Here is a 55,000-nt window from a genome sequence, read left to right on the forward strand (position 1 = left end):
TTTCAGAAGGTTCGTCAGCAATTTCAGTTTCAATTCTGCCACCATTTTCTGCACGTTGTTCCTGTTTTGCTTGAACACTGCGGCTCATCAGGACCCAGATTCTAACCTGGATAAGGTTTCCGTTGAGTCTTGAGAGGCCCCTCTGGGTTCCTTCCTCACATTGTTTGGTCTGTGAGTAACGTTGCCACATTTTGCATGTATGTGAAAAGATTATTTGTGTCTTTCAGTCTTTCAGTTCTGGCTGATTATCGTGAACGGTTGTTTGGTGTTTGATTGGACCGGTTCTCTTCAGCTTCCTCCGACCGTCCAGAGACACGTGTGAATGGTTGTGTCTCTGCGTTCGGGCCGGGACAGACCCCGTCCAGGGCCCCGCCTCCCTGAGACCCTGCACAGGACAAGCAGTTACAGAAAAGGCTTGTTTTTCTGGCAGCATGATAATGAAGTCACCATTAGCTTTATCCTTGTTCTGTTCACAGAAACGCCTTGAAGCGGGACCACGCTGTGCATGTCTGCATGTGTCCCGTAAAAAGACAGGATCCTGGACAACACGAGTGTCTACACATACATGGAGCTTTCTAATGAGTGTAAGCAGACGGCTGGTGCACAGTTGTATTTATTTAAACCTTAGCATGACCCACCTCTTAAGTGCAGGGAGGAAAACAGACGATATTCTCACGATGATTAATATATTTTGTTTTTCTGGGACGGCAGAAGACATTTTTTATACGAGTTTAATACGAGTGCTTTTTTCCATATTTTAATTCACATGGGAACCATGGAAACTCTGTGCGTCCATCGGAGCTGCTTGTGCTAATCTTAGCGGACGCTGATCAACACTCATTCCTTCATTTTGTGTAAGTGCTTGTCCTCTTGAGGCTCTGGTTGGGGTCATAGGACAGGTCTCCAGTCTGTCTCAGGGTTAAGACAGACACACAGAGACACAGACACTGGAATACCTGGAGAAAACCCACACAGACTTAGACAAACTCAGACAAGCTGTCCAGAAACACTCATCTATATAACTGTAACTACATTTACCAGAGCAGTGCTAGTTATGTGGACCTCAGCTCTAAAAGTCACTTTCTTTGCAGTTTTTGTGCTTTAAAAATGTGCATTAGGAGTTAAACTTAACCATTATATTGGCACATTGTGCGAGGAAATGATGAAAATATTACTAACCTATATTTGGTTATGGTAACGATTCATTATTTTAATTTCACATTGGTTGAGAAGATTGACGTTGTGTTTTAATGGTCACAGTCTGTGTGTGGTTTCCCTGCGTCTCCTCAGGTGTTCAGGCTCAGCCACTTTAACAACAGGTCCTGAGATCACTGGTGTAACGGAGGAGCAAAAGACTGGATGTTAAGTGTGTGGGTTATAAAGTATTGGTATTGTGAGTATTGTGAGTCCACCTGTTCAGTGGTCGGGCTAATTATTAACTGGGTTGATTGGTCGGCCACCGAGCGCCTCAGGGGTCGTTTCTCTGGGAATGTCTTGTAAGTGCTTTCTGTTTATTTTTTTGTAATGATTTACGTTGGTGAATACGCTTGGTTTACACTGCAACTACCAGACCATTCTCACACAAGCACTACGTCACATCACAGCTCAAAGAATTCAGCAACAATCCCAGACTGTACATAAATATGGACAATGTGACACCACTTCCTCTCTAGGCCAAACTAGGCCGGCGCCATCTTGTGTCTCTGGAGCCAAGGTCTGATCAGGTCTGAGAGCGGAGCCTCGATATCGTGCCCCGACCACACTTCCTCCACATTTAAGCCTTTAAGACCTAAACATCCGCCCACGGATAAAAAAAAAAATATTGTGCAGTATTTGAATTACTGTAACTCACCAACGGACAAAACTCTGAGTGTGGCTGAACGCTGGGAAAGAAATCTGCCATTATGGTAACGATGACGCTGCTGTCGGCTGCAGGTTGGCGGGTGACGAAGACCAGGGAGACCCGGGAAGAGAGAGACGTTTGGTAAAAGTGAGGTCAGTTCTACCCTTCACATGTCACAAAGGTCCAGATGAAGCACAGCTTCCCAGCGTTCAGCCACACTTTGGGTTTTGTCAGCAGCACAAACCACAGTGAGTTACAGTAATTCAGACTGCGAGTTTTAACATGTCACCATCTGCCTCCACCAGTTACAAGGAAATGTTAGAGCATACACTGTGACTGTAATAACTGTAAATTTGTTTCAACATTCTCACGGTTCCACAGGACGACCTCACAGAGTGATACCTGAACATGCACCAGCTGAAAACTAAGGAGCAAGTTACAACAGAGCACGTTTTTTATGTTTTATGTTTTATGTGTTCTGTGCTTCTCAGTGGCTGCAGTAACTTATTCCTTCTCAAACTCATAACTCAGTTTTGTCTTGTGTTATTTTGTTCTGTCCTTAGCACGCGGCTTCGTTACCTTTCAGTGGGTTCTCCAAAGCACAGCCTTAAATGGTTGAATATCTGTGAACGTGAATCATGTGCTAAAAGCAGCATCTTCTCAAATGTCTGTTAAACATTAAACGTATATATAAGAGTCAAGCATTTCAGCTGCCAAGTAAAGTTAAAGGAAACAATGTGTGTCTGCAGTCGGCAGCTTATCAACGAGCTCTTATAAATGATAGGAGCCAAATACTGGACTTACATTCCACTGATAGAAAACAGCTTGGACACAAACCAAGCAGCTTCATTCAGTCGGAGCAATCATGCAGAACGTGCTCGAACTTTAAATGGTTACAGCAAAGACGTGCATCCACAGAACAAACAAGCAGTGACCTAGAATCCTGGAGAAAGCACATGGGAACCATATGAACTGACCGTCATCATTCACTGCTGCTCGTCCTCTGGAGGGACGCAGGTCTCAGTCTGTTGGAACTGAATTCAAATTTAACATAATTCAGCAAATTATTGTGATAATTGCTGGCACTAAAGTGCAGAGGTGATGTTTCTGGCCAATAGCCGCTGGACTTACATGAAATAGTGACGTAGAAGTTGCAACGTGTCCCCCCTTCCTCAACAAAAAACACTGATCTCAGAAGCTTGTGAATACAGTCACCAAAGATAATACGACTGGATCACAGATTGCATTTACTCGTGCAGCTTTAACACACAGATATGGTAGAAATAATTCACTTTAGAAACACTGAATCTACTTAAACCTCTAGTGGAGACTTGTACATTTATGTAAATTCCTGTTTTCAGTCCCAGTTTCTTTATTTTAAGTTGCACATGTGATTTGTTTATCTGCTGAAAGGAGCAGCAGAGGTTGCAGTGAGATGTTATTGCACCACTTTGTAAGTTAAATATCCTTTTCCTGTTACATCCTGCAGCCTTTGACATGGGTCAGTCGAGCTCCGGTATCTTCAGACCTGAGCACAACAACTGGAGTCGAGTTCCTTCATTTTATTTCCTTATTCACAAATTGCTGTTCGAGCAGTTGCAGTTGTGAAACAATCACAGCGTACGGTTGCAGTTTGGTATCACATTTACAACACACACACACACACACACACACACAGTAAACTGAGCTCTCTAAGCAGGAAATTTCCACTATCACTGAGTGGCTGGGAGCACAATGCCCCGGCTCGCCCAGGAATGTGAAGAACGGATGTAGATAAGGTGTGTTAGTGCTGAGGGGAAGGGACCGAGAGCAGGGGCGGGATGTTCACCTGTCGGTACATGACTGACTGCAGCACATTCCCACACGGATGAAAGTACGAAAGTAGGAGAGCATGAACGCGACCTAATAGAAACACGACTGTTTGTCACCGTAACGGATCCATGTACCAACATGATGAGATAAGGAGACATCAAGTCCTGTTAAACCTGGAGGGAGATAAGCGTGGGAGGGCGTGTTAGTCTGAACCAAGAGGAAACCAAGCTACACCGATCAGCCACAACATTAGGACCACTGACAGGAGAAGAAAATAACATTTAAACCATCTTGTGCCTATTCATGTTCTGCTTGGATCTGGTATTCATCCCACCACCCTCCACCCCTCCACCCACCCACTCCTCACCCCTCCACCCACCACCACATAGCAATGACCCCAGCAGGATACACACAAATAAACACTAGGGACACTTAAAGGTGTTGACCTGGCCCTGATCCCAAACTGATCGATGCCCCCCCCACCCCCACTAACAACATTCAGCACCCTCAGAAAAGGCTAAATGACTCACAGAGCCTTAGACGTGTCTAGATCAGATTTTCCTCAGACTTTCTGAGGGCGAGACACAAAACAAAGTCTGGATGTGAACACTCCCACCTGAGCACTGATATAGCCCCTATAAACTTTTACCCTTATCTCTCCTTAGATCACATGTCTCTCTACGAATGTTCTTTCTTGAAAGATTCATACCAGTGTCACCGTGAGACATCATGAAACCCCCCACCCAACGACACACAGTGAATATGAGTAAGAATCTGTCGGTGTGGGTTCGATCGCTGGCGGTGGAGCTGATTATCAGATAAAAACCGTCCCCACACGAACGTTTAGTCTGATTTATTACAAACAGGGACAAACCATTCACCTTCTGAGCTTCTGTACTTACACAACATGTCAGTGACGGATCAGCTCCAACAGTTTTTTCTAGACTGGATCATTATCAGCTCATGAGGATTATGACACTTGAGATGTGCAGTTAGAGGAAGACTCAGAAGAAATGTATTTATAAATACATTTCTTCTGAGTCTTCCTCTTTATTCAGCACTTCAGTGAGTTTTTGCCCTGAGTTTCTTTGTAAACTATGAACTCAAAGTTTTCATTTGAGGGGGTCAGAAGACTGAAATAGAACAAGAATAAGAGAGCAGAGATCTCAGCTGATCCTCAGAGTCTGAAAACACGAATCCACTCGAACGCTCTACTACAGAATGTTATGAAGTCTGTCCAGACAGTCACCACTAAGTCAAACAAATACGGCTCCAAGCTCCAACTTAGTGTCTGTAACTAGGCTGTAAAACATCACGGCCCGTTTTATTCTCTTTAACTCCAACAGTCTGGACAAGATAAACTTGTCTGTGTGGTCAATGTTTGATGCCTCTATTTTCTCATTTCTTATGAGTTCTCGTGTAACTATTCCTATAAAATGTGACACCTTTGAAACCAGGCTCTACAAAAGAGAATTACAGCGTTAGGAAACATATTGGTATCATAAACACAATGGATGGGTGGATTTTAGAAGATGTTTCTCTACCTCAAACCTCAACAATTGTCAGATGTATAAAATAAGTAGAAGTGGATGAGGAAAATGAAAATGTACTGAGGAATGAAAAAGTGAAATAGAGAACATTGCTTCAGTTTTTAAAAGAAAGGGAGTGATGAAGAGAATGTGTTTTTCTTTAGTTTTTAGTTTTTCCTTTCCTCCCCTACTCTGACCCACACTCCAGCACAGTAGGTGGCGCTAATGCACCTTCTTTGATAAACTTTAAAAAAGCCTAAATAAAAAATGTTAAATCTCCAAACGAACAAGATGTGAATTGAATCCATCTGGAGTTTAGATAAACTTTAAAATGCACTATTAGTCGTCAAGATGAGAAATAGAGTAGAAACTAAAACAACTTGCTCTCAACTTAAAACTGATCTGAACTTGGAAAATGTGAGTTGAACTAGTGAAGAACTGTGAGTGCATTGAACAAGATAAACTTAGAAACCATAGAAAGTTTATTTCCCTCCACTCCACAAGGTGGCGTAAGTGCAGACACTCTACCTGCCAATCATTGCCTCCTGGGTGGGACACATGTAGCTGGAAGCTGTTTGCTGAAGTTATTTCAAAGCAAGTCAAGTTTCATTTATTAATGAGGATCATGTTTATGGTTCATTTATCGTGAAGTTAATATTTAATTATCTACATTTAACATGTGCTATGATTGGAGGGCTGCATTTCTCTTCAGATTTTACCTGCTTTTCTGTCTTGTAGAACCATCTGTACTCATCTGTCACCAATCCCCCATTTCTGATGGAAAGAAAATAAAACTAAGAAGTGAGTGCAGCCTTGTTTCTGGTCTGTGTGGCTCCAGCTAGAACCTTAAATCCAGGACAAAGGGACGACACACGTTTTAGTAACTCACAGCATCAACGTAAAACAACAAATGACCGTCACTGCTAGTTCTAGCTTCATGAGTGGAATCAGGTTAGTTTACTCAAAGTTTTACTGACTTGTAAAATGTTTTTAATGTCAACTGGGACAAGCTCCACACAAGAGGAGAGGCAGCTGGATGGATGGATGGATGGATGGATGGATGGATGGATGGATGGTGGATGGATGGATGGATGGATGGATGGATGGATGGATGGATGGATGGATGGATGGATGGACGGACGGACGGATGGATGGATGGATGGATGGATGGATGGATGGATGGATGGATGGATTTTGATTTTCCCATGCATTTTGCATATTGTTGTACAGGCTGACTGGACTGAATTACGTGTGGTTCCTTCTTGACATGAAATATAAAAATATAAATATATATGGTAGAGTATAGTATATAAATATATACATATATATTTATGTTTCCTTATTCCAGCTAATAGCACTGCCATGCATTGTGTAACTACTTTCCAGTGTGGGATATAATGAGCTTCACAGAGCCGCTCTTCTTCCTGAGAAAGCTGCACATAGTATTTCCTGTAATCTGGCATAGTTCTCATAGCAGGGTCTGTTGTTTCAGATGTTTGATTACTAAATAAGTGGGAATACGGAGCATTCCTGCTGTGGCGGCTTGATCAGAGGTCATTTCTTTCTGTTTGTTGTCTGGACGGGAACCAGATGCAAACGGAAAAATAAAAACAGTCGTGACATTTACATTATTTTATTCACACAGAAAATCCTGAGCTCCAGCCTCAAGTCTCATGTAGAGATGTTTTTTCCGTTGTGTTGTAAACGTCTTTGCCGTAGCACTGACTACATTCCTTCAGGATTCAGCACATTTCTTCCATAACAGGAAAAAAGCGCGAGCAACGTCACAGAGACCGTTTTCCATCGTATTGATTTTCCGAGGATTTACTTTATGTGGACGTTATTAAATTACAATATAAAAAACATTTGTTTATTTTTCAGAGGTATTTTTATTTATTTATTTTGATATACTATATTTATCCCCGAGGGGAAATGATGTCCTGCTGTTTGAGAAGGAAAGAAGATGCCCTCCATTTATTAACAGTGCATGTTGTACCCAGAGAGCGATCAACTGCCAACAATGTATCATCATTAAAAAAGATAAAAGAAAATGTTTTACTTAGAGGAAAAGATAATCTTAGATGACTTCTGCTGTGATCTGACCCTGTAACCAAAATGAAATGAAATGAAATCAACTTGACCTTCACATGTTTTCCGCCCAATAGTCTTGTGCCTACATCCACATTTCTGTTGTGGATGTATTTCCCTGTCTGTCCTGAGAGGAGACGCACAGTGACACCGTCTGATTACATGAGACTTAATGACCACAACTTCATTTGTGGAGCAGATCTAATCAAGTGGCTGGAAACATGAAGCAGTTGCACATTCTGTGCAGCCAGTCAGGCCTGCTAACACTGCTGGATTCTTTGGGCGCATGGAGACTGGCACCAGGCAACACCACAACTAAAGGCCTGGATCCGCACGCTGGCTGCAGACGAGCTCTTTTCAGCAGCAGTAACACACACTTCCCAGAAGCCACTGGCAGCGGCTGTTTAAAAGGAGAGTAAGAAACTGATTAAGCCAATGCCCGAGATTCATGCTGCTTGATGACGCTTGGAATATTTTTAAATTTAGCCCATTAAAAAGCCCATTGCACCTTTTTAACATAATGCTGTGCATATGCAGCTGTAAACTCATTAGCAGCTAGTAGCTAGCAGCTAGCAGCTAGCTGGTACATTTCTGTTTGAACTCTAAGTGAGATGAGGTAAAAAGCAGAAAAATGCTGACATATACAAAGGGAATCAGCTACTGTCCATAGAGGAAATAACTGAAAGTACATGACCGAAGACTGAATGAGTATCCACCACTGATTAGTCAGTACCTATATGAATTATTCACCAACATGATTCCTGTTGTACTCACAAACTGTCACAGATCATCAGCTATGTGTTATATTACTAGATCCTACATGTTTCCTTCAGCTTGATGTTTGTATCTATGACAGAAGTTAGTTTATCTTGTTTCTCCTGTTCTTCTTTTCTCTATCTTCTCTGGTTCTACCTGGCTGGTCTTCAGCAGATGGTTCCTCCATATGAGCTGGTTCTGCTCCAGGTTTCTTCCTGTTAAAGGGAGTTTTTCCCTCAGGCTGCTCTGGAGGTTTCAGGCTGGTTTTTGTGAAGCGTCATGAGACGATTTGTATTGTAACTGTAACTGTAACTGAATTGAATATGACAAACCAAAAACCAAACGTTAGTGAAACTGAGCTACTGAGCCACAGCCTACACCGCTAGTAGCCACTGCCTGTTAAATGCTAACATATAGTAGCCACTGCCTGTTAAAGGCTAACATATAGTAGCCACCGCCTGTTAAAGGCTAACATATAGTAGCCACCGCCTGTTAAAGGCTAACATATAGTAGCCACCGCCTGTTAAATGCTAACATATAGTAGCCACCGCCTGTTAAAGGCTAACATATAGTAGCCACTGCCTGTTAAAGGCTAACATATAGTAGCCACCGCCTGTTAAAGGCTAACATATAGTAGCCACTGCCTGTTACAGGCTAACATATAGTAGCCACTGCCTGTTAAATGCTAACTGCTAGTAGCCACTGCCTGTTAAAGGCTAACATATAGTAGCCACTGCCTGTTACAGGCTAACATATAGTAGCCACTGCCTGTTAAATGCTAACTGCTAGTAGCCACTGCCTGTTAAAGGCTAACCGCTAGTAGCCACTGCCTGTTAAATGCTAGGTTAGGCCTCTGTTTTTGGCTTGTTGCTGACTACACGGTGCCTTTGTTCAGATACAGAGTTATGGAGCCTTTAACATCTTTATTTGCTTTAAAATGTTAAAGAGATCGCTGATGGTGTTAGCCACGATTATTCTACTAACCCCCTTGACTTAACTCTACCTCTCTGTCAGATTTGTTTATAGCGTAGATGTTATGCAGCCACTTTGACACCGTTAAGCTGTGCACTACTGGTCTCCGTGTCTCTGACCAAGTCGGCTCTTGGCTAAACGTCAGTGGGTTTGAAGACTTCGTATCGTAGGGAAATGACTACACTGCTCTTCTGCATCATCCATTCAAATCGCTGCAAGTTTGATGGTACATTTACAGACAGACACATCTCACACATGTTCAGTGACTACAGGACAGTCTTGGTGGTCTGTTTGACATGTTCCATAAATACACATGAAGTTGCTTTACTGTTTTTTTAGCAGTTTTATTTCCACACCAGTGTTTCTCCTTTTTAGTTACTCTGGAATTGATAAATATTCTCACTAGAGAGCAGTTATTTCTATTCACATGTTTTTCTCATTTCCTCTTTCCAGAGAATGGCATCAACGGGGCAACACTTGTGGGATAAACAGAGAGCATCTGTGAGTTAAGGACCATGTGAATTTAACCTGAAAGAGTAAGTTAAAACTAAGTGCAGTGTTTCCCCTGGGTTTGAGGCCTCTCTACTACGAACCCTCTCTACTGCATTGCAGTAGCTGAACTGGCATCAGGCAGGTACATCAATTAACTTTATTGACACACTCATCAGTCTCATCGTTCAGAGTAGAGCAGCTTCTGAAGCTCCATCAGTCCATACAGTTAACTGATAAAAGCTGAACCACGAGCATTAGAGCACCAAGTACTACAGTATGTTAAAGACGTAGTAACGCTGTACCAGTTAGCAGACAACAGGCTAATCGGTTAGCCTACTGTTCCACAGGCTGCATGGTCCTCAATGCTGAGAGATACAGGCAGATACTGATCCATCATCCAGACCATCAGGGAGGAGGAGGACGGGCCCCACATTTATTCTGCAGCAGGACAAAGAGCCCAAACATCCAGACAAGGTCATTAAGAACTATCTTCAGAGGAAACAAGAACAGCATGACCCCCCCAGAGCCCTGGTCTCAGCATCATGGACTAAGTCTGGATTACTGAGGAATGAGGATGTGGCTAAACTTTTTGTATAAACTATATATATTTTGGCCCGCTATGAATTTGTGTTTGACACCCCTGCATTTGAGATATAATATGAATATATATACAAATGTCTTGTTACTGTTTTGGACATTAAAAAATAAATATCATACAAAACCATCTGATTGTATTTGTCACAGTAAACCAGATTAATCTCTTACATATCAGTGAAGAGCTGACTGGACGCATGGATCGGAGGTTCTCAGATTTTGTTTGTCAAATAATAATTACCACCACTCACATATTTAATTAAAGTTCAAAGTGGATGTGAGCACAGGCGGATGATCATCAGCAAATTTCATCAAATATTTTATTGTGAAAAGATAAATTCTGTTTTTGTTTGTATTGAGTTTGTGCTCAGGGTTCGTGCTGAGTAAATGATTTTGAGGAAAGCATTGTTTTAAATATGTAGAACATTCATGGAATAATATAGCAGTGACAGGTTCCCAGATAGTTTCCATGACTAGACTTGTTCCTGTTTGGTTCATGATTAATGATAAATGGATGTTTACTGGATGTGTTGCTCAGTGCTGTGATGAGTAAGTTCTCATGAAGTCTCCAACTCGAAACTGGTCACATCTCTTATTAGTTGAACTAATGAACTAAACGTTACTAGTAATTCATATCTTTATTTTTCTGTCTTTCGCTTTTTGTCTTTTTCACTCGTATATGCATTTCATTGGAATACTTGAATAGTGCAAAAGACCTAATTGACAATAACTGATTATTAGCAAGAAATCCAACATAGTCTCTTAAAAGTGTCCAACTGGGACAATATGGAGCAAGATTACAGGGACAGGGATTAGTGAGATGATCTGTGTTGGAAATGCAAATAAGAAATTGGAACTTTCCTTCACTGTGTATGAGACTGTGTTTTAATCAGACCCTTTTTGAGTAATTGGCTCAGATCAGAAATCTCTTTAAATGCAGAGCTTTACCTGCTGGGAGATAAATCTCAGTCACCCAACGTATCCATGAAGGCAGACAATGACCCCTGCTAGGACATTTTTTCTTTTTCCTGTTGGTGTATTTGTGCTTATCTTATCGTGAACATTGTTGAGTCTGTCGCTAGGGTTACTTAATTATTTATTATCTGTTCCTGTATGGAGAATCTTAAGTTTGCCAAGTACCAAGCATTTGAAAAATGCAATAAGAACTTGAATTAAAAATAAAAACCTAGAGGCCTCAGAGCGTTCCTTAAGTGTGAGTTAGTTGAGTTAACCACCTTTGTCTCTAGACACTATTTTAAAGAAGATAAAGCAGTTGCCAGATATGGGGGAACACATACTTCTGGGTTTACAGCTTTAAAAATAGCTAAAGCTGCTCATTGTCCATGGAAAGATATGATGTTTTTTTCTTGTCTTCTCTCCCTTAGATCATTTTTATTTTATTTTAGACTGACTCTGTACAAACATTCCTAGCGTCTGTGCACAAAATGGTGAATAAAGCACTTAAATGTTGAACGTTGTCGTCTCAGTGTGACCAGTAATTCTGCAGAGAATCCACATGAGGTCAGTATAACTCTTTCCTTGGCTCAGAGAGACTAAGCCCCGCCCACAGCATGATGACGTTCTTCTGTTCGCCCCATAATAAATAAATAATAAATAATCTTCTGTATTAGCTTCATAATAAACATGATGTTTGTTGTAATCTCCTTCTTTGCTCTTCAGATTATTAGCACGTGTGCGTGTCTGTAGTTTGTCAAAGGGCTGAAGGACAGGTTTGTCTGTGTGAAGTACGGCTCAGTGTATTTAAAGCACTGGGACTGAAACTTTTTTTCTGGAGTAAATTAGGTCGGTCCTGTCCAGCAGCAGGTCCTGTAGAAGTGAAGAAGCTGCTTGGATGAGTGGTGACATGTCTTCTCTGAACTCCTCGTGTCCAGGTGCCTCTTTTCAAACACTTGTGGGATATTCTGTTGTAAAGCAGACGATGCACAGCTACACCTGGTTGACCCTGGAACGAGGCTGGAGCTCAGAGAGACACCGGCAGCTTCTAAAACTCATTTATTCACTCTTCTAACTGTGACTTTTTATTGTTTTAATGTAGGACTTTGATGTCTTCATTGTTGCCATGACACAGACATCCCTCAAATAAAATAATTATGGGATTTGCTTTATGAGCCTCAGGAGATTGATTTAAGGGTTGAAACTCTTCATCCTTCAGTGTCTTTGTTTTGAGGCCAGTTGCACTAAAGAAATGTATTGTACATTAGAACATGAATGTTGTGTTTACTGAGACTAAAACAAGCCCAGATATTCTTGATTCTTCTTTGTGGGGCCCAAAACACACAACAGTTACAGTTAAGATGTTACGATGTGATTTTTGGATTTGGAGTTAAGTCAGCGGTTTAGCCTTCAGTTTTATTCATACTCCCTGAAAGCTCCATGGGATGAACCCAGCTCATCAGGTCGTCTGGTCTGGGTCGATGAATGAGTGAAACCAGGTCCAAAGGTTCCCCAACACAACTCTGGACTATCACAAGATGGTTTAAATGTTCTGTCTATACATATATATAAGTAGCACTTTGTTTTACTACTGGCTGCAAGTACAAAAATACATTATTGTACTATGTATGACGACATATGACGGATAAATCTTATAATTTTTCATCAGTACTTTGAAATAAAGACTTGACTAGAAGTTTACACAATGTGACTGTTAAGTTAAATTCATGCGTCACTGTGAGATGGATGAAACACTTCAGAGAGAGTTCAGAGAGGGGGGATAAGGAGAGCACGGCCAATGAGCATCATGAGAATGCAATGCACTCATTCAAAGCACCTTCTGACCCCCCCCCCCCCCCCCCCCCCCCCCCCCCCCCCCCGGCCCATCAGGAATAATCGCTGCTTTGTGCAGGTCTGCAGAGTCCGGGTGAACATGCACGACTCAAACATAGAGAGAATCCTGAACACGGCAGCAGCATGGTCGCCACAACAACCCCCCTCCTCCCCCCTCCTCCCCCCCACTCCACATCTAATGTAGCACCGTGGCACAAACAGGTCACAACATGGATTTGTGGCAAAGAAAGAGACCGAGAAACAAGTGTTATAATTTCATCCATTACCGACTTTTGATGATCAACACCCAGATCTGCAACGGTTTCAGGCCGAGGCCTCAAACTGATGGAGAGATTAAGTGGACCCCCCACCTACTATATGTGTTCTGCATAAATATACATTATTATTATCATGTTGCATTCAATATTAATCTATTCAGGTAATACACAGGGTCAAAACTGAAACATGAGCTACAGTAGGGGGCCGTGCCATAAACACACACAGAACAGCTTTACCTACATATAGCATGGACAGCTGCACTGTTAACTGTTTAGCTGGTGTTTCCCCTGGAGACTGAAGAGGCTCTCGGCCAATAGCAGGGAACCTGACAGAGTCAGTGTGTAATATGTGGCCTTGTGATTGGCTCAGCAGCCTCCACAGACGCCCTGCTGAAGAACCTATGGTCTAATGTTTGAAGATTTGTGCAAACCATGACAGAGACACATGAATACACAGACCCAGGACTTGGTAGTTTGGTTATTTTAATGTAAAAATGTTAGGTTCTCTCTACACAAGCTCCTGGACAGGAAGTGGCCCAAGCTTCTTAGATCTATCATGTCTAAGGGGCCGCGTCGCTGCATAGCTGGGATCATTTAAGTACAGTTATTGTTTCTTTCTCAAAACGCGCTGTGAGTAAAAGTCTCACGTATGGGAACAACACTTCGCAGACAGAATGATTTTAAGACTTTATTCATAGCATAGCAATTATTTTCTTTACAGTGGACTGGTTTACAATTAAAAGTCACTGCTATAAATACAGCTGCTGATGATGCAGGGTGCTCATCTGTATCGTACAAGCATTTTATTTCAATACCTGTTAAAGATGGTGAAACATTTAGGGAATAACAACATCACGACTGACAGAGGGAGTGAAGACGGCTGGTGGATTGTTGAGGACGCACACGTCATCCCAGAGGTTTCACTCAGAAAAGTATGAAGCAACATTATCACTACTTTGGTGTTGCATCATTGACACATCTTTAAAAAGAGTATTTAAAAAACAACACATACACACAAAAACATATTCTGTCACCGTATCGCAGTCTACGCTACAACAACTTCTCCCAACCGGTGCAGCTCAGACCAAAGAGTCTACGACAGACGGAAAGCACAACGTTTAACTTCATGCTTCAGGAGAGGAAAGACTAGAAGTGAGGAAAGTGAAGTCTCGCTCTGATGTGTAGCTGATCAAATACACTAGAGATCCGTCCTGGGGGGCGGGGTCTTCCCTAGAAGTCAATGCTCTGGTTGTCGTAATGGGAGGCGTAGTCGTCCTGGTAACCTCGGTGGTACTCGTCCTCCTGGAACTCGGCCTGATAGTCACTGTCGCTAATCTCCGAGCCGTTGGTGCCGGTGCCCTGGCTGCCGTTGGTGTGGATGACCGGCTCGGTGGGGGGGGCGCAGTACTTGGGGTCATAAACCTGCCGGCCGAGGCCGTACACGCTCATCCCCCTCTGGGACGCCACCTTGTTGGTGCCCATCTGGAGGGAGATGGTGGAGTTATCCAGCGGCTGCAGCGCAACCTTCTGGTCAAAGATGTCCCTGCGGGTCCCGGGGGCCGACATCCCCGCCTGCACCAGAGCACGACAACACAACACAACACAACACAACACAGTCACAGCGCAAACAATGTGTTAGCCTTCAAAGCTGAATGTTTTAACACCGACAGATTTAGTTGTTTCACTGGATGAAATGAGACACGTGTTAGCGATGGGCCACAACTTATCACACACAATATCACACCAAAAACCAAACACATCTGCATCCTGTGACTAATAAATGCACGTTGATGACGTAGGCGCGACGTCGCTCACCTCATTTTAAAGGAATAAACTGAGTCTAATAAGATAACAGCCCAAGTCTTTCTGTGACTAGACTCACACGTGTTTTATTCATTCACCATTCAACAAACACACCAGGGCGCAGATGTTAAACCAGACTTCGTACGCCGGCTCAGAGAGGAGGTTTATCTGCAGTAAGTGCACATATGCTCTGAATGTAACGGCTGGATGCCTTAGAAAGAGATTAATGAATGACTCACAGTGTCACAGTGTGATGGAGGCAGCAACAATATTAATGTCTTTTTTCTTCATGTTTTCCAAAAATGTTCAAATATAACTTAGCAGTTATGCTAATATGCTAATGGCTAGGTATAGCCCCGCCCCCCCAGGAAGCGCAGCAGAGCAGTGAGAAGAGGAAGTTGTGTCCATGTGAGCTCATGGTAGCGTGTAAATGTAACCAGAGGGAATAAAGGGCTGATGAAGGCGCTCGTCACCTGACTGGCTCCTTTGTTGGTTCCCATCTGCAGGCTGATGGTGGTGTGGTCGTAGGGTTTGTCACTCTGAGTTTTGGGATCATACAGGTGTCGTCTGGTTCCATAAGCCGTCATTCCAGCCTGACTCGCACACTTGTTCGTTCCCATCTGAGGACGAAAGGAAAATCAAACTCTTTTAATTGTAACAACATGTTTCTGTCACTCAATAAAGAGGCTGTTCACACTGACGAGGTTTCATTTAAAGCTCCAAACCAGGATGTTTGGAGACTTTTCCCCTGCAGGTCAGTTACCTGCAGTCCAATCACACACTGCCCAGCCTTGATCTTCTCGTCATCAAAATGTCGAGCTTTTCTGTCTGCGTATTTCACCCCGATGTCGATCTTTGTGTCCATGCCTTTGGTCTTCGCCTGCCAAGAGAGGACATGCTGGTAAACAGGGCCCAGAGAGAAACGCCCCGCGGGACAATGACCCCTCTTTCCTGTGCATGTGCTCACCATGCTAGCCAGCGCCAGCAGAGTGGTCTGGACTTGAGTCATGTTCCCATTTTCAAAAAGGTCATTGGCCTCGAAGATGTCGTTGGGCTTCAGGCCGTAGGCTAGGATGGCTTTGATGAAATTCCCAAGGTTTTCCAGCTGTGAAGCGAAGCAGAGAGAAGAAGAATAAAAGCAGTGGCCCCGTTAGCGTCGCCCTCTTAATGAGGCAGGTTTGAATGAAGCTACAGCTGGAGGTTAAGACTCAAACCAAACAGACATGAGCCATAAAATCAGAACACACTGAGAGCAGTGATGTCATTTCAGACTGAGGCCACTGAACTTTTACTGTACTGAGAGTTTGGAGAACTTTCGTGCTTTGTGATATTTTTAGAAATGTCGCAGTAAAAATAGTCGAGGTCATTTGGAAAAAGACTTGGATTCGGGAATCGGACAAAGATTCAACTCAACGGGAAACAAGTCATTGCTCCATGATAAAGCGTCACAGCCGAGTATTTGATCACACAGCGTTCAGACTCTGTTTAATGTAGCGCTTCTGAACTTTAGGGGACCAGACGTTCCCGATTTCTGGGGACAGTCCACGTTTTGGACAATCTGTCCCCCGGCTGAAGCTGTCCCCAAGTTTAACTTTCTATGAATGAGAAAAAAGAAATGTTGCGTGCAGACTAATGGTGATAAAATAAACTGATAAATATAAGTGAACTGCTAACACAGAATTATTCTATTAGAAAATAGTCCGTCCGTACTCCACTGCAGTTCCTCTCTCAACCACTAGGAAATGTGTCACCATGTGGGAAACAGTTGATGGAGAATCAATGAAACATTATCAGCATCATTTCGTTGTCAGTTATTTTTGGATTGGATCAAATATTGAGACATAAAAAATAAAGTGACAGACTGACTGTGACGTTCGTTAGCTGGTTAGCGCCTCTAGTGTCAAATAAAACCCAGGACGGCCGAGTGAATCAGAGTGAATCAGAGTGAATCAGAGTGAATCAGAGTGATGCAGAGTGAATCAGAGTGAATCAGAGTGAATCAGAGTGAAGCAGAGTGAATCAGAGCGAATCAGAGTGAAGCAGAGTGAATCAGAGTGAATCAGAGTGAATCAGAGTGATGCAGAGTGAATCAGAGCGAATCAGAGTGAATCAGAGTGAATCAGAGTGAAGCAGAGTGAAGCAGAGTTGAATCAAGTTGATGCGAGTGAATCAGACGAATCAGGTGAACAGGTTTGAATCAGAGTGAAGCAGAGTGAATCAGAGTGATGCAGAGTGAAGCAGAGTGAAGCAGAGTGATGCAGAGTGATGCAGAGTGAATCAGAGTGAATCAGAGTGAATCAGAGTGATGCAGAGTGAATCAGAGCGAATCAGAGCGAATCAGAGTGAATCAGAGTGAATCAGAGTGATGCAGAGTGAATCAGAGTGATGCAGAGTGAATCAGAGTGAATCAGAGTGAATCAGAGTGAAGCAGAGTGAAGCAGAGTGAAGCAGAGTGAATCAGTGACTCTCACTGAAACACTCTTGGACTGACACATGCATGTATAACACTGTGCTGAGCCAGGACCACGTGGAAGCGCTGAAGTTTTACCTTGTGCCAGTTCAGCTGTGAAAGGTTGATTTTCTTGACGGAGCAAGGCTGCAGCTTATTAATCAACCTGAGGACAGAGAAAAGACACAACGTGTAGCACAATATAACATGATCTACCTGTGTGACTCTTCACTGTAGGTTCCTCACATTTAAACATCCCATTCATTAACTGTAGAATTCATACACAACGTCATTCATTCAGAGGTTCAGGTGTTATTCCGACATTAACCCCTGTTCTCACTCATCTGTGCGTTTGTTGTTGAATATGTAACTCACTCGCACAGGATGACTCCGTCCTTCAGGCCTTTCTGGAAGCTCTCTCCTATCGACATCCCCGTCACCTCCTCGATCCAGAAGCGCAGCTCCTCCTCCTTCTGATGGTCGTATTTCTGAGCAATCTGAAACACAGACGAACCAATGATCTGGGTCTGCTACGCCCCTTTAATGACGGCTCAGTTAAAGTTGTTCACGGTCACTGGTTTACTGGGACACCAGGGTGAGGGTCACCCCATCAGTGGGTTAATGAAACCAAGCCCCCGTCCACAGTGAGCGGATGAACAGAAGCAACACACAAACACAAACCTGACTCAGCTGCTCAGGACGTCTCTGCTTAAATCCTCAGCTTCTCTCTTGTTGACTGTTGATCTCATCAAACTAAAACACTAACATACATGCAAATATTTTTTTTCTGTCATTTAGGTAGTTAATAAAATGTTCCATGTTCAAGCTTCATTTTCTTGGATAAGTTTTGTTTTAGTTCATTATCAGATGAACATAATGGCTCCACTCCAGTAACGTACTGATCAGCCAGAGACGAAAAAAGGTAGAGAAGCAGAAGGAACGAGATGAATCCAGACATGGACCTAGATAAAGCTCACAGCTTTTAATTCAGCTGACTTTTATCACTTTATTTTAATATATGTGAAACCAAAGGATTTCTAACCGGAAGAAAGAATTGACTCGTCATGACGCAGGTTTTCCAGTGTTCAGTGATCTGGTGTAATATGGGACCAGGCTCATTTCTGCAGTGACCTGAGGTCAGATCAGTCAATGCTGAATGAATGAGGAAGGATCTTAGTGACACTGGTTTTTAACAGCAAACGTAGAGAAGCCAGCAGATAACACAACAACACTTCCTGCTGTGTGCTGGTCAATATTCAGCCCAACAAACACACTGTGTGAACCTCCGCACCAACATGGCCGCACACAAGGATCCAATTTAGCTTGTTTCACAAAGAACAAAGAATCCTCCCGTTCTTATTAAAGCCAAAGAGGATGTTATGTTATGTTCCAAACGGCCTCAGTGGAATATCAGAGTTAAAGGTCTATGGTCACGATACCAGGCCTGAACGCATGTGTTTGTCAAAGATCTTCTTTTTGGTTTTACTTCTTCCAACAGTTCATTTAATGACAGACTGCCAAGAAAGCAGGCATCTGAGAAATGAATCTGCTCCTCTTGAGGGAATCATTACCCGGAGCTTCAGAGAGAAACCTTGGAGGCCACAGTCTGAGTCCGTCTTCTCCAGGTTTATCAGACACAGTCAGCACTAAACCGGCTGCGTTTGCTGCTTGAAGTTTGACAGATACTTTCCTTTTTAAATCTACTTCACTTTAAAACAGTTTATTCAAACGGGTGAACTATGTCCTCAGTGTCAACACCACAACAACAGCCTGTAGACACAGATACAACACTGAGGGACGACAAACAACCAGTGTGGATAGTTAAAAAACAAGTTGAACAACAAGATAAAGTAAAAATGGAAATGAATTAGCAATGATGCTAAATCTGTCCAGTGGACATAGGGACGTACCGTGTGGACAGACAGGACAGTTTAAATATGTCAAAGTAAATGAAACCGTAATGGTTCTGATTCTTCATTTATTTCTTTTTCTTTTTCCCTCTGAGCTGTAAATGTTCATTTCCACATCAGCAGTCAGCGCTAACACGGGGCCATGCTAACTATGCTAACCATGCTAACCTGTTTTACTACCAGTCTGGGATTATTACACAATATTCACTCATCATCACAGGGACACAGTCCATCCTTAGTTAATCTACGGCATGGATTCCTCTCTCAACCATGATGTTTGGTGATGGGGTCCAGCCTGGGATCTACCTGAGATACACCTCACACCAGCGTGACTGACTGGACCAGGAGCTGCAGTAAAGTTGTGACTGGAGATGATAACTCATAACTGAATGTAGTCTGTAGGAATCAGTTCATTCATTCACCAACAAACTTACTGGATTAATACTGGAAGGCTGCTCATGTCCACTTTCCTTATTATAAGACGCAAGTTAACATCATCAGCCATTAATGGGACGTCCTGACCCATGATCTGATACCAGCATCGATCCCAGTCCTGATCTGATCTTAAATAAACAGCGTGTCCTTTTCTTATCTTCCTCATATTCTCCTAGAGAACAATAAACAGGGCTAAGCTAACCCAGAGAGGGGAGAGCAGCGGCACCTTGGCTCCAGGAACTCAAATCAAACAGGTAGCACTGAATGATGTCCACCTACTGCTGCACCATTTATACATTTCTGTCTGATTTCCCACAGGATAATTCAGAGGAAACAATCAACAACCTCCTAACGTTTTACTTTGACGGATGCTGTTAACAGATAAAAAAGATAAAAGATAAAAACCTGTTTGTTCATATCTAAGCTACAGTCAGTCGACCTTTTATTTACATGGTTTTCTCACACAAAGCATATTATAAGAAAAAAGAAAAAGAGAGTAAACCATGCGAGTGGCCAAGCTGGAAAAACACTCCACTGAGCCGAGTGGAAAGTGGAAAGTGGAAAGTGAAATGTGGTGCATGAGGGCCTGCTGGATGGGGTTCTCATCAATGGCTTTGAGCTGAAGAATTTCATGAATGTGATGTATGCAGATCTGAAAAGAGCACGGACTGATCACAATGGAAGCCGGGCGCTGCCTGTCCTGTTCTTTACAGGCAGGAGGTTCACGGATACGATGAAGTGACAGCAGAGGCTGGTGTTTACGGCCTCAGTGAAACAGATTCACCTGAGGCTTGTGAATGTGAGTCTGAAGTGGATGTGGTACAATGGATGAATACAGACACGGATCACTGCACTCAGCCTGAAGTCACCGAAAGGAATCGCTCAGAAACGGAGCCAGAGCAGCTTATTCGCACAAATGAAGGAACCATGCGAGAATGAGACGAGTGAGGGAGGACGCTGCCAGCACTTAAACGATTCAGCAGCTGGGAGACATTTCATATACAGAATGCTGCACATGTCAAAGCTTTATGGAAAACTGGCAAACAGAAACGTCTTCACAGAAAAGCATGTGGTGGACGATGCTTCGGTCTGATGAGACCAAGAAGCTCTGAGGCCGTCAGAGTTCGCTCTAAACACAGGACACCAGCCCCAGCTTTTCAATATGTAGTGAGAGACTGACACTGTCTTTACAGTAGAAGATGAACATGGGACCATAAAACACAGGTTTTACGGTTGCTCTTGATGACTAGAGAACTATTCCTGTGGGAAGACAGTGACTGACAGCAAGTACACACCTGGATTACCAGAGGTGATGCGTTTACTTGCTGCTCTGTGCTCAAACACTCCTAATCATTTGCACGTTCCTGGTTCTAACCCAACCTGACGTCTTTACCGCCTTGTTTTCTCCATCCAACAGGAGAGACCCCAAAATATTCAAAACTCTCATATTTCTGAAGCATAGACTGTAAATAAAGATGGAGGTCACCTGACTGCAGCTGATTGGTTGGAGGATTAACTGATTGTGTGAAACCATGGATCATATAAAGATGGATGACAGCTAGTAGAGCTCCCCCTGGTGTCTGGAGGCTGCAATACAGGCCATAAGCTCCACCCCCTCCATGTTAGTGGGCGGGAACTGGGCCAAAATAAAACACTAAAATACACAACAAATACTTTTTTTCAAGGATGGTTTCTGTCACTTTATGTAGTCAATATAATGTTGATGCATGTTCACATTTTTTTGTATAAGTTTTGTTTTAGTTCATTATTTGACGCTATCAGGACGTGACAAAATGGCGACCACCAGTTTCCATGCCAACCGCTCCATAAAGTGGTTCTGTGGGTCCATGAGAGCTGTAAAACCATTTTTAAAAATAAGTTCAGTGTATAATCCAACAATACAAGGAAGTGGAGACACGTCATCCATATTTATATACAGTCTATGTTTGTGACTGTTCATGAAAAGAATAGGAATCACTGTCTAACTGTGGGGTCTTAAAAAATATCAGATATAATCCAATGAAGCCAAACTGTTAATGCTTCACTTGTTCTGCCACACATTTGAGTTTAAGATGTGTGTAAAAACAAATGAATGCCAATAAATATTTGGTTAAAAAAAGAGATGCCAATTGAAATGATCATACGACCTGATTTGGTCAAGTTCCTCTGAGAATCAGAGTCAGGAACCATAGAGAAGTGTAGAGCCGCTTATCAGCTACAGCGTGTTATCAGGGTTAGCTCTGAAAGCTGAGCAAACACTGTGTAAATTATAGCAAACATGTTAACTCGGTACATGTTAGAAGCTGCGTGGGCAAAGGCTGAAGCTTTTATGACTTGACATAAATCAGAATGGATCAAGCATCATTGGAAGCATCAAGTCCTCAGCAGGTTTGTACTTCAGTCCAATAAATCTTATTCAAATAGGTGGACTGTGTCCTCAATGTCAATAAAGATGGACGATGGAACACCTGCTCTAAAGTGAAGCCAGAGCTAGTAGAGCTCCCCCTGGTGGCTGGAGGCTGCAGTATAGGTCATAAGCTCCACCCCCTCCCAGGTAGTGGACTAAAATACACGTAATATATATAGTTAGTTAGAAAGAAACAGCATGTGTGTCCCGTGAGCGTTCGAATAAATAAATACGTTCAGTGAATGATGTAACGTTTCATTGTAACTGGTAGAGGTAGAACAGAGCGCCGTATTAATTAAACGATCACATGATATCATGGCTCCGCCCTCAGATCAGACTCTGGCTCCAAACTTGAAAAGTGAAAATTATCCCCGGGAAAATAGCGACAAGTCATTTCTATTCGTGCTCGTCTCAGTCTGTTCACTCTGTAACAACTCCACCCAAACACCAGTTGGCGCTACGTCTTTTTTGCCGGTTTCTTTCTACTTCCTTCAATTTCAACAATGGCAACTGATGCTTTTGCCGAAATCTTGCAGAACAAATGTCTGTATCTCCAAACCTCCATGATTGTTTACTGAGCCAAGACGATACGATGTGATAACTGTGGAGATGGAGAAGGAGCAAGGAAACACTAAAGAGGAAACACGCCCCAACCCAACGGACCAATCACAGCTCTCGGGTCAGCGTGTTCTGGGACGGTGGACGTTAGCTACAGAGCTATGTCTGCAGGCTTTGTCTGCGTCAATTTAACGCAGAAGAAGAAACCGTGGGTCAGTCTGGCCAAAGCAAATGGAGATGCACTCTCCATATTTATATCCAGTCTATACCAACACACAGAAAGGCTTTTTTTTTTAACCTGCACACAAAAAACTAAACCTGAAACCTGTGGATTGTCAGTGACGGTTTAAAGACGCTCATTTTTCCACAGCGCTGCTGTACATTCACCTTTTAAATCCTCCCACTGCAAACATGTCGCTTTGCTTGGACTTTGTTGCCAACAGTAACCAGGATGGATTTCCTGACCGATGGCCTGAACCAACACAAATCCTGTAAAGTTTCCCCTTTAAAGTAAATATCATTGAGTTTAATGATTGACGATGTGGTGGAAAAAGGACATTTTCACTTCTTTTCACATGAAGTGGTGATTTTTATGGAAGCGTGGAGAGAAGTGATGGAAACTGGATGAGGCCGCGGTGATGATGTCATCATTCAGACATTTCCCACAGTTTGCAGCAGCTCACACACTTTTAAATCCCTTCTGAGCTCAGAGAGATTCTCCTCTTCTTTTTCACTGTCACAAACACAAGCACCTGGATAAAACCTGCAGCTATATACGTGGCAGAGCTTTGACCAGGACACAGCTCATCCACACACACAGCTTCCTGTAACACAAACCAACAAAAGCCATCTAACATTCCTCTTTAGGCTTTTCTCTGCAAACACGCTGCACGTGGTGCATCGTGTAATCAGAACAAAAAGAAATAAAAACTTCATGGAACTAGTTGAGCTCCAGAGTGAGAACCATCCGCTTCACGCACAAAGACAAAACGCTTCTTTCCATCACTCATGGAGGAAAAAAGTGGCGCAGGCCCGACGACATTCTCCGTCAAACTCAACCGCTCGACTCCTTTTTCCTTTTTCTTAACTTCTTTCTTGAGGTTCTGTTAACGCGCAGCTCGGTTCTGGAGACAAACTATTCGAAGCTGGTTCGTTGAAGCTGCGTGGATTCTCCCGTGGGTCGAGTCCCTCAACCCTGACGCAGCCTTAACGCACTCTTCACTTTTCAATCTCCTTCTTTTTCAGACACAAGAGTGGAGCGGACACTTACTTTGCTCCGGACTTCTGCAGACAGCCCGTACGCCGGCCCCTTGTTGAAATGAGTCATTTTCTTTAGATTCTTGCTTCTTCTTCCTTTTTACGCACGAACTGTTTTTGCGCTGAGTTGTTTTATCCGTGTGTTAGAGGGAAAGTATCCGAGGAGATCAGATGCCTTTTGTCTCTGGTCCTTTTATCTCCTGATTTGTTTGGAGGAGAAAAGTGTCCCGTTAGGATCCACGGTGCAGCCGCTCCGCGTCGCGCATATTCTCTGTGGAAGAGCTGTGACGTGCGTGGACGAACCCAACCAATGGAACCGGCTCCTTAAAACCACCCATGGGAACGAGTCGATCCTATTTATCTTTATTGTATTTTTACTTTTTTCCGCGGGTGCTTCCATGAGTAGCCACGCATCTGTCTCAGGAAGGATGAAGGATGAAGGAGGTTTTTACCAAATACCCAGAGGATGAATAAATTACCTACAGAGAATCATTCATTCAGACCCAGACATGTCTAATATTAGTGACATGTCTCAAAATACAAACGGAAAATAGACAAAAATTTAAGTAAAAGCAAAAAAGACACACACAAAAAAAATGTTTTTTACACAGCTGCATTTCCCCGTATATATAAAATATTATTAGGATGTCTAAGTTTGAATGATTCTCATCCACATCTTTCCATATCTGTGATTACTTTTCCCAGATAAAATGAGTTTCCCCGCTGGCAACAGCTCAACATGAAATAAATCTCAAAGTGAGCTGGTGTTTTTTGAACGGTTCCCTGTGGAGACCCATAAATCCCAGCTCTGCTCTGAGGCAGGAAGACTCACTTTGCAAAGATGTCATCAAATGATGGAACTGAGCACAGCGCCAATCAGAGCCGTCTGTTCAGACCCACCACGGGCCTCTTCCAGCTCCTCTCCCCTCTGTTTGGATGGGAGCGGTGGAGGCCCCGGAGACATGAGACTCGTTTTTAGTGATGGAAGCTCTTCTACAGCCTGAGAGCCTGAAGGGGCCTCACTGAGGCTCCACAGCTGAACCAGGAACCAGGAACCAGGAACCAGGTCAACAAACGGAGGTCTGGTGAGCGTGACTGTGGGTAGATCCTTTATTTTCAGATGTTTGTGTCTCCGGTAAAGATCCGGAGTCTCGGATCACCTCTGGCAGCACTAAACGCTAAGGTCTTTTAAAGCTTCGCTCAGATGTTTACATTTGTTGTTTTATTTTATTTCAAACTTATCAAGATTCTGAACATTCAGCCTCAGGTCTTCACGTCGTTGATTTGCTTCATTTCAGTTTCAGATTTTAGGTTTCACTCGACCCTGGACAGACAACAGACATGAAATCCTGAAACACAGAGCATCCGTCAAACACCCGCGTCCACACAACGTCAGGGAGCTGGTCATAATGTTCTGCCTGATCAGTGCATTCACACTGGTTACGGCTGCTTCTTATTCAGTCTGTCATATTAATGTATATTTATTGGGATCCTTGTACAGTAGAATTATTAAATGTAGTCGCTCAGTTTGATTCCAGACGGATTTTAAAGCTCAACACTGAAACCGTTCCTCACACTTTCCTTTTATGAAGATGTTTAAAAGCGTCACTGCTCCATTCAGACGTAACATTACTGTGATTATAGAGGTTAAAGTTCACCTGAATCTACCAGAAACATAGAGAAGCAGCACATCTATGTGTATTTTATATCGACTGCAGTTTATTTATGGCTTCAACTATCATCACCAAAGACGAACACTGTCACACAGCATCAGGTGTGAGCTGAGCTCCTGTGATGCTACTGGTGGATGAATCTCTGTCAGTCTAATAATATCTCAACACCAGGAAGTATTAAACTTTCATCTGTCATCATATGAAACGAGTGCACGTCTCCGTTTCTTCTGCAGAGTCCAGACATCCGACCTCCGCTGGTTCTTTGTTCATTCGCTTCCTTCCTGCTGCTGCTACTTAACCTGTTGTCTGAGAGAAAGAGGCTAATGCTACGCTAGCAGAACGTTACGTTAGCTACGGCTCAAACGTGATTTATTGGTTCCATCTATGTGTGGATCCTTGTTCAACCACGTGTGTTAAAATGACCCAGATTTATCACCGTGTTCACAAAGAGAAACAGTTTTTATTTGCATTAACACAAACGTAGTGGAAACAACTGCTCATTCTGTTCTAATTAAAACACCATCAGAACATGAGCAGATTCTAACAAAGACAAGAAAGATTTATGAGTCTGTTAAAACCTCTTATTTCATCAGTATAAACTGTTAAGTTGTGGTGTGTGATTTTTACCTCGCTGCGTTTAAATCCCCGCGTACTTCAAGTAAAGACGATTCAAACACACATCAGACACGCAGCATGTGGCTGGAGAAGCCACCGTCCACTCAGGACTCAGCTACGCCCGCGTGGACGTGGTTCAGGCTGCAGACCTGAAAGTCCAGGTCCCACCTTATTGGGGAGATACTCATGGGATTAAAAGCGATGCTCTGACACTGTCACAACAGAGACAAAACATTCATTCAGAACAACAGCAGCACATTATATTTGTCCCTGGGACATTTTCACACGATCCTTCCAAGGAAAATGCATCTGTGGTACTTGTCCCTCAGAGAGGCCCACTGCACAAAGAAATAGTCCGACACTGGATACAGGATCTTCCCTGTGAGTGACAGCGTCTGCACCCGACAAATGCTTTCAACATAAACGATCAGGACTTTCTTCATTCCCAGGATTCCAAGCAGGAGTCCTGCGGCGCACAGGGGGACGCACGTCCCTGGACCGTTACACAGCACCTGAAACAACACACAGAGAACACGTTTCTGAGACAGAGCAACAGGTGTGTTTGTTTTCTGGGAGGCAGTCGCTCTCTCACAGGCCTCATGATGGGCCGACCCTCACTGAGGACTTACAGTTTGGACAACTTCATTTTAGTCGCACAGACCTGACGGACACATGCTTCATGTCTCCGTGTCTCCATGTCTCCATGTCTCCGTCCTGCTGCGTAGCTGAAAATATCTCTGGAATCAGGGAGTGTTTCAGTGCTGCCGTCCTCCCTTCACACTCCCTGGATACGAGCACATTCTCCACATACTGAGGCCACTCAGAGTCAGGACGCTGACACATCCAGATGAATGAGGATCCTCCATCACTCAGATCTGTGATGTGATCCACATGTTCCTCCGGCTGCTCTCAGAGGACGGACTGATGGAGATGGTTTTATTCTGTCTGTCTCTGTATTTAATGCATCTTTTTAGTCTCCTCCTCCAGTTTGTCATATTTCAGGGACATGACGTCAGGTGTAAATACGTAGCAGAGCCTCAGGCTGTCAGAGCCTCAGCGTTACTCTAACAAACAAACTCCTGGAACTAAAGTTATGTTCAGCAAATACAGGACAAAACCTCAAATTAGCAGATAAACTTATTATTATTGTTCTTCTTCATCCATCATCTACGAATGAACTGAACAAAACGGTTTTAAGAGAGATTCTTAAGATCAAGCTCCAGAAACAGTGTAACGGGTTCTTCCTACACCGAAGGGTCTGTGTGTCCACTCACCATGTCCGGCCTGAGTCTGAACACCAGAGGAAGGGACGACCGCAGGGCCTGGAAGGTGCTGAGGACGGACGAACTCCAGGACTGACGCACCTCACGGCTCCGCGGGATCCTCCAGATGGAGAACTGCAACACAAGACATCCCCATTAGTGTCAAACAAAACTTCCTCATCCAACAGAGGCTACGTGACCTGCACCTGGACCTGCACCAGCACCTGGACCTGCCCCCACTGTCTGAGGGAACTGTTCAATTAAAATTCTTCATTATTCCATCTATTTCCTAAACGTGCACCAGTTCCTCCTGCAGCAACAACACACACACATGTTGACCCACATGTTGACCCACATGTGTGAGTCTCCTTTAATGACGGCCGCTGTGACCCAACAGTTAAATCCTTGTTTAAGATCTTTGTCCCATGTTTTTTTTTAAGTCTGTTTTGGAGCAGATCCGTCTTTCAGGCTACGTTGATATAAGACTCGGTTTTACTGTTGATACAAATCAAAGGAACAAGAAAGGATTTAAACAGCTCAACACAACTAATATTAATTCACTTTTATTTATGTAGCATCAATAACAACAGACTGACTCAAGACACTTTACAGGATCCAGCCTGAAACTTCCAGAGCAAACCTTAAGGAGACACAAACACTCAGGAACAGGTTAACAACACGTCCACCAGTAGGACAGTTGTGTGTCTGTACCTCTGACTGTGACGATTGTCTAGAGTTCTCAAAGCTGCAGATTTTCTCCTCGCTCATTCTGTCTGTGTCAGCGATGACGTAGTGTCGCGGTGCGTACGCTGCTGACAGGGACTCCATCAACCTCAGGATCTCTGTGGTGTGTCCACCTACACGACAACACACACAGTCAACAACAACGCACACTTTCAACACAACGTTCTGACTGTTCCTCAGGGTGAAAGGAAGTTTCTTTTCCTCAACTACTGTCACATTAGGATCCGATCACAGGTGACTAGTTTAGTTTAGTTTGGTTTATTAGTTTAGTTTAGTTTAGTTTGGTTTATTAGATTATTGTGACGTGGACAGTTCATATTAATCTGTACACGGTGCCAGTAAATAGAGCAGCGTTAGCTAATGTCCAGCTGTGTCCCAGGCCAGGTGGTAAAGAGTCAAAGTCAAACACAGTACAAGATATTATGAACACAGGTTAAAAACAGCTTTAAAGAAAGCGTGCAGCGAGCAGGGAGGTGGTTATTGGAGGTTCAGACCTGGCATTAACAAACAGATTCTATCTCAGTTTCACGCTGTGTGCAAATAAACTCTAGCATCACCTGAGAGCAGCAGAATATCACAGCGCTGGATGTGTGAGCATCATGACTTTGACTTCACACGTTATTATTTACTGACGTTAGTTAGAATTCAGGTGATAACATAATAAATGCTTTCATTTGTAAATTCTTACTTATTTTATTTAGTTAGTTACAGCCACAAGGACAGAGTTTTATTAAAGGATCTCGTTACTGATGAACAGACGTCACTTATGATGCTTTCTCCTTTTCAGGTGATCATTTATAACCAGTCGTGTATTTTTCTGAATGAATGAATGAGGCAAACCTCCACTGACACAGGACAAACCAGGAGGTTTTAATGTGACTCAGGACTCACTGCTGAAGGGATGTGAACACATGACACAGACCATCTCCAGACGTGGACAGAGAATAGAAGGTCTTAATTACTAATCTTACTGTTGAATATTTGAGTAAACACGAACATTCACCACATCAACCTGTAGCATAAGCCACGTAACGAAATAACTTCTAAAATCTATCAACAGCCTCTTACACGTGTTAACAGAGAGAACATTATACATGTAAAACTATTAATAACCGCTTTTTGTTCGGTTTTATTTATTTTGATTTGTATTTATTCTGTATATACTTTGCGTTGTTCTGTTTTTTGTTGTTTGTTACTTAGAGGAATAAAGTTTTCTGAATCTGGATCCGACCTCTGATTGAAACACCAGCCTGTTCCTCAGAGTCAGAGTCAGAACTTAAAAACGTATCTATGTGACCAGGTTCAGCTTTAAGTTTTTAACTTGGACGGAGGGAAGTTCCGGGTGTAGATGTTTCTTTACCTGATCCAGCAACGACGAGAACAGCGACCTGGTGTTTGGCTCCAGGCCGCCGGTCCGGTCCCGTCTTCACCACGACATATAACCGAATAACGAACAGCAGACACGGAAACAAAACCGCGCACACCGCGAACACTACGAACTCCATTCAATATAGATGTGGACAACGTCTCGCCACTTCTGCACAGGCTAATCCGACACTAGACTTCCGGGTACATGTGCGCCGCCATGTTTGGAGTTTGGAGCCCGAGTCTGCGCAGTACGGTCCGGGACCGGGACACGCACCAGTGCAAAATATTTATTATTATTATTATTATTATTATTATTATTATTATTATTATTATTATTATTATTATTATTATCCTACGGGGCCGCTTTACAGAGCGGTTGGCGTGGCAACTGGTGGTCGCCATGACGTCACATCCTGTTTTTATAGCGTCAACTAACGAGCTAAAACGAAACTTATACAAAACAATGGCACCTAAAAATGTATCAGCATTATACGACTACCTGACAGGAAAAATATTTGACGTGCATTTCTTCTTCTTCTTCTCGTTCTTCTTCTTCTACACGATTATTTATAATGACCATATTTCAGATCTGAGTACACTAGTAGTATCACTACATCTAACATAAAACTATTCCCATAATCATCCAAGACCTTTTCTTCCTGCATTATATTCAGTATTTTCCAGGAAATCCTGGAAATGATTGAGTATAAAACCATAACGTAACACTTTATAATAACTGTACACCATAAAGCAGTAAATACGTCATTCATCACTCCTTAGCACATAGTTTTAGTTTAGAATAAATGCTTTATTCATAGCCTTCTTATCTGTGGTTCATAGATCAAAATCATTTAGAAAGTTTACATTAACGAGATAAATGAAAAGATAAGTGACAGAGGACTAACTAAAACCCTTCCAGATTACCACAGAAAATGAATTTGATAATTTGATATATATTGCACTTCAAACACCGACACAAAGTTTCCCCTGTAATTTGTGACATTAGCTAGCATAAAGTCATGATTCCTCCTTTCTTCAGGTGTGCTAGCTGTAGGTGTTTACTCCTGCTGGTTGTCCTCAGAGAGAGCGGCTTGCAGAGCTTTGCCCTTTGAGATGTACTTGATGCTCTCTATCTCGCCGCCATGGTTGCTGGGCTTCTGGAAATGGATCTCCAGGTAATCCTGCAGCTCCTCCTCATCGCCCAAGTCATTGATGTCAACCAGGAGGATGGTTCGTTTCAGAGAGCCGCAAAAGGTCTGAAACCCCAAACATGAATTTAGTCATAACTCTGCACCACAGACTGTATATAAGTGTGGACAACGTGTCTCCACCTCCTCCCATTGATTAAATGGATGTGGGCGGCGCCATCATTGTGACTTTAAAGCCAGAGTCTGATCAGTACGGCCCAAGGGCGGAGCCACGATATCCATGCCCCGCCCAGTGTGAAGTGTTGGATTATACACTGAACACTCACATTCTTGACATGGCAGCTTGTAGTCATCATGATGCCACATCGTGTTTCTATAGCATCAAATGACTAAGTGATTGATACGTGAGTACGCATCGGTATTATGTTATTCTCAGGACTAGTTGTGACTAGTCTCAGTGCTGTATCTTACCTGAAACTTGCGCAGTTGATAATGGTAAGAAGGTTCAACCTTGACGTTGACTTCAGAGTCCAGATCGACCGGGAACTTTCCTCTCAGAGCCAGACGCTCAGCGGCTGCAGACACATATTTACACAGTGACGTTTCCTTTAGATTTGAACTATTCTGCTTGTTCTCAGTAAGAAGGTTCTTCTATGACTCCTCTTCTATGGGGGGTCTGCCAGGAACAGACTGGTGCAGGAGGCCGGCTCTGTTCTGGGCTGCCCTGAAACCAAGCCTGCCCCCACTAGACCACATACAAACAACTAGTCCTGTAATTAAGTTGCTATCTTTTAAGTGCGACCAGTTACTCTGGAGGGGACTGATAAAGCTTCCACTACTCAGGGAGATATTTGTCCTTTAACTTTAATAATCCAAGTCTCTAAAACCACGTTACAATATTATCAAACACATGAATATCTTGTCTCAAAGTGATGCTGGTATCTTGTTGTTATGATGCCCTGATAACTCTTTGAAAAATACACAGCGAGAGCACTGACAGGAAGCAGCAGAACTGATCATAGATCCTCATTCAGAAATCATTGAACAGAATGAGAATAGCCGAGGCCGAGAGCTTTGTACCTCCAGGGTGGACAAATGTGACACGTCCTGTCCCGGTGTCGCTGTCATAGTCCACTCTCCTCACTTCTCCTCCTCCTCTGCTGGGCCTGGAGAAGCTAATCTGCAGTCGGTCCTTCATCCTCTCCTCTGCCATGGAGGGGGGGACGTTCTGAATCTCCACATTTTTTCTGGAAACATTGAGGTGTACCTGTATTTTTACAAAACAGATGTTCTACTCACTGTACAGAGTGACTGGGCCACGTATGAATTACAGGGTGACATGTAAACTCAGGTTAAATCAGCAGTTAAAGGTTATTCTTTCAACTTGTTGACAAAAAAAGGAACAAATCTGGAGAAGATGATATGTGAAGTTCTTTCAGCATCAACCACACAGATGATCCCTCATTCTGTCCATTCTTCTGACTTTTGCTTTTAAACAAACTTCATTATGTTAAGTTTCAAAGAAAGTTTCCTTCCTGCTGTCATTCAGTGGCTTTTACACTTTCCTTATTTATTCTGTTTGAGTTCATTGTTATATATCGAACACATACGTATATAAAGACACGTCTCCACTTCCTCTCATTGACCAAACTGATGCTTTTTCCCGAGGATACGGCGACGCCATCATTCGACTTTGGAGCCAGAGTCTGATCAGTACGGTCTGAGGGCGGAGCCATGATATGGATGCCCCGCCCACACTTCCTCCAGACTCAGTCATGTTTGTATAATATTGGATTATATATATGCACCTATTTAGTTACATCTAATAAGCTCATGGTCATGATGTCACATCCTGTTTCTAAGGCGACAAATGACTAAAACGAAACATATCAGGAACATTCATCAACATTATATTAACTACCTAAAATGACAGAAACCATACACGGAGGGGGTGGAGCTTATGGCCTATACTGTAGCCAGACACCAGGGGGCGCTCCACTAGCTTTGTCTGTTGCCTTACTTAGACTTGTGCTAATTGAAACTAGCTGCCATGCATATTCAATTTAAGAAGAAACACAACACACACTGGATGTGTAGAAGTGGACCAGTGTGGTGATGTTTTACAGGCTAATGCTGCACATATCTAATAATAATCTACAATTAATAACTTTGCATCACTTTATATCAATTGATTAATAAAACTGCTTAATTCTTGCTTTGCATTTAGTGACTAAAATATCTATAATTTAGTTTTTGTTGCTAAAAGTAGAAAACATTTCCTCAATCCCTCAGGTCTCATTTATATTTATTAAAGTGTTACCGGTTTGGTTATGAAGCAGAATTGATTAAGACTTTACCTCAAACTTCACAACAGGATCCAAGTTGATTCGTTTTGGCTTCACGTCCAGAGCGGTGCTGTCACAGGACACGGTGCATTTACCGACCTTCACAATCTGAGAGGCCACTGGAGAACAGAGAACACCACAGAGACGTCAGTATGAAAGGTCAGGGCTGTGCACGGTCGCCATGAAAGTTCTCAAAAATCTCAAAGTACCAGGAGAATGTCTGCGGAGCAGGTCACATGAAAAACAGACAACCTTCAACGTTAGCGTTTTAAAAGCCATCCTAGCCTTTTATTACCTTCATAATTCTATTTATCACCTTGTTGACTGACAGATTTCATTCATTTAAATGCAGGTTATCTCCATTCACACAATGTATGAAAACCAGGAGGCTAGAAGTTCTTAGTTTTAATCAACCACGAGCTATTAGTCTGTTATTCAAGGTTTCTGTAGTTTTCCATTAAAGCAGTGAAACGACACTAATAGAGGAATAAATGACAGAAAAACACTTTGTTCTTCATATCAGACAGACTGACAGGGAAAGGAAGAAGGGGCCTATGTATTATTTTAGCTAACCACATAGTTAACCGATGCTTTTTCTGAGCGTGTTTTGGAGACGGACTCTAGAAGCAGCAGCTCGGCACTAACTCCATTCACTGAACCTGGTAAAACGCTGAGTTATGTATCTGTACGTGAACACGTTTTTATTATTGGTGGTTTTAAGGTGAGAACGTGATGAAAACCAGTAACTAATACTAGAGGATCTCAGATGAGGCCAGAGATGAGGTTTCGTACCTTTCTCCTCCTCAAAGGTGATGAGAGCCTGTCCACCCTCCAGGAGAAGCGCCGTCCTCTGGCTGATGGTGAACACTCCTCTGACCGGGTCACTATCACCATCACCATCAGCATCAGCATCACTGTCGCTGTCGCTCTCCTCCCTCTTCTCTGTCTTCCTGGTGAACGTCAGCTGTGTGTCTGACACCGGAGCGCAGATCTGCACAGGTGGAGAAATATGTCGAGTTACCGTCCTGTCATAAGAGTCAGGATGTATTTACAGAGGCCATGGGAGGTTAGCAGCACTGGTCTGAATCACAGGCTTTAACACGGTATAAACTATAAAATGAATTTAAACATGGAGACTGACTGAAGCAACACACTGAAAAGCAGTCAGAGATATATTATATTTTTACAGATATATGTCCATTTATGTTTCAGCATATAGAAAAAATGAAAACTCATTTCTCTCAGTCTGTCACATAAAATAAGCAGAATAAAAGTTTAAATGAACAAAACGTAAATGAATGAAACAAGATAAAAAATAAACGTTCTGAACTGACTGACATCTCATCTACCACAGCGCTACGTCTGGTTGCAGCCTGAGTTCTACATAGTTTCATAGCTCTGCTAGCTAACGTGCTTTGGAAGGACACAGGACACAGTGACAGTCTGCTGTAGTAATTAGTGATTCTATAAGTGTGATATGTGTCCTTTCCTCATTCCCACCTTGAATTTCTGCTTCAGTCTGGCGGACTGCGCCCTCCTGGCCTCCAGCTCAGCTTGGATCCTCCTCAGTTTCTCCAGCAGATCACGTTTGCGTTTAGCCAGCTTCGCAAATTCATCCTTTATGAAAGAATCAAACGTTAATACGTCTTGGTTCCTCCCGTTAACCTGTACGTGTCTGACATGACGCTGAAGTTCACCTGCACTCTGCTCACGTCCTGCCCGCACTGCTTCTGAAAATCCTCCTGTTTTTTCACTTCAGCCATCATCTCCTGCTGGGCCTTCCACTTGTTCTCGTCTTCCTCCAGCTTCTCCAGAACCAGCCTGGCTTTCACATCATCAGCTTTCTCTAATTTAGTCTTAAAAACAGAGAAGAAATGAGAAAATTAGGCCTGTGGGCATTTTAGTGCAGTGTGTAGCAGTGTGTATATCTCACTTTGGTGGTTTCTCATTTATATACATATTTGTTGTGGTTCCTGTTTTATCGTCTCTTTGGTCGTGAATGTGTCTGTTCTGATTTGCATTAAAATGTTCTCTTGGTCTACAATCCTGAACTCTAAGAAGCCTGAAGCTGTAGTTTTACATATAATGACAAGACAAGATGTGAGTCTATCCCAGGAACCTTTTTCAAACCAAATACTGTAGAATATTATCAGAAGTAGCAGAAACTGGCTGAATTTACAGGGCAGAGAAAACATTAGAAGCTGTTTTTCCAATAAAATTCCTACTTTTTCCACTAGGGGTCGCGCTGGTGTAGAAATTGTTGAGGACATAACACGACAAGAAGAAGAAGAAGAAGAAGTCCCAGGAATTAACAGCAGGTGGCAGCAATGAGCTAAAAATGGGCACATTCTTTCTTCTTCATGCAACTCCAGGTTAATTAACCCTTCGTGGACCAGGAACCATATGTGGTAACGTGGTTCCTGGTTCCTCTCAGTGAGGTTTATTGTGGTTTTCATTGAGCCAATCAGAGAAGATCCAGGAACCATCCTCAGGTCTAATCAGGGTCTAATGTGGTCTACAAGGTCCCCCTCTGATCTGGTTTATTAGGAACCATGAAGAAGAACAAGTGTCCTGATGTTTCTAATGTGACAAACACACGTTAACACTAGTTTATCTCTTAAGGGAACAGAACCATGTTAAATTATTCATCTCCATTTTCTCCATAAAAAAATAAAACTCAGGGTGTCAGTGTTTCAATGAGCCTATAAAGGTTTGACTGAGACATTCACAGATCTGGAGTTGTCTTTATTTATGAGCTATTACACATATTATACTATGATTATAGTGTGACAGGCCTGTGCTACAGGTAGTTTACTCACTGAACCCGGAAGTCACAATCTGCGATAATATTTCTACCTTCACCCAAGTTTCTCACCTTCCATTCCTCCAACTGTTTCTTGGCTTCCACAAGTTGCTCATCCATCTGACAAAGAGAGATTTAATTCAGTAAAGCACCGAGCACATTCATTCCCTCATTAAAAGCTTATTATTGTATCTGACCGAGGAAAACGAAACTTAGCAGGAATGAAAGAAATCAGCGTGTAATTCAGCCTCGTGTGTTAACACTGACTCACCTCTGTTCTTCAGTTCTTCTTTTCTTTCCTTTTATTCCTGAAGTGAGAAAAGAGACGAGGAACTCGGACACTGTCTTCGTCTTGTTGACAGAACTGAACCTCGATGAAAGTGAAAGTTAATCTGCAGCTTCTTCTGTGACGTAGACGCGACAAATTAGAGCACGTTCCCAAAACCGGAAGTTACTAAATATAATTCAGACACTGTTTTCATGCATCATTCATGTTTCACAGTATTTATCTGTATATGAGTAAAGAGACTCTGTGTGGCCTCTAGACTGAAAAACAGCCTCAGTGAACTGAGCTTTTCTAAACTTAAACTTGTTGTGAGTCTTGTCTGTGTCTGGGACACGTTTCTTAAAATCAACACAACAGCAATTCTTCCTCACGTTCAACTCAAAAAACTTTTTTTAAGACGTTTTTTTTTTTTACTAAATGTAAAAGCTAAACCTACATGTTAATGTTAACACTGAGATTTAATATTCATTTTACAATAAATATTATATTTTTACTGCATTTGCCACAGGATAAACAAAGTTTAATCTAAATCTTAATCTTAATCCTAGAATAGATAATTCAAACTCAGATAATTTTTATTTCTTATTTTTATTTATTTAACCAGGTTAGTCTCATTGAGACCTGTTTGGTCAAGATAACATCAACATAGTTACAGGATTGAAAGATAGAAACAAACAACAATGTACATAAGAACATACTTAATTAAAAGACTCCACTGTTTTCATCAGAGCTTTAAATTCAGCCACAGCTACAGTGGTGGAAAAAAAGTTAAATGTTCAAATATCATCATGAAATTCTTGACTGTTTCAATGTGTCAGTTTTCACCATCGACTGTATCAAAGTCAGCAAATAACAGAATGTGTTGAAAACTGGACAAAAAACAAATAAATGATCGTTTCCTGTGTGAGGTTCCTTGTTTTAACCATTTATTGTCTCTGAAGAACTTTCAAATGTTCTGGCTTGATACAGACACAGAACAATGTGTGTATTAATAAAGAGAACAGCTGTGCTTTTTATCGGCTGCTTTAGGTTTAGTTTAGTATTTTGTCTGTGACTCAACTGAAAGAAGTTGCACTTGAAGACCTGAGAGTGATTTTGATGAATGCATGAAGTGTCTGAAAACTTTTTTCCTTCTCTGCATGAGTTTCCATAGATGCAGCTTATTCCAAACATCTGATGCCACAAACCTAGAAGCTTCTTTCCCAGTTCCTTTTTTTTTTTGGAACAGAATGGAATTATTTACCACCAGGGCGGGCATCTAAATATAATCTAAATCTAAATGTAAGATTCAAAGAGCCATAAATCCCGTCTCTATTGGAAACTATCAGCGCTGCCAACACACACACACACACACACACACACACACACACACACACACACACACACACACACACACACACACAGAGCGAGAGGCCAGTTTGTATGAATATGTCAGAGTGATAATGTTCTCCGGCCGCTCACACGTCTCCTTTAATGTGTGTAAAATAAAAACATGGATCACCTTCACTGTGCTCTGGCTATGTCCATCTGAGAAAGATTATAGACAGTGGAAATCCATTTGAGTCTTATTTAATAAAAAAAAAGAAAAAAAAGCAGAAAGCGCACACACCAACGGAGAGACAAGTGGTGTGAATATATCCGTGGAAACTGCCCATAGGTGAGTTGCAGTCGGACGAGGGGCATCATTCTTTCTGACACGTAAACCAGTTTTCGCTCTTAGAAATGAAGGTGGAGTGTGGAGCATGTGGAGACAGGGGTGAGGGAAAATACACCCTTACTGTGTGTGGATTGCAGGGCAGCCTTCATTAAGGGAGCAATATGCTCAGCAGGGCTTTGCCATCCATCACTAAGTCCTGTCCCCATCACACTGGGGCTGGAGCACATTGGACTCGCCTTCTTTTCTTTCCTCAGGCTGAGCCACGGACTGACTGACAGCTATCTGTAACATCGCTCTACAAAACAGTCCCAGTCAGTGTCCTGTACTTCTAATGACACCACTACAATGATGATTCAGATACTGTACATGCTCCTCTGTCCTACTGCATGCAGAACCTGCCTGAACCATTTTAACTCTACAACATGTTTACTGCTCTACACTCCCTGCTACAGAAAGCTGTTGTATTTCAGGTCATATTCTCGTGGCTGAGAGTGAACTCACTGGACTGAAGGGAACGTTCCAGAACAATGTGATTAAATTAAAGTCTGCCACTGTTCAGAAAAACGGGGGATTTGTTTTTCTGGTTGATGGAATGAGTAGCAAGAAATCTCCAAGGGCCGGCGCCACGGAGAGAAAACTGACATAAGAATAATATCTCTGTAGTAAATACGAAACAAAGTCCAGGACCTTTCAACACTTTTCACAACCGGGAGCCCAGAGCTGGTGGCCCCCGGTCCTGGTCCCTGGTCCTGGTCCCTGGTCCTGGTCCCTGGTCCCGGCCCCCGGTCCTGGTCCCTGGTCCTGGTCCCCGGTCCTGGTCCCCGGTCCTGGTCCCTGGTCCTGGTCCTGGTCCCTGGTCCCGGCCCCCGGTCCTGGTCCCCGGTCCTGGTCCCCGGTCCTGGTCCCCGGTCCTGGTCCCTGGTCCTGGTCCCCGGTCCTGGTCCCCGGTCTACCTGCAGACACGAAGCTGTGTTTACATGAACAGCTTCATGGAGCGATGCTCTAAACTCTACTTTCCGAACGAGTCCTTGTCCCAGTTCACATGCAGCAGAGAAAATAGAATAACTGACGGGAACATGTGCTCCTCCTCCTCCACACTAGGGGGCGATATGTGTCTTTTCAGAGGGTTAATACGGCTCCTTTAAGGTTGACCTATTACGTCATATAATAAACAACTGGAGTCGTTCATGTGTCAGACCGACATTTAAACAACAACCAGAGGGAGAATAGTTCAGCTTTTTAATCTCATACGTAATGTGTGCGATACTTCTGGTGCAGATAGATGGCGCTATCCCTCAGGTGGTTCTTCCACCTGCTCTGTTTACCTTCTTCTTCTGTGACCGGTGCCGGTACCAGATCTGGTCTGGGAGTATCCGGCGCTCCCAGATGACGACATCCTGTTTTATAACTGGTTGAACATAGAGGTTTAACAGTTTTAGTTGTTGTTATCGAAGCAACTTGGTGGTTTTGTTTAGTCCTTTTATTCGTTGGATAAACTGATAAAAGCTGTATTATTATCTCATATTTTAAAGATAAAACCTCTGAAATATTTTCTTGCCTCTCATACAAATGAACGGTTTGAACTCGTCGTTTTATTTCTTTATTTTTTATGAATAATTTGCTGTCATCGTATTTTTTGTGTTTTTGTGGAAAATTAAAAATAATAATTAAAAAAAAGTTTATCTTGCCATCTCTTCCAAACATATTGTGAACAATGAATTAAACTGCATTAATAGTAACACATCCTTCTTCTCGTCCTCAGAGATTCTGCTCTTCTGTTGGTTTTGACCCAACAACAAAAAGAAAAGAGTGAGAATAGATGAACAGGCATTAGCTGTAATAACTGAGTGTGATCTTAATTCATTCAGCGTTTTTTCTGCCTCCTCTCGCTCAAGAATCACAAATCAAGGGTTTACTGGTCAAAGGAAACTTGCAGCTCAGACGTGGAGGGTTATTCCTGCAACTCCTGGTCAGACTCATCTGCTCAAATCAGGTTTGGACAGAGTTTGTGTTGTTGCATTTTACAGCTTTGTCCTTCTGCATGATCACGATCAGACGTCCTCTTGATTCTTTTAAACCTGGCTTCAATATACACATATATATATGTGTGTATATATATATATATATTTGCTCATCTTTCAAACGTTTGAATGCAAAAGCAATAAAATGGTGTCTCATAACTAACTCTGCTCACAGGACTCACGTTGGTAGCTGGTCTGATTTCAGAGATCATTTTTAATTGACAGTTTTCTGTCTGTCTGACATGTTTTATCTGCCCCTTCGTTTTCCACAAGTTAATGCATTTCTCACCAGCCTGACCGGCCAATTTAAGGGCTTCGCTGCTGCCTCCACGTTTTACTGCGCATGCTTTTATTGTTTATTCAGGAGCAAATTGTTCACAGTTTTGACGTCAGTGTTTTTCACACGACAGGACTAAGGACCATGAACCGTCAAGAAAATAAACGCAACCAAAACGCCTCCTCCTCTCTATTTGTCCTTTCTCTCCATCTTCCTGCCTCACTCCTTCTTTATTCTCTGTGTGTGTTAAGTTCAAAAGCTGTCAAATCCTTCACAAACCAATTAGAGCTTATATAAGGTCCTCGGGGGAACGGGCGGCCGCAGTGACAGTCCAGGGTACAGAGCAGCGAGTTGACGAGTCTGAAGAAGCAGTCGCAGTCTGCAGTATTCAGCAGTATCACAGAGCAGAGCTGCACCAGCAGGCCATGAATCACCGTCGGACCAGCGAACACACACCGACCCGCTGGGTCTGGAGGAACAAGAGCAGCCGCTGCTTCAGGGAGCAGGAAACACGTCACTGAAAAGCACAAAAAACATAAGAGCCATCATAAACACCAGACCCCCCATCCCATAACGATCACATCACCCATTCCCTCACCTCCAAACTCACCTGATCCCAGACCAGACAGGATGTTTCTAATCAGTCGCCACAAGGAGTAAATTCTGTTAAATCTGTGACATTTTAAATCTATAAGAGACTAAAATCCTAAAACACTGAGGGACATGGTAGAACATGGTAGAACATGGTAGAACATGGTAGAACCCGGTACACATGTTATCTGAGAACTTTTACCATGTTTTCATTGTTTGCACAAAGAATTTCCTTTACTGCAGCAGGTAAAAGCCATGGAAGTAATAATTACAGTCAGATATTAATGTCAATTGTAGGGACCCAGCAATTAATCAAAGCCCCTCACTCATCCTCCTCCCACAGCGCTGCACCTCACCCCCTCCTCTCTCCCACAGCACATTACAGTGACAAATTATTGTAATTCTCCTTTAAATTAAAGAGGACTCCATGTGAGCTGTGGTATTAAATGGATCCACCTGGAGTGTTTGTTCACACCACATGTGTCTGTTAGAGCAGCCGCCCAACCCACGGGCTGTTAGTTCTAATTAATACGCATTTAATACACATTTAAGAGCATAAACCTCAGCAGAGCTGTGACATGAGCCACCGTGTCAGACACTTATCCAGCAGGTGGAATCACAGCTCTCCTTAAATGAGCAAATCCATCTGTAGTGCCCTTTAATTCATTACCAACAACCACTGGTGCATCTGCAACAGTTCCAACGCAGAATAATCTGATTGTATATAACAATACTTCCTGAACAGCTGGAGTCTCCTTCTCTTCCTTCAAAGTTGCAATTCTCTATTTACCCTTTAAGTAACTAAACAAAGGATTTGCATACGGATGCAATGACTTTCCGTTCAGTCCACTGACTGAATAACATCAGGTTTCTTGCAGCTTGATGAACTGTCATATGGCATCATCATCTAGCTGGTCCTGTTCATACCTGGAATTAAAATGCGTCTACACATGAGTTTCGTGCTCCGTATGCAAATAACCAGAAACTGTCTCTAATGGATCTGGAGTCGTGTCAGAACCTCCAAGCAGCTCCATTTTCTGTGTGTGCACACATTAAGTTGTCCTTTATAATCAACCTGCACAAAACTCAGATGAAACTCTAATGGGTAAATAGGTAAATAATGACAGACAGGCCACAGAGTCCTCCTTCTGTTCCAGTTTATCCAGCTGTGAGGCTCCTTCTTCTTATTCCTGCCTCCTCATCTCACCACAGAGCTGAAGAGGACACTGTGACGATGGTCTGGTAGAACATGTCCAGCAGCTTCCAGCAGATATTAAACCTTAACCTCCTGAGCAAATAGAGACGACTCTGACCTCTGTTTTTACTGAGTCCATGTGAGCCGACCAGTCCGGTTTATGATGCAGGTGTAGACCCAGATACTTCCAGGTCTGAACCACCTCTACACGCTCCCTGTTGGTGGTTTCAGGTGCAGAAATCCACCATCTCTTCAGTTTTAGTATTGATCAGAAGGAGGTTCTGTCCGTTACTGTTACAGTATCACCTGAGAACTTGGAATCACAGAGTAGCTGCTCAGCTACTTTAAGGTCCCTGATGGTGTGAAAATGGAAAGTTGGTGGAATTTCTGACCGACCACTTTGTTCCATGGTACAAAAAGAAGAACCGTGCTTTCCGTAAAAATCATATTCATGACAATGCACCATCTCATGCTGCAAGGAATCATCTGCCTCATCAGGACGGGGTCAGTTCGCATCCATGGCTCTGGGAGGTTATTCTGACACCGTTCAATGGATGCAAGAATTATGAAGCTGCTGTCAAATGAGGGGCCTATGTTAAAATGTAACTTGACCTGTAACTTGATTTCAGTAAATTAACTCCTGATGCTGCAAATTCAACAAATTCTGTTCTTTACAACCTGTAAATGTTTTGAAACTCTGTTGTGTGTAATAATTTGGAATTTGTAGTTTTTTATTTTTGCTAAAAATCATTTGGAGGTTTCCACCTCCATGAAAACCTCATTTGCATAATAATGTGGAAAGCCGTGTAAAGGCAGTGCTGGAGGTGGAAGGTGTCTCAGAAGCTTCTCAGGTGTTTTTGGTTTCACACATTGATCAAATGTTTGTGCATATGAATGACTCCCTGACACTTTCACAACTATTTACTGTCACTGTTTCACACCTATTTTCATTACTTTCATTATTTTATATCTGTTTGTCAGATATCTACAGTATTTATGTCCATGCCCTTTGGGCCAATGTGAATTCCATGATGAGCCCCGAAACCGAAATAGACACAGAACAGCACGTCTGCTCCAGAAAGAGCTGGTGGGGTGAAGTGTTCATACTTTATTCGTCTTATTTTTCTCTACTGCCGTTATGCCCTATAATACAAAAAGGCCCACTGCTCTCTTATTGGTCCGAGTATGAACCTTTCCAGTTTAATGCAGGTCTGATCTTCTCTTCAAACTGAGTTACAGCAAGGTTCTTGCACTCACAATAACCTATAATCTCATTTGGGAGGCCTCTGTTATTCAGGAGCCTATTAAAGCATTTTCTCCTGGACACTGGAGTACACACACACACACACACACACACACACACACACATGCACACTTATATGTCCGCCACTGGCAGGTCACAAAGGCTGTCACATTTGTCTTCGCTGCAACAATGCACAAGACTGAAGTATTGTTTGTTGCTCCTTGTCAATTTATCTGAAGGAAAAACCAAGCTCACTATTTTCAAAACCATGCAAAAACTGAAATACTGAAGGAATTTGGAAAATGAATAACCAGTGGAATTTAAGTATTTTGTGTATAATGCCTGGTGCTGGTGAGGGCTGGGCTTGTGTTGGGCTGCAGCATTATTAAGCTCAGCTTCCTAAAATATGAACTATGAAAGTGGATCCATGATTAACAACAACCAAAATGACCAAATCCAAAGCTGGTTAAAGCTGATGGCTCTTAACACAGGTGTCAGTCCAGCTCCTCACATCTGTCTCCACTTGTTCCTTCTCTGATGTGGTTTGGTTCTAGCGGCTGAAGAAGCTGAAAGCTGAATTTTAACCTTCATCAATAACTGAACTCGGCTGTGGAAATCGTCACTGAAAGTCAAATCATCTGCAGCATAAACCTGCAGCACATGCACAACTGATGCACAGTTATTCTGCACCGTGGAACCATGAAGTGACCATAAAGTGGTCAGAATATGAGCTTATAAATATAAATATTGATGTATGATCACTGAATTATGATCATATGTCTGTTTCCCTGTATTTCATAGTGTCAGGCAGAAGGAGCCCCTTCAGTGAGTCCTAATCCATTCCACTCATTAATATTCATTTAATTCAGCTAATAAAGCGACAGTCGTGCTTCTGTGTAATTAATAGTTCCTGGTAGTTACTTGTGTTTGTTGCTTCAATGTGTTTAAAAACATACTGACATAATAAGAATAAATCCTCAGTCTTTGTGAAGCTGCGTCCTGAGCGTCTCCCTTAAAACCCAGTGACGCCCCTGGTGTTCACAGAACGCTGTAAATAAGCACATGTGGGTATTATTGTGTTAATAAGTAGTTTGGTTTAACGAGGAGTAAAGCTGTATTTTATTTATTTGGATATTGTGTCGGGAATAATTCACTCACTGTCAGGTAAAAAAAGACAATAAAATCTAAAATGACAATGAACAAAGCTGAAAAGAAGAATATAAATAAAATTCAAAGAGGGCTGATGATTGAATGACCTTGTGCCATTGATCGTCTCGCCACCATTGTCTGGATAACTGGAGCCTTCTCTGAGCCTTAGGGGTGATTTGTCAACTAGAAGACCATTAATCATCCAAAGGTGAGAGAGAGACAGAGACACAGAGAGAAGAGTGTCTTCACAATTTGATCAAGACACAACTCAGAGACCCTGAAGGTGTCGAACCCGGAGAATTAGCACCGACCCTCCAAACGTTGGCTGGAAGTTAACGGCAAAGCAGATCAAAGCTTAGAAAAACCCCGACAATAATCATACGAAGACAACACAACGTAACACAGCGACAAAACTTTTAACACATTTTATCTTCTAAAGGAGGAATTTATATATATATGTGTGTGTGTGTGTGTGTGTGTGTGTGTGTGTGTGTGTGTGTGTAAAGAATGAGACACAAAGAATCAGACGTCAACAATAACAGCAGCATCCTGTATCATCTGGACTCTTTCACACCCCCCATTTCATCCCTGTATCTTCATCACAGACTTACACAGAGACATCCTCTTTATATTTAACTCTTTTAAGTTGTGTTTTAATTCTTCACACATACCGCTCCATATCTTTACTCTGCTCTTAAATATTAACCTCCTGAGACCTAAGCATTGTTTTTGGAATGCATCTTAATTTAGTTAAGGTCAGATTAAGATGAGGTGTGAAGTGTGAGGACGTGAGCTTTAAGTGAGTGAATATTTGTCCAAATAGCCGTGATTATGTGATTTCTGAACTGATCTTTTTTTGTAGAAGAACTAGTGGTTTAATTGATCTCATATAATTATGGTTCAGTACATGCTGCAGAGTTTTTTTTTTGTTTGTTTGTTTTGTTTGTTTTTAATTGATTCCATGTGATAAATGTGCAGAAGTACCTTTTTGCCTCTCTAACCACAGAGAATTGGTTCGTGGAGTCTGCAGGAGGCCTGGGACCCTGGTGTCATCTCAAAGGATTTATTCCCTCCGTCCAGAGAAAAGATAACTGAGTTGTTGCTGGGTAACATGACGTGTACTGAAGATAACGCAGTATTGTGTATAAATACGGTTTAGCTTTTCAGTTCTGGGAGCTCCTCTCTCACAACCTTTTGTTGTGTGAGATCCTGAGCGATGCTGGAGCAGAGAAACACTGTCTTCAAGATCCTCATCAGCAGAGCGTGGCTTCTTTTTCACCTCATAGGTTAGTGCTCACAGACGCTGTGTGTCTGTATGAATATACAGAGTGATGTAAAGTATGAAAGAAACATGGCACCACTTTGTGAGCTTGATGACAACACCAAGAGTAAAACAACCAGTGTGGGATGAATTAAATAAAAAACTGTCTGTCATGGAATGTGGATTTAGTTTAGATGCTGCTTTAAATGATAAGTCTGTTGAGGCGTATGTCATATGTTCTGTTCTTGTTCTGTTCTGGGTGTCAGACAGAAAGCTGAACGGAGAGAAGATAAGATGTAGATAACACATCTGCACTTCTGTATTCTCTGTTCATTCTCACTGCTCAGTCTGTGCTGCAGATGCTGAATTAAACACAGAAAGATTTTTTTATTTCACAACTAAACTTTCCAGCACACCACCCATTTATTTATCTCATCTTTAACAGTTTTTTCCTGTTCCTTTGTCACATGTCTACAGAGGTATTTGGTTCGGAGCCTGAATCAACCACCCGTGTTGGGCCATGCATCAAAACGAGTCTTAATATGATGGTTATGACGCCACTGCTGTAGAAACCATCAGCCATCAATAAAACAGGACGTTGCATTGTAGACAGGTATCTCACAGAGAGATGAATGTCATTACTGAAGCAAGAAACTCACTCAGAACAATTCAACAAGTCTCCTCTGACTCACTGCAGCCGCCAGCAACACAGACGTCACTAGAAACATCAATGTAGACCTACATAACACAAATGTCCATAAAAAATGTAAATATGATTGATTTTACTCACCAAAACGTATTATTTATTATTTAGAGTTCTCCTGGGAGCCTGTTAGCTTAGTAGCCTCATAGTTACTGACCTGAAAGCCTTTCCTCACAATATCCAGCTTTTCCTGGAAAGTCCCTAACCCTTCCCCAACCCACAGGTCACCTCCTCCATCCTGGAGACAGACATCAACAGACTCTTTAAGACTTTCTGTCTCTGTCTTTGTCTCCAGTGTTCACAGTCATCTTCAACACCTCACTGAAGACCTGTCATATGTCGGCCTGCTTCAACAGATAAGGATCACAGGACTTAATGACTTCAAGCCCATCAGCCTGACCTCTGTGCTAATGAAGTCCTTTCAGTGCCCTGTCCTGTCCTATCTGAAGACCATCACTTTGCCTACAGAGCCAATGCGTCTATAGGTGAAACAGTAACCATGACTCCCCACTTCATCCTCCACGTCCACCAGCTACTGTCTGGACCAGTCTGGACACAAGTGGTCTTCATGGAAGAGCTGCAGCCAAACATCCGTCCCTCTGACATGGAAACAAGACCAAGAGACTCCACCATGAACCAGAACCAGAACCAGAACCAGAACCTAGGAACTGGGCTCAGAAACATCTGGACTGATGATGTTTGTTGAGCTACAGTAATGAGTGAAGCACGGTGGAGGCTCCTCCTCAGGCAGATACTGATCCATCGCCCAGACCATCAGGGAGGAGGAGGACTGGCCCCACATTTATTCTGCAGCAGGACAAAGAGCCCAAACATCCATCCACATATCTTCAGAGGAAACAAGAACAAGTCCTGGAAGATTCAAATTCATCTTCTGTTCATTCATGATGAAGATAAAATATTAACACTTGCATTTTTGAATTAGTCTTAGTTTACAGCTCTTTATTTATATATTTATTTTTCATACCTACCTATGTGTCAATAAACTGAATTCTGCATGAGTGCTCGTGTCCACATGTCCTCGTTGTATGCTGGTCCTCCGTTACTGAACAGTGACGTAGACGATGGAGGAAGCAGATGTTTGATCATTTCTTGTACGTACGTATTGGCTTTCAGTCGCTCTTAGCCTGGGACCAAGCTTGGTGTGCAGTATTTTTGTATAGCCATTGTTGTCTTTGTGAGAGCATAGAGTAAGGACACAGGGGAAGCCAGATAGTATTGTTATGAGTGACAGAGCCGAGCTGGAACCGACTGCTTAGAGAGGACGAATGTAAAGGACACTTTATAGTGACTCTTTGAATCCAGACGCCTCTAAAGGTCCACAGCCTGCACAGCCTTTTTCTGGCCGTCTGATTTCAAAGATTTGGAGTTATCAAAAAACACGTTTTGGTTCTGAAACATAACAGGCAGAGAAAGACAGGAACGTGAATGGAGAGAGGAGGAATCACTGGAGAGAAACATCCAGGATATCTCATGGTATTTATACAAACTGGGCGAATGTTCAGTGGTAAATTAAAGCGATATGTGAAATGTCATAAAAGAGAGGGTCATCAGAGTAAAACAGCTACAACACGTGGATTAAGAGCAGAGGTAAAGGGTAAATTACATTAAAAGTCAAAGAATAGATTCATCTGATTTATCGTTGTATTTAACTTATATAAGATTGTATTAGACATTTCTGCAGACATTTCTAATGCAATCTATTATTATCCACTAGAGAGCTTAGAATTAAAGATGCACATGACGTCATTACCACGAGAGCTAAAGGAATAAACGACTCAGTGTTTCCCGACGTACGATAATCATGTATTTGTAAAATAATCTGATCTCTGTACGTTCAATAATTCCAAAGATCCCATAAAGTACGATGAAGTGACCCCTTCAACACATGGATTCTAGCAAAGACATTCATAGCTCTTCTATACTCGGTCTGTGGTAACGTTTTATTGAAGCAGATGGTCCTGAGCCACGTCAGGTCGGGTACATACGATAATTTCCTAATATATTTTCTATGATTATTATTTGTAAAAATATATATATGATAACAGAGACGTAGCAGGATTGTTTTGTTCATGTATCTGGGGAGATGTTCACGTTCTTAAACATTTGATCGGATTTTTTTTACTACGTACTCATCCCATGACCAACAGTTCAGTTCAAGCAGATAAAATTCATCCCTTCGATGTTATTCTGCTAAAATGCTTTTAGAAATATCATTATGATCAATTTAATTAGGAGAAAAATTAGGAAAGATAAATTCTATACAGTCAAAGTGAGTAAGCAAAGATGTCAGCGTGCACGGATGCTCCAGATCCCATGAGCTCAGAGTTTCTGTGTCTTTTCTGACACGTTCTGTTATTATTGCTAATAATCTGCGCATAGATGGTCACGGTGCCTCATTAGCTGAACTAACAGGCCTGAGCTCACAGAAACAAGCATGGGAGGAAATACCGAATACTGGTATTATAGTAACTGCACTTACATGCGCGTGGAAAAACTAATTATTGCCTTAATCGGACTCTAACAGGAGAATTTAAGTGCATGTAAATTATCTGATGGAGACGCCCAGATAATGCGATTGAATCATAGTTTCCATTCCGATAATGCGTGTGCGCATGCTCCACCACCACCACCGCGCTGGCGCGTGACCCCGGAACAAACACGTCCAAGAAGCCGATCAAAGAAGAAGAAGAGAAACGGAGCCGCTAGAAGAACCGTCTGAGGGACAGCGCGGATCTTACCTGCAGCAGAAGCAGCACGAACAGATTAAAAATGTTCTATTATCCGTCTGGTTGTTGTTTAAATGTCGGTCAGCAGCATGAACGACTCTAGTTTATTATATCACCCGTAAATCGCGCCGTATTAACGTGGTGTTATCCCGCTGAAAAGACACGTGTCGCCCCCTAGTGTGGAGGAGGAGAACAGTTATTAGATTTTCTTGGGACAAGGACTGTAGTCAGGAAGTAGAGTTTAGAGCAAAGCTCCATTAAACTCTGCAAGTAAACGCTCTGAGTGAAATATTGAAGTACTCCAACTATTCTGGCTTCTGCTTTCAGATTAAATTAAAAATCAATAAAATGGTCAAGAAACTATTTTTAAGTAGATTACACAAGGAACACAACACAGACAGACACACACCCCCAGACCCGTTAAACCCAAAACTCAGAGGTCCTTACTCATCTCGGATGCAGTTAAAAGAAGCCCCTGCTTTCTCATTTCAAACCCTTTGTTGTTGTGACACAAAAGCCAAGTTTGTTTGAGGAACCTCAGAGACACTGGAGCAGAGAAAGACAATCCCGCTTAAGCCAAGAGGGCTCAGGAGGATTTAGTAAACAGGCCGAGGACAAGGTGGTGGTGCTGGTGAGGGACGGCCTGTTGTTCATAGATGGAATCTCAGATGGCGTAATTACCATGTGTCCTAAATCCCATCTGGCTCCCCAACGTAATGAGAAAAAAAAGAAAGAAAAACGAGTCCAATTTTGATGTGAACTTCTGTATCTTTTAAACCTTCACTTCTGTCCTTCGTCCAGAGGCTGAAGAAAGAATCAGGACTGGACGCCACGACCACAGACTCATCATGTGTTCATATGCATTCAGTTTGTTCTCCATGTGCTCCATGAACAACCACTACATTCACATTAACTGGCATTAACATGTTGGTTAGAAGGAGAGAGAGATTATAAAAAGATGCTTCAGCTGAAATGTGTTTGAAAGGACGAGGGCAGTAATTACACATCGAACAGGAAGCAGCTTGTAATGTGTTAAAATATCAAATGACAACTACAGTTCTGATCCAGTTCAAGACTCTGTGCTCGTTGGTTGGTCTCAGAAAAGCTCCCAGTCTCTTTTTATTTTATTTTATGGTTTATTACAAATAACACAAACAAGAAACAACAATCTGTGCAAATCCAACTGACAGTAAAAGAAAAAATAAAACCCTAAATTTATCATGACGCAGCTCATTATCACCCGTCCTGTACAAAACATTAGACAACGACAGAAACACATCTGTATTTAACACTGATTCTCACTTTGCATGTTTCAAAAATAAACAACCCTCTTAAATTATAATTCCCTTCTCTTAATTTGAATTGTTTGTGTATATTCTACTTATTATAGCAGCTTTTTAATGAATTTTGTTAATTAGATCTATATTTGTTTTATATTCTTGTGTTTATACACGTTTGTGACATATATGTCATCATAAGTAAAAAATATAATATTTGTAACATTTTTTGTTTAAGAGATTATTTTATAAATAACAGGAACAGATTTGAATAGTTTCTGTATTACATCCTCAGTATGAGGCCAACACACGTTTGGAATCAGTAATTAGTTTAATTTGCTCATTCATCTTTTCTTCCGTCTTTGCTGAATGTTCTTTTGGTTCCTCCTGCACATTCCTACTTCAGACTTTATTTTGTTCTCTCTCTTATGCTTTCAGTGATTTAAGGGCAGAGAAGATCCTGAACCAGAATAATAATGAAACAAACAGAGAAATGACATGAAGAAGAAGTACCTGAGATACTCGTGGCTCTGTCATCCTTCCCTTCTTTGTTTTCAGTTTGAGTTCTCCTGATTAGATTTTACCTCAGCTCCTGATTGTCTCCACATCTAAAAAACGAACCCTCGTCCTCTCATTAAGCTCAGAGCTTTGTTATCAGAGAAACTGTCTCAGAGGACGTGATGTTCAGCTGGAAACTAAAAGAGCAGCTCCAAGAAAACTCAGACATCATCCATCCATCATCCATCATCCATCCATCATCCATCCATCCATCCATCCATCCACCATCCATCATCCATCCACCATCCACCATCCATCCATCATCCATCCATCATCCATCCATCCATCCATCCATCCATCCATCCATCCATCCATCCATCCACCATCCATCCATCCACCATCCATCCATCATCCATCCATCCACCATCCATCCACCATCCATCCATCATCCATCCATCATTCATCATCCATCCATCTATCCATCCATCCATCCATCCATCCATCCATCCATCCATCCATCCATCCATCCATCCATCCATCCATCCATCCATCCATCCATCCATCCATCCACTTCTACCTGTGACCTCCATGTAAACAGGTTTGAGGTTGAAAATGATGACGTTTCATTAAAAACACTGTGACTCTTGTTTATGAACACGAACGATCTCATTGGCTCTGACTAGAAGATGTTTGTGGGAAATATGAATGACTGAATGAACAGTGTGTCTCCATCCTTGTGGCAACAACATATATTCATTTTAGTGATGTCAAATGATTAAAATGTGTAATCAGATTAATCTCAGTGTTTGATTAATCACCATTAAATATCATTCACTTTTTAATCTATATTAATCACATTTCATTTTGCAGACTCCAGAAAGAAGGGAATATATCTGCACAGTCTTTCTTTGTCCACCATGTGTCCACATGAATGTGTCCCTGTTGCTACGGAGACAAACTAACTTGTTGACATTGTCCAACCAGAGGAGAGCTGACGCTTCTTATTGAGAACAGTGTCTCCCAGTGAACAGTGGCTGCAGAAGTGGACACATATTAGCAGCTTGTCTTTGTCTTGGCTTTTGTCCGTGGTCATGTTGAATAAACTGCCTGACATGTGCTGCCAGAGACGTCCACAGTCATTGTGCTGCAAATGGGTTAATTGTGTTAATATGTTTAATCAGATTAATCATGATGATGGATTAATGTGTGTGTGACTAAACTACATTAAATGCAGAACAGTGTCACTGCTCCATCACTTAGCATCTCTGGTACATTTATAAGCTGCATGTTTGCTTTATGAGGGACGCATACATGAATTCATCAGTGTCTGTTTCTGGCTTTTTGACTTTAGTGCGAACCACCACATCCATTCAAGCGTCCCCCCTCTCGGTGCTGGTTTTTCCTCTCTGAATTCTCCTGCTCTGCTGTAGCTGCTGTGAGGACGTGATGAAAAGTGACAGCTAGCGTGGACCGTTTGGACTGGACGTGATCCACCCGGCTCAGTGCTGATCTAATCTCCAACAACAAACTATTAACTCCGGCCAAATTGAGCCAAGTAGGTTAAAGGGAGCCTTGTCTGTTTTAATACAACTGATATCTCCATTTGTTGTCAGGGTGCAAATGAACTCATCTCAGTTAGCAGGAGCTTGATAACAAAGCACAGTCTTTCACAGTGGGATTCACCTGCCTCTCTACAAACTTTCCCTCTTTATCCTCTTGTATTTTCCTCTTTTCTCTCATAAGAGCAAATCAGTTTTATGTCCAGTGACATCAACGAACTGTTTTATACTTAAATGCATTGGTTTGGTATTTGTTGTAATTGTTAAGAACAACAACACTTTGTCTTTTTCGGGTTCTGTCCAAGTGAACAAATAATAATGATAATAATCTAGTAGTTATCTAATCTACGTTACAAAGTGCTTTATAAAAACATTCACATAGAACAAAGTTAAAAAGCAAACAAAAACAAAAAAACAGGTAAAAAACAGATAAGAACATGTTTGTCTGACTGGACGTCAGAGTCTGCTACAGGTTCATGTGTTTCTGTTGTTGCTGTTTGTTGATCCCATGTCTCGTGGTGCGTCCATCATGTTTCGTATTTATGCCACAGAAACACCAGACAAATTTAAAAAGGGACTAAATGTTTGTTCTTCAGCGGTAAAATCATGTCAACACGTATTTAGAGCATCAGAACACACACACACACACACACACACACACACACACACACACACACACACACACACACACACACACACACACACACACACAGACACACACACACACACACACACACACACACAGACACACACACACACACACACACACACACACACACACACACACAGCTCACCCCTTCATTTCTGCAGAACCTCAACAATATCTTCAGAAATAAATGGAAATGTACCAAATTTATATCATCAGGATATAACAAAGAAAGTTGTTTTTTCAACTTGAAGAAGACTTCTGAAGAAACAGAAACAGCAATAATATATTTGGTTGTGCCCCTGTGGCAGTGATTTCAGCCTCCAAACATCTTGTAGCATCTAGAAGCTTCTTGCATTTCTCAGCTGTTACTTCCTCCCACTCTTTCTTTGCAAATTGTTCAAGCTCTTGAACGTTTGCTGGTTTCTTTTCCCCAGTGGCAGATTTCAGCTCATAGATTTTCCAATCGGACTGAGATCAGGACTCATTGCCGGCCATTTTAAACCATTCCTGCTTTAGGATGTGTGCTCTGGGTCTTTGTGTTGCTGGAGGACCCATGATCTTCGACTCAAACCAAGTTTTCTTACACTGCATGGGACATTTCGCTCTAAAATCTCTTGATAATTCTCTGATTTCATGAGTCCTGTGATACGTTCAAGGCCTCCAGCACCAGATGCAGCAAAGCAGCCACAGCATCATGGATCCTCCACCGTGGTTAACTGTTGGTAGGACGTTCTTTTCCTTGTAGGCTTCATTGTAAACAAACTGTTGGTGTGCATTGACAAAAAGATCTATTTTTAATAGAATTTAATTGATAAAAAGGGGAAATTGGTGATTGCAAAAGCTTTTAATTTCATTCATGGTTTCATGCATGTTCTGTATACTTGATATTCAGATGCAGGTCTGACAGCTGCATTTATGGCCCCGTTCCTCCTGCTGGTTCCTCCTCCTGCTCCTCCACCACATACATTAGGGATCCTCATAACACTAACCCTCGTTCCAGTTAAATGAAGGTCTTTGTTGTGTCACTGCTTGTTCTGGGGGTTTAAAGCTCTGTGTTCTGTAAAGCATCTGGAGACAGTTGGATTTTTTTGTATATAGATTTAATGAATGAATATTACAAATGGTGCATCTACAATAGCACGTCGTTCCCTCCAAAGACTCAACAAAACAATCTGCTTCTTTTCAATTAATGAAATGATTGTTTGAGTATTTAAAATCATTTAATATGGACTCTTCCAGCAATCTGTACATTAACTAGTCAGAAAAATAAATAAAGTTTGCATCAGTACAATATTTACATGAGATGCCAGGACCAGCAATGCATTTGGAGACAGTCCCTAAGGTTCGCTACACAGTAATGTCATTCTCCTCCTCTTCTTCTTCTTGTGGTTTTGTTCCACGTTGTAATTGACATGTACAGTATATGGAAGGAAAGCACAGACATTTGCATCAAAACGTTGCGCTAACTATGCTTCTCATAAAACTGGCACCACAAACGACTGAGTACGTTGATATCTTCGACAACAGCTGAGCAAATCAGACATTTTGAATAGGTGCATAACACTTTGATGCCAGCAAACCCACACAAATACTGGTGGTTATGTGTCACGTGCATGCTACAGAGGACTACAGCTGTAGTGTAATAAATTAGGCCATGCAAAGTTCCTGAAACCATGTGTTTAGTCCTCACATCCAACTCATGAGATGTTAGAACCCCCCAAAAATAAAATCCAGGTCTTGATGAGGCGGCGATCGGATGAGCGAGCACCAGGATTCAGGAGCCTGGCACAAAGATTTGAACATTTCTGTGTAGAGGCTCTACTCCTAAACACAGAAAGATGAAAACAAGGCCTAATTTTTGCCCACTGGGTTAAAACAGCTAAACAGCCAACAAGCAGGCAGGCAGGGTGGGGACAGGGTCTCGAAAAGTCCTTTAAACCCATCAGACTGTTATATACG

At 42.2% G+C, this 55,000-nt stretch overlaps 4 protein-coding genes across 5 annotated transcripts in view; all 4 read right to left on the minus strand.

Annotated features, from left to right (window-relative positions):
- Window positions 1-13,826: 13,826 nt before the first annotated feature.
- cnn3a (calponin 3, acidic a) lies at window positions 13,827-24,260 on the minus strand. 2 transcript variants are annotated; one of them, XM_047568349.1, is made up of 7 exons: window positions 23,984-24,258; window positions 17,779-17,900; window positions 17,503-17,569; window positions 15,922-16,059; window positions 15,718-15,834; window positions 15,428-15,574; window positions 13,827-14,723 (listed from the first exon to the last, which is right to left on the minus strand). In XM_047568349.1, exons 1-7 carry the CDS (start codon window positions 24,038-24,040, stop codon window positions 14,382-14,384), a joined length of 990 nt encoding a protein of 329 aa, XP_047424305.1. In that variant the 5' UTR covers window positions 24,041-24,258; the 3' UTR covers window positions 13,827-14,381. The 2 variants fall into 2 exon arrangements, with proteins under 2 accessions (XP_047424305.1, XP_047424303.1); XM_047568347.1 differs by having other exon boundaries at window positions 15,718-16,059; window positions 23,984-24,260.
- Window positions 24,261-26,083: 1,823 nt separating this feature from the next.
- Window positions 26,084-29,867, minus strand: alg14 (ALG14 UDP-N-acetylglucosaminyltransferase subunit). Its single transcript, XM_047568350.1, has 4 exons — window positions 29,625-29,867; window positions 28,232-28,377; window positions 27,533-27,655; window positions 26,084-26,770 (listed from the first exon to the last, which is right to left on the minus strand). Exons 1-4 carry the CDS (start codon window positions 29,767-29,769, stop codon window positions 26,540-26,542), a joined length of 645 nt encoding a protein of 214 aa, XP_047424306.1. The 5' UTR covers window positions 29,770-29,867; the 3' UTR covers window positions 26,084-26,539.
- Window positions 29,868-30,419: 552 nt separating this feature from the next.
- On the minus strand, window positions 30,420-36,351 carry nmi (N-myc (and STAT) interactor). Its single transcript, XM_047612091.1, has 9 exons — window positions 36,200-36,351; window positions 36,001-36,048; window positions 34,823-34,981; window positions 34,626-34,742; window positions 33,918-34,116; window positions 33,138-33,244; window positions 31,861-32,047; window positions 31,252-31,355; window positions 30,420-30,888 (listed from the first exon to the last, which is right to left on the minus strand). Exons 2-9 carry the CDS (start codon window positions 36,046-36,048, stop codon window positions 30,691-30,693), a joined length of 1,119 nt encoding a protein of 372 aa, XP_047468047.1. The 5' UTR covers window positions 36,200-36,351; the 3' UTR covers window positions 30,420-30,690.
- Window positions 36,352-54,124: 17,773 nt separating this feature from the next.
- The window catches only part of c1ql3a (complement component 1, q subcomponent-like 3a), an 8,752-nt gene continuing 7,876 nt past the window's right edge, over window positions 54,125-55,000 (minus strand). Inside the window, exon 3 of the mRNA XM_047612211.1 lies at window positions 54,125-55,000. This exon is cut by the window's right edge and continues 1,534 nt beyond it. The gene's annotated coding sequence lies outside the window, so the exon portion shown is untranslated.

Source organism: Mugil cephalus, chromosome 18 (assembly GCF_022458985.1).
Source record: "Mugil cephalus isolate CIBA_MC_2020 chromosome 18, CIBA_Mcephalus_1.1, whole genome shotgun sequence".
In the NCBI taxonomy this organism is placed as follows: domain Eukaryota; kingdom Metazoa; phylum Chordata; class Actinopteri; order Mugiliformes; family Mugilidae; genus Mugil; species Mugil cephalus.

Coding starts and splice junctions, on each gene's coding strand:
- nmi (XM_047612091.1), bottom strand. CDS start 36,048: ATGGATGAGCAACTTGTGGAAGCCAAGAAACAGTTGGAGGAATGGAAG. Junction 34,743..34,822: donor AGGACGTGAGCAGAGTGCAG/GTGAACTTCAGC, acceptor TCTTTCATAAAG/GATGAATTTGCGAAGCTGGC. Junction 33,245..33,917: donor CACCTTTGAGGAGGAGAAAG/GTACGAAACCTC, acceptor TCTGTTCTCCAG/TGGCCTCTCAGATTGTGAAG.
- alg14 (XM_047568350.1), bottom strand. CDS start 29,769: ATGGAGTTCGTAGTGTTCGCGGTGTGCGCGGTTTTGTTTCCGTGTCTG. Junction 28,378..29,624: donor TCTCGTCGTTGCTGGATCAG/GTAAAGAAACAT, acceptor GTTGTCGTGTAG/GTGGACACACCACAGAGATC. Junction 26,771..27,532: donor TCAGACTCAGGCCGGACATG/GTGAGTGGACAC, acceptor GTGTTGTTTCAG/GTGCTGTGTAACGGTCCAGG.
- cnn3a (XM_047568347.1), bottom strand. CDS start 24,040: ATGACTCATTTCAACAAGGGGCCGGCGTACGGGCTGTCTGCAGAAGTC. Junction 17,901..23,983: donor CTGCAGAAGTCCGGAGCAAA/GTAAGTGTCCGC, acceptor TCTGTGTTTCAG/ATTGCTCAGAAATACGACCA. Junction 16,060..17,502: donor CACAGCTGAACTGGCACAAG/GTAAAACTTCAG, acceptor TTCGCTTCACAG/CTGGAAAACCTTGGGAATTT.